The 66,300-nt window shown below is 54.1% G+C and overlaps 6 protein-coding genes and 1 long non-coding RNA gene across 21 annotated transcripts in view; 4 read left to right on the top strand and 3 right to left on the bottom strand.

The window, feature by feature from the left end:
• Positions 1-6,319, top strand: part of LOC123942206 (HLA class II histocompatibility antigen, DP beta 1 chain-like) — a 21,296-nt gene extending 14,977 nt beyond the window's left edge. Inside the window, exon 5 of the mRNA XM_046006092.1 lies at positions 6,216-6,319. Within this exon, the coding sequence (XP_045862048.1) occupies positions 6,216-6,319 (104 nt within the window). The remainder of the gene's footprint in view (positions 1-6,215) is intronic.
• Positions 6,320-14,824: 8,505 nt separating this feature from the next.
• Positions 14,825-45,162, bottom strand: COL11A2 (collagen type XI alpha 2 chain). Of its 5 annotated transcripts, none has more exons than XM_046004543.1 (67): positions 44,283-45,162; positions 43,748-43,895; positions 40,911-41,060; positions 40,567-40,777; positions 39,953-40,115; positions 38,289-38,480; positions 37,331-37,408; positions 36,625-36,687; positions 35,780-35,959; positions 33,382-33,441; positions 33,239-33,280; positions 32,950-33,012; positions 32,536-32,610; positions 31,972-32,058; positions 31,451-31,507; positions 31,036-31,089; positions 30,895-30,948; positions 30,747-30,800; positions 30,506-30,559; positions 30,250-30,303; positions 30,123-30,167; positions 29,963-30,016; positions 29,496-29,540; positions 29,267-29,320; positions 29,034-29,078; positions 28,840-28,893; positions 28,548-28,592; positions 28,259-28,312; positions 28,089-28,133; positions 27,826-27,879; positions 27,386-27,493; positions 26,352-26,405; positions 25,994-26,047; positions 25,852-25,896; positions 25,712-25,765; positions 25,541-25,585; positions 25,347-25,400; positions 25,201-25,254; positions 24,937-24,990; positions 24,471-24,578; positions 24,232-24,321; positions 24,026-24,079; positions 23,695-23,802; positions 23,446-23,553; positions 23,250-23,303; positions 23,095-23,148; positions 22,775-22,882; positions 22,537-22,590; positions 22,244-22,297; positions 21,994-22,047; positions 21,780-21,833; positions 21,334-21,441; positions 20,886-20,939; positions 20,640-20,693; positions 20,464-20,517; positions 19,814-19,867; positions 19,442-19,549; positions 19,275-19,328; positions 19,065-19,118; positions 18,692-18,799; positions 18,488-18,541; positions 18,148-18,183; positions 17,900-17,953; positions 17,514-17,781; positions 16,826-16,938; positions 16,291-16,497; positions 14,825-15,538 (listed from the first exon to the last, which is right to left on the bottom strand). In XM_046004543.1, the coding sequence occupies exons 2-67, from the start codon at positions 43,827-43,829 to the stop codon at positions 15,398-15,400; spliced, it is 5,211 nt and encodes a 1,736-aa protein (XP_045860499.1). In that variant the 5' UTR covers positions 43,830-43,895; positions 44,283-45,162; the 3' UTR covers positions 14,825-15,397. The 5 variants fall into 5 exon arrangements, with proteins under 5 accessions (XP_045860499.1, XP_045860498.1, XP_045860501.1 ...); XM_046004542.1 differs by lacking the exon at positions 44,283-45,162 and adding an exon at positions 43,990-44,025; XM_046004545.1 differs by lacking the exons at positions 35,780-35,959; positions 44,283-45,162 and adding an exon at positions 43,990-44,025.
• A 67-nt stretch (positions 45,163-45,229) lies between these two features.
• RXRB (retinoid X receptor beta) lies at positions 45,230-51,811 on the bottom strand. Of its 2 annotated transcripts, XM_046004548.1 has the most exons (10): positions 51,411-51,811; positions 50,494-50,742; positions 49,864-50,020; positions 49,324-49,503; positions 48,093-48,265; positions 47,561-47,690; positions 47,230-47,362; positions 47,023-47,126; positions 46,607-46,712; positions 45,230-46,512 (listed from the first exon to the last, which is right to left on the bottom strand). In XM_046004548.1, exons 1-10 carry the CDS (start codon positions 51,600-51,602, stop codon positions 46,365-46,367), a joined length of 1,572 nt encoding a protein of 523 aa, XP_045860504.1. In that variant the 5' UTR covers positions 51,603-51,811; the 3' UTR covers positions 45,230-46,364. The 2 variants fall into 2 exon arrangements, with proteins under 2 accessions (XP_045860504.1, XP_045860505.1); XM_046004549.1 differs by lacking the exon at positions 50,494-50,742.
• Positions 51,812-51,965: 154 nt separating this feature from the next.
• Positions 51,966-55,584, top strand: SLC39A7 (solute carrier family 39 member 7). The gene is made up of 8 exons (XM_046004550.1): positions 51,966-52,101; positions 52,411-52,825; positions 52,917-53,085; positions 53,237-53,290; positions 53,423-53,587; positions 53,725-53,865; positions 54,076-54,272; positions 54,693-55,584. Exons 2-8 carry the CDS (start codon positions 52,415-52,417, stop codon positions 54,963-54,965), a joined length of 1,410 nt encoding a protein of 469 aa, XP_045860506.1. The 5' UTR covers positions 51,966-52,101; positions 52,411-52,414; the 3' UTR covers positions 54,966-55,584.
• A 143-nt stretch (positions 55,585-55,727) lies between these two features.
• HSD17B8 (hydroxysteroid 17-beta dehydrogenase 8) lies at positions 55,728-57,984 on the top strand. 10 transcript variants are annotated; one of them, XM_046005529.1, is made up of 9 exons: positions 55,728-55,879; positions 56,056-56,273; positions 56,373-56,489; positions 56,565-56,693; positions 56,796-56,881; positions 56,996-57,080; positions 57,288-57,330; positions 57,527-57,601; positions 57,791-57,984. In XM_046005529.1, exons 1-9 carry the CDS (start codon positions 55,834-55,836, stop codon positions 57,805-57,807), a joined length of 816 nt encoding a protein of 271 aa, XP_045861485.1. In that variant the 5' UTR covers positions 55,728-55,833; the 3' UTR covers positions 57,808-57,984. The 10 variants fall into 10 exon arrangements, with proteins under 10 accessions (XP_045861485.1, XP_045861484.1, XP_045861483.1 ...); XM_046005528.1 differs by having other exon boundaries at positions 56,796-56,902; XM_046005530.1 differs by having other exon boundaries at positions 55,729-55,879; positions 56,601-56,693.
• Positions 57,985-59,237: 1,253 nt separating this feature from the next.
• On the top strand, positions 59,238-63,590 carry RING1 (ring finger protein 1). Its single transcript, XM_046006530.1, has 7 exons — positions 59,238-59,818; positions 59,930-60,068; positions 60,832-60,992; positions 61,093-61,308; positions 62,024-62,413; positions 62,597-62,870; positions 63,172-63,590. The coding sequence occupies exons 2-7, from the start codon at positions 59,991-59,993 to the stop codon at positions 63,271-63,273; spliced, it is 1,221 nt and encodes a 406-aa protein (XP_045862486.1). The 5' UTR covers positions 59,238-59,818; positions 59,930-59,990; the 3' UTR covers positions 63,274-63,590.
• Positions 63,591-63,723: 133 nt separating this feature from the next.
• On the bottom strand, positions 63,724-65,252 carry LOC123942545. Its single transcript, XR_006818434.1, has 3 exons — positions 65,135-65,252; positions 64,592-64,668; positions 63,724-63,997 (listed from the first exon to the last, which is right to left on the bottom strand). It is a non-coding gene; the product is annotated as an uncharacterized LOC123942545 (long non-coding RNA).
• Between the last annotated feature and the right edge of the window lie 1,048 nt (positions 65,253-66,300).

The raw sequence follows: 66,300 nt of genomic DNA, 5'->3' as shown, positions 1-66,300 counted from the left end.
AACTCACAACCCTAAGATCACAGGTCTCATGTTCTACCTGCTGAACCAGCCAGAAGCCACTGACTCAACTGGCCAGGCACCAAATGTTCTTTCTTGCATCAAATGAGTGAGAACTCAAAGCAGGGAGAGGGGAACAGAGGAGAAAGGTACTTGTCAGTTTGAACGTCACAGTTTATCTTCCTACAATTAAATTAAGAGGAAAAAAGTGAAGAACCCACTGGTAGTAGGAAGAAACAAGAGTCTTCTAGGGTCTGGCGATTGAAGAGGTAGATACTCAGTTACTGTGCATTTCCATTGTTTTTCTTCGGCAGAGCCAAGGGAACGCACATGCCGGAGGCCAGGTTACTCTTCTTTTCCAGAACCCCTAACTGTATTGCTGGCAGGGTTGCTGTTGCCACAGCAGTTGGCTGTGCCCCGGACAAGTGGAAAACTGGTCTGTTGCCACAGATCTTTATCCCAGCCTTCATCACAAGGAGTGCACTGCCATGTGCGCTCAGCCAGAGTCTCTTGTTCAAGGTTCCTGATTTGGTTTACAACATTCTGCTCAGTTACAGCTTTTATCATCACAGTTTGAGATACGATGACTGACTTCGGCCCGAGGAACCCGGTGAGCACTGAAGTGGCGAGCACTGAAGGGACAAGCAACCAATTCACAACACAGGCATGACCCTTTCTGTACTCTGTAAGATGATAAGGAAACCTGCAGGCCCTGATCTGGTGGGTTTTATTGTAGGGGCATTGTATTAGCTTTTCAGGATCCATGGACTCGGTGTAAGCGTCTTCCTGTTGGAAATGAAGGAGCTGAATCCAAGTGCTGGGTGGACACCCTCACCCCCACCCCGCAGTCACCTTCTCGCCTGGGCTACGCTCACTTCCGGCTCCTGATGTCAGGGGGTTATCCTTTCCTTCGTTATTGAACAAATGTAGGAATTAAAATTGTAGGGTATTGTTAATGCTTATGAGAAAATTCTCAGTTTTTGAGGAAGAAGCTCTGCAAGGATCTGAATTTTAAATGGCCTCGAAAGCTCGAGAATATTAAGAAGGATCCCATCACCACCCAGTGGCCAAGAGTGGAATCTACACTTGGAACAAGAAGCAAGGGCATTTGTCCATTTGGGAATACTCCAACATATTTAACAACAACAAAAAAAAGTTAGGGGCGCCTGGGTGGCTCAGTGGATTAAGCCGCTGCCTTCGGCTCAGGTCATGATCTCAGGGTCCTGGGATCGAGCCCCACATTGGGCTCTCTGCTCCGCAGGGAGCCTGCTTCCTCCTCTCTCTCTGCCTGCCTCTCTGCCTACTTGTGATCTCTCTCTCTGTCAAATAAATAAATAAATAAATAAATAAAATCTTTTTAAAAAAAAGAGAGAAAAAGGCATACAAAAACCAAAACAAATATGGCCAAATGTTGAGGCCTTGGTAGCGCGGTGCTTCTGCGGTTTGGCTATGCCTTTAAGAGCAGCCGTGAAAATATGCTAGTCATGGCTCTGTCACTAAACAAACCCCAATTATATTTTTACATAACTGAATCTAAAGAAAACATACCAACAGAAGGAAACCCTTCAGCGTCAACTTTGGAAAGAAGGACTACATAACTAGAGACTGCGAGTAGCTGGAGAGTGAGTGTGATCACCCGGAAACAGCATCGCTGTCCAATAGAACTATTCCGCAGTGGTGGAAATGTTCTGTGTCTGAGCGGTCTGATAAAGTAGCCACATATACTTTTGAGTGTTGAACATGCTAATGGCCCATGCAACTAAGGAGGTGAAATCTTCATTTAATTTTAAAATATTTAAATTCAAATTGTCAAAGCCACCTGTGACTAGTAGCTACCATACTGGGCACACAGAGTACAGTTTACAATCTTTCTCTAAAAATACGTAGGCCCTCTCTTAGTAGCTTTCAGTGGAGGCAGAACCATCCACTGGTGAAACTGCTAGAGAACTGAAACGTGAAAAAGAATGAGACAAGCAAGGGAAGGTGGAAAGAAAGAGTCTTGTCTGGTCACAGCTCATTAGACTTGAGGATATCGAATCTCAAAGACATAACAGGCCCACTAGCAAGTTAATAAAATTACAAAAGAAGTTAAGGAAGCACCAACAGTCCAATTCTACCACATACAGACGCTTCAACCATAGAAATAATCTTGGCAAACTTCCAACTCACATAGTTGAAAAGCGCTGGGAACCAAGCCAAAGGAAATCACAAAGACAAAGAGCTCATAAACTTTACGAACATATTTTTCCTGGCACATACAAAAAGGGGGGCACTTCAATACACCTCCTACATTTGCCCTGTGAGTTTAAAGAATTTTGCCTGAAAGATCAAGCCAGATCCCCTTGTAGGACAGCACAAATAGCCCCCAAGTTCTGTCCCTCTGGACCTGTTGCAGTGCTAGATCTGTCTGGAGACACTGTAGACTCTATTAAAACACTTTGGACCGAGGACAATATCCCAGAATTCTAGGAACCTTGGGCTACAGGATCAACAGCAACTATCAATCAGGAAAACCTAATCTAATACGAGGGCTATTTTGAATATTGGAGCTTGTGGAAGGGAAACTATATATAAGGCAAGATCAGTTGAGATAACATTAAAGGGGTTTACAGGAAACCAAAAAAGTTCCAGTGGTGATTTCACCTGTCCCTGGGTATGTTATTTGAATTCACTAATGCAATTCTGGAAATTGGAAAAGCTACCACTTTGAACCTCTGGAATTCTACTTCCCCGGGGCAGGGAGGGGGGGCAGGAAGGTCATAGGAAAGTGTCAAGTCTCTAGGAGAATATGCAAAATAACAATTATGATCAAATAATTGGAGAACCTGGAGATATCTATCCCACCAGTAGAACTCACTGGCAGTCAAAAGGTAGGTGTATCTTGGAAGTTACAGCAATATTAGGAAGATTAGCTAATCCTTAAATAGTACTTAGTGCCAGGGACTGTTCTACGTACATATATTTAACTCATCCAGTTGTAATATATATAGATGTAAGATGTTAGCACTGTACTTGATATCATTTCCTTAGTAAAGGATCTTCCTAAATCAATCCTTGGTTAGCATACGTACATCCATCTGGCTGGTGTATTCTTTTTAATACCAATAAATTATGTTCACCACCACAGTTTGCTTTCACTCAGCTGCCCTAACAAGCCACATTGACTGTATCACCAAAGTAAATTCTTCCACCCTGAGGCATAATCCAATAAAACAGTATTTAAACAGCTAACCTAATGGGTGATGGGAGTTAAAGAGGGCATGCATTGTGATGAGCGCTGGATGTTATATGTAAGTGATGAATCACTGAATTCCACTCCAGAAACCAATATTGCACTGTATGTTAGCTAAAATTTTTTTTTAAAAGAAATACAATAAACAGATGACCTAAATACAATTCGAGTATTAAAATTGTTCATTACAATAATGACACATTAACCAGGGGTCACAATTGGGCCTGTGAGGAACTTTTTTGTTGGGGGGGGTCATATCCTCTTTCTTGATCATTGTGATGATTACGCAATGCATGTTTGTCAAAACTTCTGAACAATTCAGCAAAGAAGGATAAATTTTACTGTGTGTAAATTATACCTCCGTAACACTGATTTTTAAAAAGTATTGTACCCAAAAACTCTGTCTTCACTTATTGACTTAATGATTAACTTAATGATTAAAGTAAACTTTGGGGAAGAAAAATTCTTCCCAAAATCAGGCAAAGCCTTTGCCCTTGAAACTCCTTACCCAAGAAAGGAGAACAGGAATCAATTGGTATGTTTGAATTCTGAAAACTGCATATCCACATCCATACTAAACTTGGGTCTTTTCACCAATTAGCAAAAATGGATCCAAATTTAGAAGGTCCTTAAACAGCAAGATGCCTTCGAGCCATGCTAATACAGTAGCCACTAGCTACCTGTGGCTAGATTAATTAAAATTAAATAAAATTAAAAGTAAAGTTCCTTAGGGGCGCTAACTACATTTCAAATGATCAATAGCCAACTGGGGCTAGTGGCCACCATATTGGACTACACAGATGTAGAACAGGTCCATTATTCTAGAAAGTTCTATTGGATAATACTGCTTTAGGGGCTAAACAGGTATACAGATCCTTGGAGTTTAATGATTTGAGTAAGACATACGTAACTATATGGCATATATCTCTGAGAATTCAACTGGCTGGCATTGTTAACAAATTAAATCATTTTAAAAGGATGTATTAAATCAAAATTAAATCATCTTGTAAGGTTGCATACTGTAGCTATTCTACTGATGTTCCAGTAGGACAATGACCTCAAGATACTCAGAGACGGACCTAGCAACAGAGGCAACTCATAGAGGAGTCATGGAGGAAAGCGTGTTTTCTAAGTGCATCCATAAAGGCCTCCAAAAATTCAAGAAATTCCCAGTGGGAGGTGTGCCAGGAAAACCAAATAAGCAGCCTATTTGTTTTTAATCTTCTGCTTAATGATTTGCCTTGAACTGTTGGCCTTTAAGCCACCACTCATAGATAGATGACCTTGGAATGCTCCTCCCCCCATTAAGGCAAAAAACTGTGTTTTTATACAAAGGATTTTTATGGAAATTATAAGATCACTTTATTGGTAAAAACCACTGCACAATCCCCCATCTTTGGATCTTACTCGAGAAATTGTTTAGAGACATGTCAGGGCAGAAAATACTAATTGTATCACCAATATCCATAATCTCTGATTCCTAAATAGAATTTTCCATTTCACAAGGGCACACGGACTTCCAGAATAAGTACTGGTTTCCCATCCTCCTCTCCGGTTATGTACGGTCACACACAAATTCTGTCCAATGAGCTGTATGCAGAACTGTTGTGTGCAACTTCTAGAAAGTGCCCTTATAAAAAGGGAGGTGGGTCCTTCTTCCCCCTTCCTCTTTTCTGCTGATTGGAATGTAGACATGAAAGCTGGAACCCAGGCAGTCATATTGGACTTGAGCGGGAAGAGCCATGTTGAGGCTGGTGGAAAAAGATAGAAGGAATCTGAACCCCGACACTGTTAAAGATCCTATCAGACCTGGGGTGTCATTAAAAAAAAAAGAAAGAAAGAAAGAGAAGTCTGTCTTGGTTAAGCCACTATTGCTTTCAGAATTTTCTGTTTCTCTTAGCTCAACCTAATCCTATGTAATATATATAGCATCTCTGGTTCTCAGCCGAAATGTAACAAGAGTAGACTCAATGAAATACAAAATGGAGCTCCCAGGGTGCGCCCCACCCTCAAGCGTCAGATAGGTACGGACTGGCTTCCCCCAGTCCCGGCACAGGCAGGGCTTTCAGTGACCACTGGCTCACAAGCTGTTTATCTTCTATGTCACCACACCTCACATGGCGCCTTGTCCGACATCACACGCCTCCCTGGGGCTTGTTAGTAAGGAACAAGTGTGGCTCGGTGAGCCCCAGAAATGGGATGGGGAAGGATCCCAGGCACTGGACACGTGATGAGTGTAGGGCCATCTCCGATGATTTCAGAAAGGACCTGGCATAGACTTATTTGTAGTAATACGTCAATATCACACCTCAGTGGCAGTTATGCTTTTCAGTTTCCCATGTTCAGTCGACATGGGCCGGATACGAGCCTTAGGATCTCCAAAATACTTGCAATAAGATGAAGTTCCTCTTTTTTAAAAATTAATTAATTTATTTGACACAGAGAGAGCATAAGTAGGCCGAGCGGGGGGGAACAAGCTCCCAGCTGAGCAGAGAACCCAATGCGAGTCTTGATCCCAGGACCCTGAGATCATGACCTGAGCCAAAGGCAGAGGCTTAACCCACTGAGCCACCCAGGCGCCCCTGAAGTTGCTCTTTAAAGACCCAGTGATTCAGTATTGGGCATGTTTGCCGCTAAATGGGGTCAGATATTTCTAATGCATCTTTTCTTAGTTGATGAATGTCATGTTTGACAGTGACAGAAACAGAACTACAGCAGCTATAACAGAAATAATAATAATAATAATAATGTTCTTATAGTTTAGTCAAGGAAAATATGTCAGAATTCATCCCATGGTGCTATACTTTTCTGACTTAATGGCTAACTCAGTCTAAAATTCACACCATTGTTCAGCAGCACAAGTCCTGCGGGGGGAAGGAAGCTGGATAGTGACTTCTCACATACCGGTCCAACCAGTGGGCAGCAGACACTGTGGTTTGGCTGACCCCACTCCACGCTCATCCTGACCCCTCTTTCCTCTCCCCAGACTTCCTTGCAATTAAGGATGGCTGCATGACCCAAAAGCAGAAGTTTGCTAAAGAAACAGACGCGGCTGTCACTATGATTTACTTCTTCCATCTTGACTGTTGAGGTGATAGCGAGATGTAGCTGCCACTTTGGGGACACAAGGGGAGGAAGGGTAACATTGAGAGATGGTGGAGTACAAAGATACCGACCGTCTGGGCTCCGATAGCATTGACAAGTGGTCAAACCAACACCACCAACTGTCTTCCTCAGATTTCTTGTGATATAAGAAAAATTAATTCCTATTTGTTTTTAGCCACTGGTATTTTGGTGTTCCGTGCCTGCTCTTGCCCGCATTTCTACTGGGTGCAGCAGGTCCCAGCAGGCCCTTCCAGACCTAGGGCATTTGGTTGCCTTTCTTACTGTGTCGCTTTGCTTATTTCCTACGGGTCTCTGAGCAGAGGGTCGCCACACAGGCTGCACTTTGGAATCACCCTGGGGAACTTTTACCAAAGTACCTTTGCCCAGGCCCCATGCCAGGTGAACTGAATCCACATCTCTAAGGGTACGGACAGGGCACGAGTAATTTTTAAGAGCTTTTCTAGACTAGTGATTTACAATGTTTCCTCCCCCACCTCAGGAGTCTCTTATACTCTTAAAAATTATTGAGAACCCAAAAGGCTTTCCTTATATGTCTTATGTTATTGGTATTTATAGTACTCAAAATGAAAACCGAAAAAAAAGCAATACTTGCCCTTTTAAAAACAGAAATAATAAGCCGCTTTTATATGTTTAAATTTTTCCATAATAGAAAAGTAAGCAAAAATAACTTAGGGAAATAAGGTTCTGTTTTATTTTGCTTTAAGTAGTCTCCATGTCCAGTGTGGAGCCCAATGTGGGGCTTGAACTCATGATCCTGAGATCAAGACCTGCGCTGAGATGAAGAGTCAGATGCTTAACTGACTAAACCACCCAGGTGCCCCAGGAAATAAGTTTTTAAAGATTTCAAAGAGTTTTATCTGCTCCCATTTGGATCATGATTTGAAAAAACACACACATACATACAGTCTAGGACATCTGAACACTAAGTGGATACTTGATAAAAATGATTATTAATTTTTATTTATTTTTTTAAAGATTTTATTTATTTGTCAGAGACAGAGAGGGAGAGCGAGCGAGCGAGCACAGGCAGACAGAGTGGCAGGCTGAGGCAGAGGGAGAAGCAGGCTCCCTGCTGAGCAAGGAGCCCGATGTGGGACTCGATCCCAGGATGCTGGGATCATGACCTGAGCAGAAGGCAGCCGCTTAACCAACTAAACCACCCAGGCGTCCCGATTATTAATTTTTAGATGTGACCATAGAATTGTGATATTTGTGTGAGCCCTTATCTCAGTGCTGCCTACTGAAAAGTTCACAGATGGAATCATAGGATATCTGGGACAGCTTCAGAATAATCCAGGCGTGGGGCGCCTGGGTGGCTCAGTGGGTTAAGCCTCTGCCTTCGGCTCAGGTCATGATCTCAGGGTCCTGGGATGGAGCCCCAAATTGGGCTCTCTGCTCAGTGGGGAGCCTGGCTCCCCCTTTCTCTCTGCCTACTTATGATCTCTCTCTCTGTCCAATAAATAAATAAAATCTTTAAAAAAAATAATTCAGGCGAGGAGGAAGGAGTCAGTGAGGTAGAAACGAAACAAGACTGGCCATGAGTTGAAAATTTTTATCAAAAAAATTTGATAAAATTTTTTATCCATCTTCTGCTGACAGATAACAGAAGATTCATTTTACCATTCTATGCTCATATATTTGAAATTTTTCATTAAAGAAAGTTCTAATAATAGATGTAGTCATCACACAGAAACCAGATAAAGCAAGGGAGAAAAAGCAGGGTTTTTTAACATTAGACAAAATATTCTGATCATTCAGTAAACAAGAAGAGGGATCTTTTTTAATTAATAAAGCATAAAATCTTCAATGAAGACACAGTCAGGGCCCACTTATCCATTTGTCACAGTACACACGAAGGTCCACAGTGCTTTTGAGGGTTCACGAAAATGTTTACACTTCTTTTAAAATAGAAAATGAACTTTTAGGATGAAGAAAATACCTTAATATATAAATATGTAATATGAATGTATTTATCTATATACCAACACAGTCGCAAAATATAGCTCTGGATTTTTTTTTAAAAGATTTATTTATTTGACAGAGAGAAATCACAAGAGAGGCAGGCAGAGAGAGAGGAAGGGAAGCAGGCTCTCCACCGAGCAGAGAGCCCGATGTGGGACTCGATCCCAGGACCCCGAGATCATGACCCGAGCCGAAGGCAGCGGCTTAACCCACTGAGCCACCCAGGCGCCCCAGCTCTGGATTTTTTTTGAGGAAAGGGTCTAGAAAGGCAAATGTGTATAGGGCCCACAGATGTCATAATGCAGCCCTGGGTATCATGGTCATGGATGTTTATGTGCCGAAGAAAAAGCAGCAAAACGCAAACAGCAGAGATCCTGGACTCTGGGATTAGAGAGCTCATGACATTGTGGCTACAACCACTGAATGTGACTTTGGGTTGGCCCCTGGGGAGAGAGTGAGTCAGGGAGTGCCAATGTGGTCATGAACGGGCTGGTTGGATCTTGCTGGTCAAATTTACAGAAAAGGGTCTGCAGAGAGGGAAAGATAGCAAGCACCTCTTGGGCTGTCTTCTCAGCTACCCCACCTTACGTGGGAAGAGTGCCCCCAACACCTCCCTTACACCGTCCTAGGGCTTCATATAAATTATCTGTTGTCACACTGGGCCACCAGCCATACAAAGTTGGTTTTCAGGGAGACAGCTCACCAAGGCTGGGGCTCCAGGAACCTAAACCACAGAGTCTAGAGACACAGAGGTTGAAAGTGGATTGATGGAGCGTGTTTGTGGCCACATTCAGGGACAAAGTCTATGAACCCCTGGGGTCTCAGAACTTGCCTTTTTCTCTTCCCTATGAAGTCAACCCTCCCTCAAATCCTGAGTACCCTGACATTTTATCATAAATTTCCTTTGGGGCTTAAGCTGTTCTGAATCAGATTTTATGTTTGTAACAAAAAGAAATTTTAGGGGCACCTGGTTGGCTCAGTATGTAAAGCATGTGACTCTTGACCTCAGGGTTGTGAGTTCAAGCCCCACATTGAGTGCGGAATCTATTTGAAATTAAAAAAAAAAAAGAAAAAGAAAATAGAAGGGCACCTTGGTAGCTCAGTCAGTTAAGTGTCTGCCTTTGGCTCGGGTTGTGATCCCAGGGTCCTGGGATTGAGTCCCACATCAGGCTCCCTGCTCAGCAGGAAATCTGCTTCTCCCACTGCCCCTCTCTCCCTATCCCTACTCATGCTACCTCTCTCTCTCACACACAAAAATAAATAAATAAAATCTTTTAAAAAATTAAAGAAAGAAGAGAAGAGAAAAGAAAAGAAAAGACTTTAAAAGTACAGGGACTTGATAACCCTAAGATCGGAAGTGTAAAGGGAAGCAGTATGCCCCAGACCCCAGTGTGGCACCAGTCATCCAGGCAAGGAGGTTTAACCTCGCCAGCATGGCCAGCTCCCCTCCCTTCTCTTTACAGTGCAAAGGTTGTCACTAATGGGACGATTATTCCTTGATAGAGAAAGCGCTTTCCCATTGTGCAGATGAGAAAACGGATGCTCATAGTAAAGAAATAGCCCCATCCAAACACCACTGGCAAGTTAAACACAGGAGAAGGCCTGGTAGGAGGGTAGAGAGATCTGCCAGCTAGCCTCAATCAGCGACCTCCCTCGCCCTAAGTCTGCTCAACCCTACACTGCCTAGACCAGCAGCCACAGCCAACTTCTCTATCTGACTCCCTCTGCCACCAGGGCTCCAATCAAATGGGGTGCTATTTCCCATCTTCTCCCTAACCCAAATATCTCTGAAACATGTTTCTTAGTTTTTAGTTTTTACTTGTGTATTTCTATAGATTTTCAATTCTGAAAGGTAGAGAAAATATTAAGGTATTAAAAATACAAGTGAAGGGGTGCCTGGGTGGCTCAGTGGATTAAAGCCTCTGCCTTCGGCTCAGGTCATGATCCCCGGCTCCTGGGATGGAGCCCCACATGGGGCTCTCTGCTCAGCAGGGAGCCTGCTTCCTCCTCTTTCTCTGTCTGCCTGCCTCTCTGCCTACTTTTGATCTCTGTCTGTCAAATAAATAAATAAAATCTAAAAAAAATAGAAAAAGTTGCAGAGTGAGAAGAAATCTCTACAAGCCCTAGTAGTGTAGGTGTACTTGAGTTAGTGAGAAGAACTGGCCCACTGTGTGACCCACCGATATGGCCCAGACTGAGGGGAGACATGAACTAACATAGGAATATGTCACTGTGACCCACATACTTTGGCCGGAGAGTGGAGTCCCAGCCCTGCAGAGGTGAAGTGGCAGGACGTAGAACGTGACCTTCCCACCAACGGCCATAGTATCCAATGTTGCTTTTACCTGTTATGCTTTACAAAACCTTGTTCCTTTCAAAAGGCCTTCCACCTGGAAGTAAAATATTACTAATAGAGGGGTGCCAGGGTGGCTCAGCCAGTTGGGTGTCTCTCTTCGGCTCAGGTCATGATCCCAGGGTCCTGGGATGGAGTGCTGCATAGGGCTCCTGGCTCACAGGGAGTCTGCTTCTCCTTCTCCCTCTGCCCCTTCCTTCCCGCTTGTGCTCGTTCTCTCTCTCTCATATTCTCTCGTACTCTCTCTCTCTCAACTAAATAAAGTCTTTTAAAAAGATGTTTCTAGGGGCGCCTGGGCGGCTCAGTTGTTTAAAGCGTCTGCCTTCAGCTCAGGTCATGATCCCAGGGTCCTGGGACGGCATTGGACTCCCTGCTTCTCCCTCTCCCACTCCCCCTGCTTGCGTTCCTCTCTTGCTGTGTCTCTCTCTGTCAAATAGATAAATAAAAGTCTTAAAAAACAAACAACAGGACGCCTGGGTGGCTCAGTGGTTTAAGCCACTGCCTTCAGCTCAGGTCATGATCTCAGGGTCCTGGGATCGAGTCCCACATCGGGCTCTCTGCTCGGCAGGGAGCCTGCTTCCCTCTCTCTCTCTCTGACTGCCTCTCTGCCTACTTGTGATCTCTCTCTGTCAAAATAAATAAATAAAATCTTTTTAAAAAAACAAACAACAAAAAAAGACTTTTACTACTAGAAAGAGAAGCCAGAGCAAATGGATTGTCATGCCCCTGTTACCTGAGGGAAGGCAATGTGGTGGGCTGGCTCTCACTGAGGTTTATTCTACCATCTTGGAGGTTTGAGCCCTAAAGGAGGTGCCCTTATAGATGTCCCTGGTCTTCATTCAGGGACCAGTGGGACAAGTCTTCCCAACTGAGCTGGCGGTCAGCCGGTAGTGCCGGTTCCCATGAAACTACCCTGACTCCAATCTGGTAGGGGCCTTGCTAAAGAAAAAAATAAAAGGAAGCCGATTGCAAGCACCCAGCGGAGCGTTCTGCTCACTTGCACAGGCTTGAGCTGGGAAATATTACCATGGCCTGTTAGGATATGGCCTTAACAAACTTGCAGGAATAGGGGCTACATACCCACAAAACTGGGTCACCACCCCCTACTGCACAGGTACTTCTTTCTGAGGCAACTACAGCCTTACCTTGACACATGTCCCTCCCTGTCCGTCTCTAACCCCTACCCCAGCTCCTCCCACCGGCTATCCTGATCTGCTCAGAAACTACAAATCCCAGCATGCAACACAGCCAAGGAGCAGGAGGCCTTCGGGGATATGTAGTGCTCCCAGGTACAGTGATCCAAGTGGTCCAAATTCTACAAGGCGTTTTTTCACAATAAGTTAGGATGCAAAAAAAATCTCAGCACAAGGCTAAGATGCATCTTCAAGAATGTGAAGGGCTAGAGCACCCATCCCCACGGCATTCATGCTAGATCTTACTACCCCTATGTGGCTGTTTGGCTGTGGGTCTGTGTTCAGGCCCTTCACAGCCTCATCCAATCTGGGAGGGGCCTTGCTAATGCATACATCTGTCATTTCACTTATCTTTCCAAACATCGTCAGTGACTCCCTCCTCCTTATTGGGTTCAAGTTCAACTTCTTTGAGAGGCAGTCAAGAGTTTCAGAACCCAGCCCTTCCTGCAAGAGTTTGTGTTCTGACCCAATCAAACCCAAAGTAGCTCCCCAAAGTCTCTGCCTCTCTCCTCTTTATCTGCTCCCCACCCCATCCAGAAACTCGCACTGCCCACAGCCACTGGAGCCGCTGCCAGCACCCACATGTTTGGATATCCGGGCCCCTGCGCTAACCACACCCAGCACCATCCCAAAACTACCCCCTCTGGAGCCCTGCCCTTCAAATCCTCCCACCTTTCCTCAGAGCCAGGCCCTCGCTTGCCCCACAGGAGGCAGAAATCCTGCTGCAAGGAGAGGGCTGTGCTTCTGGCATCCTCCGAGGCAACTTGGCACAGAATTGCTCGTAAAACTGTTGTCTGGGGTTGGTTGGCATTCTAGCTAAATGGGCTTTTGTGGATTGGCCTGGGACCCAACTGCCGTGTGTAAATGTTATTTGAGTGAATGTATGGCATTGTTTCCATGGAGAAAATCCCTTTGAGCTCAGAGCATCTGACCAAAAGTGACCTTTGGGGACACTCCCTTTTGTGCTCTGGGGGCAACCTCTGTGGGTTTGGCTCCAATTGCAGAGAGGGCCTGGAGAAGCCTCAGCTCTGGCCCAGCTTGGCTGGGAGTGGGTGTGGGCAAGGATCTATTTAGGCTGCATCTTCCCTTGAGCTGAGGCCCAGGAGAAAGTGGAGGGGGCAGCCCGAAGCCTTCGAGACTTGAAGATGAAGACGGAGGGCGTGAGTGATCCCCAAAACCCATCCACTGCCTGGCCCCGAAAAGACGAGATCAGTGGGGTTCCCCTCCATTCAGCCTCCTCTTGGGTTAGGAGAGTGGTGGTTGCGCGGCGGGGGGGTGGGGGGTGACGAAGGAAGGGGCAGCAAGTTAAGATGTCTTATTCCGCTTGCCCTTTGGCGGGCCAAGGTCTTGGCGCCGGCACCAGGGGGCAGCAGAGGTGGAGAGATGCGCGCGGAGCAGAGTTTGTTTTGGGGGGGATGGGAGTTTGTTTTCACCTGCAAAAGGTTTTCCTGCCCGCCATCGATGCCAGGCTGGGCTTCTAGATCCCATAAGAAAGCTTCCTTCGATCAACCAAGAGCTAGCTCCACCACTCTAGGCTTTCAGAGAAAGGAATTCTGTCCTCGGGAGGGGACAACGATCAAAGCTGTGCCGTCGGGGATCCATCGGGAGGGGCGGGACGCTGCTTCCCGGTACTCGGGGTCCCTCCCCAGCCCGCCTGTTGGGGGCGGTTGCGGCTGCCCGCACGCGCGCACGGATCCACTCGCACTCGGACACCCGCAGCCACGCGTCCAGCGAAGAAGGGGTGTCCTGATTACGAGAAGGCCCTGGAGTAAGGTTTTATTCTACTGCCAGGACTGGAGAGAGCCAGGAAATGCTGTATGAGGATGGGAAGCCCCAAGAGAGGTGGGGAGGCTAGTTAGGGACGCCTGGCCGAGCTGCCGCCCTGAACAGAAGGGCCCTACCCAGGACCCAGAAGGCACAGAGCTTCTGAGTAAGCCTTGAGAGGGGCCGCTAGGGAAGAAGTGGGGGCGGAACAGCACGCGATGGGAGAGGACTGTGCACTTGACACAAAGAGAAGCCTGGACGGGGATAGCGGTAATACTGGCAGGTGTGGGTAGCCTTCGACCACACCCACAGCCCGGAAGAGTGTGTGTGTGTGGGGGGGGGCAGTTAACATTGTCTTGGACGTGAGCCTCAGTCTCCTCATTTGCAAAGAGTTTAGACTAGACCTTGTGAGGCCCCCTTCCACCCCTGAGGTCCCTAAAGATGGGAAATGGGGGTGCGGAAAGGTCGTGTTTGATCTGAACACAAGGAAGACAGGCACACCCCTCACCCAAAAACAATCCAGCACCCATGTCCCACGGGAACCCTGTCTCCCCACGCAACGTCACTGGGAGATCAGTTAGTGAGTCTGGACTTGTCAGCCAGGTTTCATGAACTCTTTCTGGGCCTTGACACCCCTAAAGGACAGGCCCTCTGGGGAAAGGGATGAACCCTTCCATTTCTGGGAAAGCCTCAGCCAGCAAAGAGGGGTACAGGTCGGGGTCTGGGGAGAGGGTTGAAATAACAAGCACCACACACACGCACCCCGGAAGATCACATTATTTAACCGTCAGTCAGAAAGGACACTGGTCGTAGGGCTAGACAAGGTCCTGGGAGTCCCTTCCATCCAGACGCCACACATTAACCCTTCCATAGCAGGATCAGCGAAGGTGAGGAGTGCTCAGGGGTGGGACCAGGGTGGCCAGGAAGGCAGTGGGATACTGGGGGGCTCAGAGCCATGGGATTGACGAGCTGATAAGGACGAATTTCCATATTTCAACAGTGCTGAATACAGGCCCTGCTCTCACCCCTCACACTTCTGTTTCCCCCCACCCTGGGGGGGTGTGGCCCGCTCCCGAAGTTGCAGGCAGTTCCTGCAAGCCCCAGACCAAGTGAGAGACAGACAGCGTGTGGGTCAGGGAGCCCAACACCTGGAAGGTGGAGCAGAGGAAGCCCCACCCTGGGCAGAGAGTCAGACCCTGAGGCAAAGGAGACCATATATTCCAACATTCACAGTGGGTGCTACAGACGGGCTGTGAGGGAGGTGGGGTTTGGCATGAAAATGTCCCCCCACAGTCACTGAGGAAAGCCCTGAGGCAAGGAGGAGGGGGCCAGGGCTCACCCTCGGAGAGGGTCTCCAAAGTCCGCTAATTTTTGTTGGTGTTTCTCTCTTTATCTTTTTTTGTTCTTTTGTTCTCCACTCTTTAAATAATTAATATAATTACTTTTAAATACAAAATACACAGTGTCCTTTCTCTTCTCTTCCACTTGTTTGGGGGTGGTTGGGAGGTGAGTTTTAAATAAGGGTCCCAGCTGTCTAACAGGTCATGGGCTCCAGGTGGGAGGGCCAAGAACCCCAGATGCCACCCCTCCCCTGGGGCACCCGGCTCACGCTTTACCCCTCCCCTGGTCTGCCCCTGACTGGGGGCTCTCGGTGCCCTGGCCCAAAGCCCCCTAGATGGTGAGGAGCCCTCTTGGGAGGCGGCACAGAGCTAACGCTGTGGGATTCCAGGTGGGCCTGGTTTCGGTGCATGGGGTTAGACTGAGCAGGTCCTAGCCCATGAAGCAGACAGGCCCCAGCAGCACCCCTCCCCGCCGAGGGGGGGCCCCCAGGTCTGAGAAGGAGGCATCCAGCACTGGTAGCTGCTCCAGCACGGGTGTCCGCACCTCCAGCACCGTCCGGCCTTGCTGCGTCTTGAGGGGAAGACAAGAGAGAGGGAGCAGTCGGCGTGGTGGAGGGGCACGTGCACACACCCTCCCCCCACAGATCTCCCAGGCTTGGTACCAGGCTCGCCTCTCCTCTGAGGGCCCTAAGATGCTGTTCCTCCCAATCCCTGTCACGTGGTCAGACTTGCTAGATTTTCTGCCTCAAATGTCTTCCAGAGTTGGGGTTGGGAAAGCTGGGGAGATGTGTGTGTGTGTATGTGTGCACACGGTGCACACATGTACAGGTGCTCACGAGCCAGTCTGTGGGTTGTCTTTGAGACTGTCCCCCTGGGGTGGTTGTGTGAGTCGGCGTGACTCCACAGGGGTGTGTAAACATGTCTGCAGTGTAACCGCGTGATAACATCGGCACGAATCCCCGTGCGTGCGTGTGTGACCCTGTCCAGACAGCGCCAGGGGTGTATGCACATTCTGTGGGTATCTGTGTGTGCTCCTGTGCCTTCACGGGGCAGGGGTGATTTGCACCTCTACGTGCCTCCATCCGACAGCCTGTGTGAATGTATGCACCAGCCTGCGTGACTCACTCTGGGTGATGCTGGTGTGCGCACAGAGGTGAACCCCACCTTCCATCCTTCCCACTCTCCTTGCCATCAGCGCCCCCTCAGGTCTATCTGACACCAAGAAGCTAGAGCCTCCTGCTCTTCCTGGGTGCCTCTGCCCAAAGAGTCTTCCTGCAGCCTGACTCAGGGATGCACCCTGATCCAGCTCTTCCTGCTTCCCACCTGACAGCCGTCTCTGAATTCCTTGACGTAGGGGCTAGTCTCCAGGCTCAGCTCATCCTCATTGGCTCCCCGAAGCTTCAGGGGACCGCCTTGGGCCATCCCAGAGCAGGGGTAGGAGACATCCTGATGGGCTGAGACACTGAGCAGCCGCAGGAAGGTGAGCTGCACCACACCGACTGGGGAGCCTTCTGAGTCGACGTAAGAGAACTGGCGGGAGAGAGGCTGGTGGTGAGGGGCAGATGGAGCAGGGTTGGCAGAGCATCTACAGAAGCGGGGTCCCCAGGGCTGGGGTCATGGGCAGGGAACGGGTGGGCAGAAAGGGCTGAGGGAAATGAGGGACCAGAGCAGGAAGCCGGGACTGACTGAGGGTAAACAGAAGGCAAGCTTTGTCTAAGGTTGTCGAGGGAAGAGGCAGCGGGCTGGTGGTAAGAATGGAAGAGCTAAGGAAAGAAGGGGCATAGTGCCAGGGCGCCTGTCACAGAAACCCAGAAGCCCCTGGGACTGCGAGTGGGGCGGGGGGGGGGGCAGCCCTCACTTGCGTGACATCATCCCTGGGTGTCACACATGTTTCCCCTCCGGCTGTAAAGTTGCAGAAAACCCGGAAGGCATCCCGAGCACAGCCCTGGTTGGGGTCCACCCAGTACTCTCCTGTTGGGCGAGGGAGAGGGAAGGGTCAGGGTCCCCACAGGCGGGACCCAAGACGCCCTTGCCTCCCTTCCCACTCCTACCCCACTGCTCCAAACCCCCACCCTCCCCACCCCATGCCCTCAGTCTCCAGGTCCCACTGTCCCCTGGAATCCCACAACACTGCCCGCCCTACTTCATGCCCCATCACCACCTTACACCCCTGCCTGCCTATGGCACCCTTCCCCGCAGCGGCACACCCAGGCCCCCGACGGAGGGGGCAGGAGCACTGACACCTCACGTCGTACAATATGTGGTGGTAGATTCGCACGCGTGCCCGTCTGTGTAAATGCAAGCATGTGTGTACACGTGTGTGTGTTTGTCACTTCTTGCAGGCAGCAGGCTGATCTTGAGCCGGTCTGCACTGGGAGGACCAGATCCGTTGTCAAATGTTGAAAAACTCTCCACCTAGTTGGTGAAGAGCTGCCGGTCCAGGCCCCTCGACCCTCACCCCCATCCCACGCCTTCCCCCAAGAAGTCCCTGCATCCACTCTGCTTTTCATCCTGTTGTGACGCCGTCTCCTGAGGCTGGCACTGACCGTCGGGCAGCTCCGGGTGGCAGAGCTTCAGGTCCTGGCAGGTGCGAGCGGGGCTGTCCTGGGTCCCTGTCGGCCGCCTCATCTGCTCAATCTCCTCCCGCAAGGAGTCGAGGGAGCCAAAGATCTCCTCCAGCCCCCCCGCACTGCCTGGAGCCCCCCCAGTCGGCAGGGCTTCATCCTCCTGCATCAGGCGGCTTCCGTCCACGGAGCGCCGAGTCTTCTTGGGCATCTGGATGGGCAGGGGCTGGATCACCTCGCCGGGGGGGCCCTGGGTGGAGGGAAGGATGGAGAGGGTGAGAGACAAGCGGATAGGAGGTGGAAGCCAAGAAACTCAGAGAAAGAGAGGCAGAGGTCGAGACAGAGGCAGGCCCTGATTTGCAACTCACCGGGTGTCCTGGAGGACCCTGAACGCCCTTCTCTCCCTTGGGTCCAGCTGGGCCCTGCCGAGGGAGTAAATGAGCTCATGGAGGAATCAAGGGCTCATGCATGCAGTCAAGGCCGCAGAAGGGTCAAGTCAGTCTCTAGGCTGGGAATGAGCAGCTCTGCTGGAGGGAGCATGCTTGCCCTGGAGAGGAAGTGTCAAGTCTGGCTGGGGGAAGGGGGCAGAGCTCAGAGCTGGCTGGGGGTCACTCACTGTGGCTCCTTTGGCTCCCTTGGGGCCAGCAGGTCCCTGGGAAATGAGGAAGAGGAAAGAGATGGTCACCACGGGGGAGGAGTGGGCCAAGGAGGAATGGAGAGGCAAAGTCATGAGTCCACAGGACCCTGGCTTTACTATAGGAGGGGCAGGCCTGAGGGAACACGGGGACATTCCGGAGGCCCTGGAAGGATGGGGGAGGAGACACTGTGTAAGGACATATGGAGGACACTGAGGCCTGTTCTGCTTGGCTGGTGGTTGCCATGGATGCCATTGGGGGATTATGGAGGGGGAGCAGTAGGGTTTAGGGGATTTAGTGAGGAACAGATGGGGTACTCACGGGGAGGCCGGGAGGCCCTCCAGGACCAATAGGGCCAGATGCTCCGGGGATACCCTAGGAAGGAAAAGGGCATGGTTCAACTGGGTCCCCCTCCACACCCCTCCTCACCCCCCACCCCCAGCTGAGTCTCCACCTCCACCCTCCCCACCCCCACCACGAATCCCCACGCTCATCCTCCCAGACCTTTCAGGACCACGTCCTCACCGTCTCTCCCTTCTGTCCAGCAGAGCCCTGAGGGCCAGGAAGTCCCCGGTCACCCTTCTCTCCCTGCTCCCCAGGGGGCCCAATCAGCCCGATGAGACCTGGGTGACCCTGAAGAAGGGACAGGTGGTCAGGGGGAAGCAGAAAGGAGACACACGGATGCAGAAGGAGGAGCCCACAGGGGTCAGAGCCCAAATGACAGGAGAGACTCGGGCAGGGGGCTGAGGACAGAGCAGGGCCTGTGAACAGCCCTCACTGAGCAAGGACCCCAGACACTTGGTGTTGGAGCCTGAAGCACAGCGGTGGACACTCGGGGCCCCCACAGGACTCCGGGCTGAGGGTAAGGGGAGATACCCACCGCAGGTCTGTCACTCACCTTCTCACCCTTGGCTCCAACATCACCTCGCAGGCCAGGAAGTCCCGGGGGTCCCTGTGGGGAGATTGAAGTCACTCATCCATGGAAAGGTGGGACCGAGCTCTCCCCAGAGCCATGTCCCACCTCCTCCAGGGCTTCAGCTGGATGCCCACTGCCCAAGAGCACCGCCAGCCTCACCCCACCCACCCCACCCAATCCAGAGTCACTCACCAGAGGACCTGGAGGTCCCGCCTGGCCTGTGGCCCCAGGACGGCCTTGCTGACCCTGCAGATTCAAGGGGACCAGAGAGATCAGGAGAACCGTCCCCACATGGGCACCCCTCCAAAGGCCCCTGACCCCTCCTACCCCCAGCCAAGCCGCTCCACTCCATGACTCACCACTGAGCCCGGGAGTCCCCTTAGACCATCAGGACCAGGTTTCCCTGCTGGGCCTGCTGGACCCACAGGGCCTGTCTTCCCTGGGGCACCCACAGCACCAGGATCCCCCTGAAACATATACAAGGAATGAGTGTTAAAGGGCAGAGGAAAGGGGTAGGGGTGGAGGTAGGGGGTCCAATGTGGAAAGGATGAGGCAGAGAGGAGGGACCAAACCCCAGGAGCCCTAGAGCAGAAACAGGAATAAGGATAGGGAACCCCCCTCGAGACAAGAGGCTCAATATGTGGTAGACATCTGGAGAGAGGAATCTGAGGAAGCAGAGGTGCCAGAAGATGGGGGGAATATTCCAGCATCTGGGATGGCCTCTCCCTCACCTTGGCTCCCTTCTCTCCTTGCCGCCCCTCAGGACCAGGGGTGCCAGCAGGACCCTGCAGGTGGAGACAGGAAGGAAAAGTCAATGAGTTACCAGGCTCAGCTGCTTCCCCGTCCTGTCCTCCTGGCTCCGGAGACCATGAGCCTGTGCGTGTGCTTGCCCGCGTGCGCATGCACCCACACACACACACACACACACACACGCATGCATGCACCAACAGAGTTGCAGAAGCTGATTCCCAGACGAGCTGGTACACAGCTGTACTGGTTGTTAAAATACCGAGGAGTTCCGTGTATTCGGCGAAGAGCCACCTGCCTGCACACCGTCTACCATCCACACACCTTCTACCCCAGCAAATAGAGGGTTAATCCGTGGCCCAGCAGGGACCCTCCAGGAAAGCTAGCCCTTTCCTCCAGCATCCATTCTGACCAGTTGAGGGGTACCACCCCCCACACCCCGGCAAGAACATACATAGCAAAGCCCAGGAACAGACATACTCCCTTATACACGGCACACTTACAAATACAAATGTCCACACACATACACCCCTCCCCCAGGCACCTCCCTGCCCATCCCATCTCCACTGCCCCCATCTCCTATCCACCCGGCCAAGGGCTGCCCCTCAAGGTCCCGGATGTCCACCTCACTTACCCGCTTTCCAAGTGGTCCAGGGGGTCCATTCTCCCCAGTGGGACCAGGGGATCCCTAGGGAGGGACAGGGGTGGATGAGTGTTTAGCCTCCAGCCAATGGAATGGGGCTTAAAAAGGGGGTAACGGGCCTGAAGGCTTGGGCTTTGTAGTGGAGGGATGGGTCACTGGTCACTCACAGGCTGTCCTGGCTCGCCATCCTCTCCTCGGTCACCCTTCGCACCATCCTGGCCCTGCAGGGATGCAGCAAGGTCAGGGGTTGCCCCAACCTGGCTGGCGTCAAAACCCCCAAAACTGCCAATCTTTCCATCCCTCTGCCTGCCCTGCCCTACCCCCAGCTTCCCACACTCAAGCCAGTCAGCCGCACGAAGGCCCGTACAGGAACCCACCCTCTATCTCCCTTCCCCTCCCACAAGCAGACTCACCCGAGGGCCACCTTCTCCAGGAGGGCCAGGATCACCAGGAAAACCAACAGGACCCTAATGCAGAGAACAGGGTCAAGCTCACCACCCCCTAACCCTACCCAGAGCCAACATAGACGCTCAGAGCACATGCTACACTCTCCCTCTCCAGCCGGTGCCCCTGGTGCCCAACCGCACACCCTGGCACTCTCTTTTCCCTACCTCATGTGCTGCATGCTTTCTGATGCTTTCAGGGAATTAATTAGAAGGTATCTCTCACTTTCTCTCTCTGGATTTCACCCCCTGCCATGGATTTTATACATCCCTGCCAGGAGACCTCACTCCAGTCTTCCACCCAAGTACCCCCCATTCCTGGGTTCCCCCTACTCCAAGACCCTCCCACTCACACACACCCCTATTCCCAGGTCTCTCATTCACAGAACCCTCTTCCCAGCCCCTCCCCTTAACTCACAGGGTTCCCTTTGGGGCCATCATCACCGGTGGGGCCTTTAGGCCCTGGTGGTCCTGCCTCTCCTGGTTGCCCCGACTCTCCTTTCTCCCCACGCTCCCCACGTGGGCCCTGAAGGATGAGTAGAGGGTATGGATGGTCCCAAAAGGGTCTCGAAGATCAAGGATGCAGCCCCTGCTTCCAAGACACCTTCAGCCCCCCCTCCACCCCCTCAGTGAAGCAGGATGCTCACAGAAAGTCAAGCCCATAGGGAGTCCTCCGGTCCCTCCTTCCCTCTGAAGAAAGAGCATGGGGCTCATTCAGACCCAGGGGTCCAGCCTCACAGAGTGTTAGGAACACAGGCTCCTGGGCTGTAGAGGAGCTCCAGCTCTGGGAGGTCGCAGTAACAGGGGCTGGGGTTGAGGAGGGTGATGGGGATTAGGGAGCAAGGCCTCAGAGATCTCACTCACCTTGACACCGGGCTCACCCTGGACCCCTGGAGAGCCTGACTCTCCCGGCTCCCCCTGCAAGGACATTGGGTTCAAAAACCTCCTTTCCCCCCAAAATCTTGATATTCCCCATATTTCATTCTCTTTTGCCCCAACCCCAACCAAAGCTGGCAGAAGTCCAACCCCCATACCCTTCCCCAAGACAAGTCCCTTCATTCACTCCCTTCCCAGTTACCTTCTCTCCAGGGGGACCTAGGTTCCCAACACCTCCTGGGGGACCTTGCGGACCCTGGAAGAGGAGCAGAAGTAGGAGTCATTGCTTAAGGGAGAGGGTAGACCCTGAATGAGCACCCCAAGGTCACAGCGGTGAGACAAAGGGAGGCCTTCCAGGGCTGGCGACTTCTCATGGCAGCTGAGATGAGACTAGAGTTTATTATCTGGGGAAAGGGAGGCAAGACTGGCCACAATGATCTGAGAGGACTCACATCAGCTCCGTTGGGTCCGGCTGGGCCTCGAGGTCCTGGGGGGCCGGGTGGTCCCTGGGGAAAACAGAGAGCAGAGATGGGGAAGGGAAGAGAAAGGAAGAGCATTAGGCACACTGGAATGCCAGGGGGTCGGGTGAGGTTGACATCCTAGGGTGGGGGTGGGGGTTTCAGGGGAGGGGGGCAGTCCCACCAGGAAGCAGCATGCAGGAAGCAGGGATGCTGGGAGTGCTGGAAGGAGGGGGAGAGACTAGCAGGTGGGGTTGGGGCCAGGGGGTCAGTGGGGTCACTCTCACCATAGGGCCCACATCTCCTGTTTCTCCCTTCTCACCCGAGGGGCCTGGCAAACCCTGTGCAGGGGTACACAGCACAGACCAGGATGACCAACCCACAGAGAACAGCTCCAGGCACACTTAGCCTCCAGTGCCCCTCCCTCCGATCCCACATGTCCCCCAGCCCTCAGCAGCAGGGGCTGGTCAGCAGACCCATCCTGACCCCACCTCTCAGCCCCTGCCTCTACTCCCCCCAACTCACCTGTAGGCCAATGGGTCCCGGGGGCCCATTGAATCCTCTCGTTCCTTCATCACCTTTGGCTCCAAAGTGTCCCTGGGGTCCCCGAGCTCCGGGCTCCCCATCTGCTCCCTGAGGTGGAGGGAGGGCAGGGACAAGGACACAGAGATGGTCATGGGTCAGGAGTTCTGTACTCACAAACTCCACACCAAGCTGGGCACCAGGTCCAGAGCCCTCACTCCCCAGCTCAACTCCAAGTGTGAATGGGAACTGAGGGCAGACTAGAAGTTGCCAGCGCCCCTGGCGGGGCAGGGAGGGGAGCAGAAGGGGCATCAGTCACTCACCGCGGCTCCAGGCTGCCCCACAGGACCAAGGGGTCCAGGGGGTCCAGGAGGGCCCTGCGGGGAAAAGGAGAGTCAGAGACAACAAGACAGGGAGAGACCAGGTGGAAACAAGGCTAAAGGCCAGAGATCAGAAGTCAAAAGTCACAGTCACTTACATGTTCACCCTTATTCCCTTTAGTGCCCTTCTGTCCGGGGTCTCCTACCTCACCCTATGGAGACAAGACAGACGAGATATTAGAGAAAAGACCCAGGTGGGACAAGGAGGGAAAGACAGGGATGGGGACGGGAGGCATGCGTAGACCAGCAATCTCATCTGGAAAGATTGGGCCCAGGGTCTGTAGGTTCCCACACCTTGTCTCCATCCTCTCCTGCCACACCGGGGGGTCCAGCAGGACCAGGAAGCCCCACAGGACCCTGCACCCCATCTCGGCCAGTTGGACCAATGGGGCCCTTCTCACCCTGGAAGAAAAGAAGAAAGGAGTCATGAGCCGGAGATGACCCTCCCTTCTCCAACACCCTCACAAGGAACTCTCTGGAGCCCAGCAGCTCACAACTCGCAGACCCCTCCCCAGTGTCTCTCCCCAGGGACCCCACACTCACCGGGACACCTTTCTCTCCTGCGGCTCCAGGGGGACCCTGTGGGCCTGGGCGCCCCGGGGGGCCAATGGGTCCCCCCGATCCTGCTGCACCTCGCTCCCCAGGGGAGCCCTGAGACAGGAAATGGAGTCAGACCACCACAGCCCACCCACACCAGAGAAGCCCTGAACATGGTTCCTAGGAGAAGAGCCCCAAATTGAATACACAATGGCAGATCCTAGACTCCCTCTGCCCAGTCCCACAGCCCTGCCTAGATCTGGATGCCCCTCTTCATTCCTCCTCACCCACTCTTTCCTGGCTCCTCCCTCCCACCCCTCAGGTCCCCCAGACTCACTGCAGGGCCAGGGGGACCCGCTGGACCTTCATTTCCCTTCAAGCCGGATCCACCCTGAGAACCAGAGATTGGGAGTCACAGATGTGAGTGGGGAAGGCAGGGAAGGATGAGGGAAGGGGAGGCAGACTTGGAGAAATGGGTGTGGGGGTGACACTGAGCGACTCCAGGATGCCAGGTGACTTGCGGGGGACTGAGCTCTCACTCACAGCAGTGCCGGGGAGGCCTCTCTCTCCTGGGAAGCCCCTCAGACCAGCCGGTCCATCCTTCCCTGGAGCCCCTGGAGGACCAGGGTCACCCTAAGATGAAATGAAAGGTCATGAGCCACAGCCATGCTCCCGGATTAGACAGAGAGATCTCTGGCTTTTCTCAAATCCCCAACTATCTATTCCCTTTAGCACCCCAACCCTGATCTCCCAAGTTCCCCTCTGCCCGACCCTTTACTGACCTTTGTTCCTTCTTTTCCAGCTGTTCCAGTCAGTCCCTGCTCTCCCGGGGGGCCTGGGGGGCCCGGGTGACCTCTCTCCCCCATGGGCCCAGTTTCTCCTGCTGCTCCCTAAGAAAGAGACAGAAAGACTCCAAGCTGACCCTCTGCCCCACTCCCTGCCCAAAGAGGCCACCCTGCCATCCTAAAATGACCCCTCTGGATGCCATTTATCCCCACCCCAAAGCTAGTGGGGAATTCCTGGGGCTCTCCTAGGCCACTACACTGGAGTGTAGTTCCCCAGTCTGGGGTAACTGCACCACCCCGCGTCCCCACTGGGGAGCTGCCCCTTTGGGACACGAGATGAGAACTGGCCCAGTCGGGATCCTGCTCCAAAGGGGCTGGGGCATGTGATCGGAAAAAGGGAGAAGAGGATCAGACAAACTAACTTCAGGGTCTGGGGTCTACCCTCCTCAGAGGGCAGCCATACCTGAGGTCCCACCACCCCTGGAGGGCCAGGGGGGCCAGTCTTCCCTTGGAAACCCTGAGAGAGGAAGAGGAGAGAGCAGTTAAGGCATGTCAAGCACAGACACTGTGGGATGGACCCCAGGTTCCTGGAGGAAGGGCAGAGTCACCACGGAGTCCTTGGCCACGGGTCTGAGCAGCACCAGGACAATCCCTTTGCCAGAAGAATCTCCATGGTGGGCCTACCAGATAGTCCTGGAAGGTCTGGGGAGCCAGGGGCATTACTTACCACTTCCCCTCTCTGGCCTGGGTGTCCTGGCAGCCCGTCCTTCCCAGGGGGACCCTAGAAGGGGTTCAGGCATCAGGTGAACGCTGGGATGGGAAGGAGAATGGAGAAGGATTCACAGAACCCAAGTGGGTCAGAGGTCAACTTACCGGAGGTCCTTTGGGGCCAGGAAATCCATTGGGGCCTTGAGGTCCAGGGAGACCCTAAAGACAGAGCCAGGTTGAATGAGGAGAATAGGCATGGGGTGCATATTCCCCGGCCCCCTACCCAGGGAGAGAGGGCGAGGGTTCCACTCAGGCTCCCTGGGGAGCACTGGAGAACAGGAGACTCAAGCCATACTCACCCTTTCTCCGGGGGGCCCATGGGGGCCATCACCACCTGATGTTCCCTGTTGGGAGGAAGAGAGTCAGAGGGGAAGAGGTGCTGCCTTCTAGCTCCGCTGGAGGTCAGAGGAGTCAACCGGGAGCCGGGCTAAGGGGCAGATGGTAGATGGAGTCCTGCCAAGACCACTAACCTTAGCGCCAGACTTTCCTGTGGCACCTCGGGGTCCCCGCTGACCCCGTGGACCCTAGAGAGGGGGAAGGGAGCTGTCAGAAAAACCCAAATGCACCTCTTGGGATCTTGAGCCACAGTCTGCCCCCCCCCCGCACTCACCGTGGGGCCCCGCTCTCCCCGAGGCCCTGACTTCCCCGACAGGCCCTGGTGGGAAGGAAGCAGAAGCAACACATCACCAAAGGCGCGATCCCACCCGTAGGGCAGCCCTGCCCTCTGCACCCCTGCCGTTCCCCCAGCTTACCCGGGCTCCCTTCTCTCCACTGGCACCAGGAAAACCAGGAAATCCCAGGGATCCCTGGTGAGGATGGAGAAGGAGAAAATTGAGATGTCACGAGAACAGAGGCCCTAGAAGAGCCAGTGGGGGTCAGGAGAGGTGACGGAGGCAGCAGGGTGGGAGGCCTGGGCTCTTCTAAGAACTAGGTGGCCTTGGACACACCACCTGCACCCCCAGTGACTGCCTCTGTTTCCTCATCTGTAGAATGGGGTTGAGCTACGTTCACTCTAGGGTCCTCCACCACTGTCCTGTCAGTCTATGCTTCCTAGAATCAGGGGTCAGAGAAGGGAAGAAGAAAAGGGGCACAAATGGGGCATAATATCACCTTGGGACCCTGGCGTCCAGGGTAGCCAGGCAGACCAGGAACACCCAGCTTGCCCTGCGGAGAGACAGGGAGCAGTTGGGAAGGAATCAGACACCACACCAACCCTGGAGACCCAAGCCCCAGAGACAGGAACCAGCGCCCACCCAGCAAGCCTCCCCAGCAAACCTCCAAGCCCCAGCCCCTCCTCTCCTGTTCCACAGACTGCCTGCCTTTTGTCCTCCATCCTTCCTAAGAGTGGATATTCCCCAGCTCTGGGGCTGGGATCCTGCATCCTCTGCGCCTTTAAACCCACGGCTCTGTGGAGTTCCGTGATCTAGCCCCTGCCTACCTCCCAACCTCAGCTCCCCTTCCCCAGCACACACTCCCTGCACCCCTGAGACCAGTCCCCTTGCAGGTTCACACACCACACTCAGGATGGCCTCTGCCCCCGGACCCGTGTCTGCACCACCCCAAACCCTCCTGACATGCACCCCTTCCTCCTGGTGCTTCAGGGCCTGCTGTGCTCAGCCAGCGGTGAAGCAGAAATTAGAAGCTGGCCGGCCTGCCTAGGCTCAAACGCAGGCCATGCTCACAACCAGCTGTGGTATGAACAAGCATCTTTACTTTTCGCAGTGAATGCTCTCTGCGGCCCAGGGCTTAGGACGAGCAGGCGCAGGGCTGGCCCTCGGTGAGAGCATGGAGATTAGCTCTGTAGGTCACCTCCTCTGACTGTTTGACTCTCCCTTCTTGTAATTCCCGCTGCTCTAATCTGGACACATTTTCCTTCTGCCTTGTACCTACATTCCTTATGCCAGCCTCATGCCTTGTCCCTACCTCTATGCCACGTAAACTCTCCCAACAGGGACTTTTCCTTGACTCTTTACATATCCCCACCTCACCCCCAACTGTCAGTGGCCAGGGGGTGCCTTCTACAGAGAGGAGCATAATTAACGTATCGTGGTCTTCAAATGACTCATTGACTCCAGCTGTGGGCACCCCCAAGCCCATCCTGATCCCAGTGCTCAGGCCCTCATCTCCTCCACGTCCCCTGTCACCTTTTCACCCATGAGCCCGGGGGGGCCAGGGTCTCCAGTGGGTCCAGTGCGTCCCTTCGGCCCCTCGGGACCATCTTCTCCCCTAGAACCAGGAACTCCAACCTCTCCCTGGGTAAGACAGTCGAAGAGGTAAGTGTCAGGGACTGGGGGTGTGGGCTGGGCCCCAAGAGGAGAGGTGGGCCCCGGTGAGGCTGAGTAGGGTCCCAGAAACTACTGCAGGACAGGGAGCCCCACAGGGACAGAGAGAACACTGCAACTATCAGGCTGGTAGGACGCAGACTGTGCAGGTTGCCATCCTGCCAGGGTCAGGCTCCAAGGGAGAAGAACCCTGGAGATGGAGAGTCTGGGGTTTCAGGAAACAGGCCGGTGACTGGGGGCTCCAACATGGAGGAACATCAGGACTTCGGGTTGGGGGGACCAATGTGTGGGTTTCTACTCACCCTGTCACCTTTCACGCCCATGTCCCCTTTGAACCCGGGAAAGCCGTCCTCGCCCTGAGAAAGATGGGGGTGAGAGGTCACCAGAGATGATAGGGGGTCAGGAGGTCAAATGGAGCATTTCAGAAAACATGGCGGAAGGGTGGATTTCGGAGCTGGAGAGCAGCACAGCACAGGCTGGAGGGAAGGAAGTGGGGCAAGAGCTGGGCAGAAGGGGTGGTGCAGGGCAGGGTGGAGGTGCTGGGAGGCTGGGGCGCCTCTCTCACCTTTTCACCCTTATGACCCTTCAGACCACGAATTCCATCCACACCCTGGAATTAGAAGGCAGACAGAGACAGATCAGGGACGGAGGTTGGAGTGGAAGGATCGAGTTCCTGAGACCCCAGCTGGCTCCCCTGACCACAGTCCTTTATCTCCCACCCTGGCTGTCCATTACCTTGACACCTCGAGGGCCTGGGTATCCTAGAGGACCCTGAGGTCCAGATGGGCCCTGGAAGAAGAAAGAAAGGTATCTAAAAAGGGGTCTCAGTGTGTGACTGTGGAGGCCTCAGGGCGTGGAAGAAACAGTACAAACAACAGTGGAGTCTGGATAGGGATACAGGGCATGGGACCGAGACTATTTCAGAGCCACACGAATGGTAAGACAGGGAAAACCCAAGGACTTTGGGGCCCCAGAGTCTGGGTGGAAACTCCCTCCGGGTGAAAGCAGGTATGGAAGATCTCACCTGGTTTCCTTTGGTTCCAGGAGGACCTTCCTTTCCAGGGTGACCCTGGGGGTAGGGGGGAGGAGAATGTGACCACTGGCCACTGTCACCTTCCCTGCATCCCTCCCTTCCCCTCTGTAATCCCACTTCCCCTTGTGACCCTAATGAAGCCAACTGACCGGGGGCAGGCATGACCAGTGACCTCCCAGTGTGAGGGACACACCGTGTGGATAGTTACCAAACGCACTTAGAGGTCATTCACTGGGATGGAGGGTCAAGTGGAATTTGGATTAAGAGGTGTGGATCCACTCACCGGAGGCCCATCGGAGCCAGGCATGCCAGGGAGCCCTGGTTTCCCTCGAGGACCCTGCAGGGAGAGGAGGAGGTAGAGGGTCACGAGAGGGATCAGATCAGACCGTGGCTGAAGTCCTAGCCACACAGTGAAGGCTCTCCCTACAACCAACCTCTCCAGCCCATCCCCTGTCACCCAATCACTTAGTCACTTACCTTCTCTCCATGAGGCCCAATGGCACCCTGGGGCCCGGGGAGACCCTACACAGAGAGAGAGAGAAGTCACAGGGCCCCACAGGGGTGGGCTGCTCTCTCCTGTAGCCAGCATCCCCATTCGGAGTATGAGCACTGGAGTTTGAGACCCTTAATTTTCATCCAGGGTCTGACCCTCTGTGGAAGCCCAGGAAGCCCTTGTTAAAGATGGGGAGGGGTTGGACAGGACAACTCACCTGGGTTCCAGGAGTGCCCTGTTGTCCGGGAGGTCCTGGCTCTCCCTGGGGTCCCTAGAAACAAGCAACCAGGCGGAGGTCAAAAGAAGATGCTGACGGGACAGACTGAGGGTGGAGAGCTGAGTCCTAGCTGGGACAGCAGAGCACAAGAACCAGAAGCAGGCAGGGCATCAAAATGGTCACCAAGGAAACAGGACCTTGGCTGAGGTTCTCCATACCCATGACTCACCAAGCTCCCTTTGGGACCATGGGGACCATCCATGCCTCGGACTCCCTGAAACATGAGAGGGGCTTGAGCAGGCTGGGCTGGGCCTTGGAAGGACCTGTGGTTTCTGGGAGGCCCAGCCATTCCAGAGGGTGGGACAGGGAAGCCTCCTGTTGGTCAGACCTCCAATCCATCCCAAACCTAAGCAAACATAGCCAGCCCAGATCCACAGGGCGTAGGTCTATGGGTCTGTGGGTTTGCGGGGTTTTGTTTTGTTTTTCTTGAAGATTTTTTTAAAGCTATGCTCAGAGCCTTTGGTGGACTGTACCATAGGACACTGCAAGGGCACCTGGGATTAAAGGCCGGAGCAGAGCGAGGTGGGCCCAAGGAGGGGGAACCGGAGGTGGGGGAAGAGAGGCAGCTAGGAAGGGTGGAGAGTTGGAAGGGTCAGGGGGTGAGGTCAGGGTCAGAAGTCAGGGACAGTCACATACCGGGGGTCCAGGAATACCAGGTGGGCCTTTAGGGCCAAGGAGACCTCGAGGTCCCTGCAATCAGGTGAGGGGGAGAAATGACATGCATGGGCAAGAGATAATGTGTGCCTTTTGTGTCTGGTATCCCCAGAGCTCTACCACTGGCCCCCTAGTCACTCACCGACTCTCCAGGCAGTCCCCGAGGCCCAATCTCCCCATCATCTCCCTGGAGGAGGAGGACATGATGAAACAGCCTCACCCTTCACACTTCTCCCATACTGACCCCCTGCCCTGACCACAATACTTACCCGCTCTCCATCCTCACCAGGGGGTCCAGGAAGGCCCTGGGCACCAGTATCACCCTGGAAAATGGGGACCAGGTAAGAGGGGCCTCAGAGCCCCCAGCACAAACACTGACCGTCTTCAATTAACCAACCGGTTTCATCCATTGAGCTCCTGCTGGGACCCTCAGCCTCCCTCCCTTGCCTTGTGCTCCCTATTCCTCCCACCTCACCACAGACGGCCTACACCCTCATCACAATGCACTATCCCCAATATACTCACCCGGTGTCCCTTCTCCCCAGGGAGCCCTGGGAGTCCATCAAAACCTCGGTCACCCTAGGGGAAGAGGGGCAGCCCAGGTGAGGTCCTAGCTCTTTTCCCTCCTCATCCCTCCCTCCTGTGTCCTGAGTGGGGAGGTGCCACTTCATGGGGAAACTTTGGGAACTTGGTCATCCCCAGAAAACAAATGAGCTTAGATGGGGCTGGAAGTCACAGGCATCAGAGAGGGACCCAGGCCTGTCACCTTCACTCCAGGTTCTCCAGGCATCCCTCGGGCTCCATCAGCGCCTGCTCGGCCCTGGGGTGCAAAGGAAGTGTCAGAGCAAACAGAGGCATAGTCCCCTACACTCTGAGTCCTGTCTCCCACCCACACCCACCACACCCCCACTCACCCTTCGCCCAGCCTTGCCAGGAGGGCCTGTGAGACCCTGAGGTCCTCTGGGGCCCTGGTGAGAGAGAGTCAGGGCAGGGTTAAAGAGCACAGACAGAAACGGAGGCACTGGATGGGGTATCAGATGGGTGGGGCTTGTCACCTGAGGTCCTAGGTCTCCGGATTCTCCCTTCAGGCCAGGACTCCCAGGTTGTCCCTGGGACAGAGGAGAGAGAGCGGCTATGTTGAAGGACACACCCAACAATGACTTCAAAGCCCTCCCCAAAAGTAGCAAAATAACTTTTTTTAAAAGATTTTATTTATTTGAGAGAGAGCATGAGAGAGCATGAGAGGGGAGAAGGTCAGAGGGAGAAGCAGACTCCCCAAGGAGCTGGGAGCTCAATGCGGGACTCGATCCCAGGACTCCGGGATCATGACCTGAGCCGAAGGCAGTCGCCCAACCAACTGAGCCACCCAGGTGCCCTGCAAAATAACTTTTAACTTGGTCCCTTTCCAGAATTATCCATACCCACACACACAAATAAAGAACTCTCTACCCCAATATCAAACAAACTCACCAAGGGTCCAGGGCGGCCTGTGTATCCCATGGGGCCAGGGGGTCCCCGGAGCGCCAGCTAGGGAAGCAAGGGACACAGCAGAGCTGAGGAAGAGGCATCAGGAGAACTCCCAACCCCAGTACATGCTCCAAATTCAGCTTTCCACTCTTTTTTTTTTTTAAGATTTTACTATTTATTTGACAGAGAGATCACCAGTAGGCAGAGAGGCAGGCAGAGACGGGGGCGGGAAGCAAGCGCCCTGCTGAGCAGAGAACCCGATGTGGGGCTCGATCCCAGAACCCTGAGATCATAACCTGAGCCAAAGGCAGAGGCTTAACGCACTGAGCCACCCAGGTGCCCCTCAGCTTTCCACTCTTAATTCTCATTCCATTGCCTTGTATTCTCCCCAACCCTTTCAGCCCCAGACCAACCAGACCTTACTCTGCCCCACATTTACTCCAACCTACCCTTCCAACTCCTCCTAAAGTCCACTTGCCCTCCATACCCATCCCTTCACCAACATCCCCTCCACCCTTACGTACCCGTGCCTGCTGCAGAATAGCCTGGGCCTGAGCCTCCTGGGCTGCCACCACAGGGCCCTTGTCACCCCCACCACTGCCAAACCGGAACTGAGGGGTAGAGAGAAAGAAAGGTCCATATTCTCTTCCAGGAAACTCATGTGACCCTCCCGGTCAAAGGCTTCATCCAGCACTTCTCCCCTTTTCCCAGGTGCAGAGACACCCCCTGCCCCATGCCCTCCTCCAGTGTCTCCCGTGGAAGGTTTTCAGATAATCATGTATAGGTTTTCAGAAACTCTACTCCTGTCTCCCTGCCCCCTACCCCACTCCTGTCTTCTGGAATTTTCCTCCAGAAAAACTCTCCTTTGTTTCCAGCGTCCCTGAAATGTGGATTTTCTGCCAAGCTCTAGACAATCCATGTTTGGTTCTAGGTCCTCTAATGAGGCCCTAGTCCATCCACCTCAAAGATCAATCTCTTTGTGTTGATGGTCTTTCAAGACTCCTCCTTAGCTTTCCTGGTCTTCTGGTTCTTGGTAACAGAACAGTTTCCCCTGCCTCTCCCATTCCAAAGCCCAGAAGACAACTCACCGGGAGCATGAGAGATGTGCCAGGAGGGCCAGGGGCCCCATCCGATCCAGGGAGCCCTGCTCGGCCAGGGGGGCCCTAGAATAGGGAGAAAATGAGGATAGGTGGATAGTTAGGGAATGTTAGGGTCATGGCATCACTGTGAAACCCTCTACAGAATATAAACTTCCCTATATCTTTCCTGAACCGTCCTACCCTCATACAGAAAAATAAGGGTGAGATACCAGATTACTCCCCTCCCTAACCAGAGCCTGTCCTCTCTTCTGGGTGTTGGGGAGCACACCAACCCCTTGTTCATTAATCAGCCATTTAATGAGGAATTACTTGGCTTGGCGCCCCTGTTGGGTACTAGAGGCTCCTCTACAGTCCTCTGAACACACATAGACACACACGCACGCGCACGCACTACTCCCTTACCCTCTCACCGGGGTCTCCAACTGGGCCTGGGTTGCCCTGGATGCCAGGGGGACCAATCAACCCCTGAGGAACAAAAAAGGAGTGGGTCAGGTATGGGCATTCAGATAGAAGAGGGGTATGTGGCTGAGGGGTGGTCTCTACAAAAGAGATATGAGGATCTGGGAAGCTTTGGAAGGACTCTGCAGAGTTCTGAGAAGGAGGCCTGGGCATATGTGGGAAAGACACAGGTGAGTGTGTAGAAGGGTCTCTGAGAAGAGAATAGAGGCTAATGGGTCACAGCTACACTTACCGCAGGGCCTTCTGGGCCAGGAGGCCCCTCTACTAGCATACCCTGTAGAACCAAAGGTCGAAAGTCAGAGGCTACAATGCTAGCACCCCTACCTTCTTTCCTTCTTCCCCCTGCCTTCAGCTCAGTGACCAACAGTGACTTACAGGTTCCAGCACCGCAGGCTCCCCCTTCTCTCCCTTCAGCCCTCGGGGTCCACGGGCAGCCTGAAGAAGACACACATGTAACCCCCAGTGGGGCCTGTGAGCAGCCAGGACACCAGGACTGCTCCCATCCCAACTCCCACCTTCCTTCACTCTCAGATCCTCTGGAGACCTCCCCAACCCTATGTGACTGCCTCTTCACAGACCTCCTAGGTCTTCCAAGGAGACCTCAGAGCTCTCCACCTCCAATTCCCAGCTCCATCTTAGCAAACAAACGTCCTCATTTCCCTGACGACCTCTTTCAGGAAGGTCTTCACACACTTTCCAGAATTCCAAACCACATCCTTAACCTTCCCAAACCTTCTTCTGGAAGACCCTGCCCTATTCTACAAGCTTTCTTTGACTCCAGGAATCTTTAGAACTTTAAGAAACTATCAACTACCTCACCCTTACTGCAATCCACCAAATAAGCATCTCTCTAAGATTGTGGATTGATTTTTATCGGGGTTTGAGGGAGAGCATGGATCCATATGAGAGTCTGACATAATCTAAGAAGTATTTTCTGGGAAAGAGAAAGTATATACCCTTATGCACAGAAGTTTTCTTAGAATTTCAAAGGGTTCACAAGTTAAAAACTCTACAGAGGTTAAACACCCATAACTCTAAGTACAATTGGAAGGCAGTCCCCACTGATACCCCAAAGTCAGACCTCATAACTGGTTTTTAGAAAGATACAGCTCTTGGGTTATTGCTCAAGCCCCAGAGCAGACCCCCAGTTCCTCTCCCAGCAAGGACACTACACCCTTCCTCCAGCCCTCATTTATACTCCAAGCCCACCAGTTCCTTCTTTTCCACACTTCTCAGATGTCCACCCCCAACACTGAGGCTAGAACCAAGATACGGATGGGAAGAATGGAAATCATTCTCCACTCCCCCAACTCTCCCAACAAAGACCTTCAGAATCCACCCCTCCACCTCCATCCTGACCAAACAGCAATGATGAATTTTCAAACTCTCCCATATCCCATATCAACCCCAAAATTCCAGACAGCAGCAAAAGGGAAAGGCAGCATAGGGTCAAGGGTGGCAGTATTAGAGAAGGAAAGTGTGGGACATGGCAACAGGGTAGAGGAGGCAGCTCTAATTGCAAGGCAAGCAGAAGATGAGTGGAATAGACAGGAAATTTCCCAGCTGAGAGGGAGTGGTTGAAGACATGGGAAACAATTAAGGGAGACATTTCAAAGGGACAAACACTTGGAAGCAAGAAATATGCCAGGGCCAAGAAAAATTAAAGATGGCCAAGATGGCTAGAAAATGAACTGGACAAACAGGAAGTGGTTGGACAGACAGGAAGCAGCCAAGAAAAGAAAATCCAGGAAGTGGACCTTCAACAACAACATGGCTACCATGACCAAGAGAAAGAAGTTGTTCACAAAACAGACAAAAAGTGATTCCTGGGAAGGGGATTATGACAACGAAAGGTAATTCTTCCAGAAAACACAGACATCAAGGCTAGTACACAGAGGAAGTAACCATGATAAATATCTAGGCCCACAGTGGAAACTTTATTATTTGGATGACCTGAGACACACAGGAAGTGGCTTATTAGCAAAGGAAATTGTTACAAGACAGCATGAAAAACTAAAGCCAATATATAAATAACTCCCTTTCAGTACAAACTGTCACAGTCACCAAGATGGATGCCATGGCCCAGGAAGACAGGAAAGGACAGACAAGGAGTGACCCGTAGGTTAGAAAACATGACATAGGAAGTTAGATCATTTGGCAGCAACATGGATAGGAAATTGTTTTTACCAAGAAGAAATGATGGAGACAGACTGACGATGGACAAAAAATAGGGGATTATTGGCCAAACGCTTTATGAAATACAGCTTGATTGAGACAGAAAGTGGCCAAGAAAGATAGGAAGTGGCTATAGGATTAAAAAAGAAAAAAAAATCCCAACTGCCTTGGACAGAAGGATCCATGAGTTGTCACAGGGCAAGATATTTGGCAGGGGAAAGCAGAAAGTCATCCTTTCAAGCAACATATACATCTTATGTGAACAGAAAAAGGTGACTCATCAATGGGAGGTAGCTTGCAGCCAACAGACAATAATCAGAAACAACAGGAAGCAATTCTTACAGCTCCCACTGCAGGTCAAGAACAGAAGAGGAGGGGCGCCTGGGTGGCTCAGTGGGTTAAAGCCTCTGCCTTTGGCTCAGGTCATGATCCCAGGGTCCTGGGATGGAGCCCCGCATCAGACTCTCTGCTCAGCAGGGAGTCTGCTTTCCTCTCTCCCTCTCTCTCTGCCTACTTGTGATCCCTCTCTCTGTCAAATAAATAAATAAAATCTTTAAAAAAAAAAAAAAAGAATGGAAGAGGAGCTCCTTTCACTTACGGCTCCCGAGGGGGCTGTCTCCGAAGACAGGGCAGGGCCAAGTTCCGTCTCCTCACGATAATCGTCCCCATAGCCATAGGTGTAATCGTAGGGCCCTGCTGGGGGGTCTGTGCCACCCTCCCCATATTCCTCTGTCAGGAACCTGTCGGCTGTGGAGGGGACCTGGAGATCTGTCTGCTCCTTCCCGGAGATGGGGAGGGAGGGGGTAGATGGGGGCATTAGGGCTGAGAGGAGGTTTTCCCTGGACCCGAAGGGTGTGGGGTCTGGCCCAAAGAATTCTGAGGGTAATTGGGACTGGATTTTTTCTCCCAAAGAAAGCAAGGGAAGTGGTTGTATAGAGACGGGAGGACCATCAAAGGCCCCAAATGAGGAGGGATGCCCCAAAATTGGGCCTGGTGGGAAGAAATGATGAATTACAAGAAGGAAGAAGAGTGGCCGGAGGGCTGGACACAGAGTAGACAGTCTGTGGAGATAATGGTAGACAAAGGAGTCCAGAGAATAATCAAAGAAAAGGATGTAAAAACAGAACAGAAAAAGTGACAAGACTGGACAGAAGACTCCTGGGAACAGAAGTACGATGAAAATCTTTTGACACCAACATGGGGAAGAGGTTGTTCCAGAATCAAAGACTACTGGAAGGAGACATGGACGCTGAAGAAAAATGGCTGTGCTTAGAAAGACAAGCAGGCCAATAGGTCTGGAGTGACTAGAAGACCACAAATGAATATGAGAAAGAGCCCTCCGGCCAGAGGAAGAGTTGATTCACCAAGATTACGTGGGGTAAGACGAGTGGGTCACAGATGCCCACTGCCCCCAGCTGGGATGAGGGTTGGGGATGGAGTTACCTCATCAGGGGGTGGCAAGGGGCTTGATTCCAGGATTCCTTCCTCTTCACCTGGGGTGGGGTCCTAACCCCAAGGAGAAGGGGGAGAAGAATAATATGGGGCAGAAAGGAAGAACAGAGGTTAGCAGGAGGGGAGGCAAAGCAGCACCTTGTCCCCCACTGTGGGCAGTGTCTGTACTGGGGTGGTGGGGTAATCTCAGATCTTGCAGCCCCTTTGGAGGGGGAACAGTTTGAGGAGAGTAAATCTCCAAGGCCATAGAGGTTTGGGGGCACAGATCTGGATGTCCCAGCTCTACCTGCTGGTAACCGCTTCCTCTGGTCCTGGGGGGGGCCCGGGCATTGGGGGGAGCTGCCCGCCGAGCTGGGCGTCTGAAGGGGGGAGGCAGGCCCCACGCTGGGCCGGACCCTCCAATTCGAGAAGGCCTCCGGCCTGGTGAGGGGGGCGCCTGCCGGGCTGCTGACCTCTTGGAAGGTGGGGTAGGCTTTCTGGGAGGGGTCCGACGCCCCCTGGGGGGAGGGGGAGCCCTGCGGCTGGGCCTCGGTGGCCTCTGTAGCAGAGAGACATGGGAGGGAGCAGTGAGGACACTCCCATAATCTAAATAAATGATGTCTCTCCCCAAATGTTAAGAGGGAAGGAAGGTGCCATAGGAGATGTTTCCAGGGGTGGTGGGAGGAAGGGAAGAAATAAAGGGGTCCCTCAAGTTTACCTGATAATCAGGGGTCGTCTCTGCAGTCATCACATCGTAATAGGGGGTCTCGTAGTCATAGTAGAAAGACTCAGTGGGCTGGGGTTCAGGAAGGGGCAATGGGAATGGTAGGAAGAGGGACAGTATAAGAGTGAGTAGAGGGAGAGGAGGGGTAGTGTGGGGGTTTGGAAATGGGGTAGGAGTTAGGGATGAAAGGAGAGGTTGGGGGTCAGGAGAGAGATGGGGAGAGGTGGGGGCGTGGGTCCCACATGTGGGACAGAAGCAGACATGATTAAGAGATTGACCCTCCAACCTTCAGACCACTGACCCCAGATCTTATCTGTCACCTTAACTATCTGGATGCCACCCAATCCAGCATCTCCTTTCCCTCCCTCCCCTGCCACCACCCAGCCCTTTATTCTGCATCTCCACATGTAGGGGGACAGAGACTGGGGCCCAACACAGAATTCCATAGATGCAGCACTCTTCTGGGATTTTCTCTATCTCCTGCTCCTCCCCATTTCTCCTCCTAGGTCTTACCGTCTCAATTTTACTCCCTGGTTCTGTCTCTCCCCTACTCTGCCCGCCCATCCTCTGTCCCCACATCTTATCCCACACACACACTGCCCCCCAATCTCTTAATTCATGGAAGGGATGGGAAACCCAAGGACACAGTTCCAGGAAGACTGGTGGAGGAAAGGAGACACGAGTAGGGGACACAGCTCCCAGCCATGAAGTCTTTCATAATGACTCTTTTTATTTTTAATTGAAAATAAAAAGGTTGATGAATGAGGACTGGGAAGAGGGAGTGACGGTTGGGAGAGGAAGGCATGGTTGGAGTGGCTCTAGTGGAGGGGGGACAGGAGCCCAAAACAGGATGGGGAGCTCTGGAACATTGGGGGAATTCCCCTGGGGAGGTGTCTGTGTACTTTCTTTCCCTGGAGTGTGCTGTGGTTTGGAGTTCGCCCAGCTCCCTCACCTGTCGCTGAGGTTCCTGGTTTTGTGGCCTATGAAGTCTTGATGGCTGCTGCTTTGGAGATCTCTGGGCCCTGTGAGACTGTTGTTTCTGAGGTCTCTCCCTCCAAGCTCCTTCACACTCCAGCTCTTTCTGTTCACAGGATTCATAGGCAGCTTGCACCCCTGGGGCAATGACAAGCTCCTGGATGTCACCCTGCAAAGGCAAGGGGAATGAACTTCAAGGGAGGGAGGCAGAGAGAGTTCCAGAGACAGAGGATCAAGTCTGGGATGCAGGGTAAGAGCCAAAACTAGGTAAAAGGACATAATGGGAGAAGATCATTATCAGCCCTCCCATGTACACAGCCCTTTTCAATTTTCAAAGGACCTTCTCATCCATAATCCCACTGGACCTTCACCACAACTGGAAAATCAGTACAACAAGGATATTTATGCCTATAGTTCAAATATTCCATTCAGGAAAGCTCAACATGCAATGACTGGCCCAAGGTCACTTGTAATTGTAGACTCAGGAAATTCATACATTCCAACTCTAAATCCAACACTGTTTGTCCACCCCCTGCCCTTTGTGGTAATGCATGAACCTTTCCACAAAGGCTTCTGGAAACAGTGGCCAAGCCTTAGCTTCTTTGACTTTCCAATAAAAGTAATGATGAGAATTCTCAGGACCTCTAAAAATGGGAGAGAGGGAAGACACTTTTGAATTCCAATGACATTTGTTTGAGTCCACACATGATTCTTTGCATACCCTGCCTTGCATTATCATTTGGGGTTATTGTCTCATCTTCAAAGAGGAACTGGGAGCTCCTGAGAATAATGGAGACCTTATATTACTCTTCCATGTTCTCCTTGACACTGGGACAGCAGGTGTTCAGAGAATATGGACTGGCTGGGTGGGTGGATGGTTGATGGATGGATGGATGGATGGATGGATGGATGGATGGATGGATGGCTAGGTCAGTGGGTGAATGAATGGGGGCTCAAATGCATGACTGACTGAATGGCAGGGTTGGTGGATGGTGAATGAATGAATAGGAGCATTGGTGGGTAGATAAATGGAGATGGAGTAGAGGAAAGAAACTGGTAGGCAGAGAGATGAATGGAAGTGAAATATGTGAATGAATGAATAGTTGGATGGAGAGTGGGTGGGTGAGGAGATGGGTGGGTGAGTGAGGGGATGGATGAATACATGCATATGTACACTCATCTGCATGGGTAGATGGGCTGGGTGGGCGGATGGATGAGTGAATAAATGGATGGGTTAAAGACGATAGATTGATGGATGAATGAAGAAAAAAGTGGCTGGGCAGAGAAGATGGGCAAGGGATGGATATGAACTGGAATGCTTGATCGGTGAGTGAGTACGTAAATGGATGGGTGGGTGTTAGATGAGGATATGAATGGGTGGGTGTAGATAAAGAGACTGGTCGAAGGGATGAACAGATAGGCAGACTCATGAAGACTGATAAAGGCAGCTGTCCTGCCATATAAGTGGGCACCTAATTCTTCAACAGAGAAAATTAGCCCCGGGGATAGGAAATGCAAATAGAGCTTCAGGGGGGCTCAAATGAAGGGCTAGGCTCTAAGAAGATGGAGTACTGGGGCCAGAAGGGGAATGGGCACAAGATACGGGACCAGCAATCACTCTGTTCTCTATGTTCTGCTTACCTCAAACACTTCTTCATCCAGGATGCGGGCACCAAAGATAATCACTCCATGGGTGTCCAACAGTGGGCGAGCACTTCGGGGGAGAGGCCGGGTGACCCGCTTCTTGCAGTCAACTATGAGGGTGACAGACTGGCCCTTCACAGCCACAGCCACACGGTGCCACCTGGTCATGGGGGGCGGGAGTGGGTGAAGTGATTGACTGAGGGTGGACGGAGTCAGCGGGGCTGGAGAGCAGTTGATGGAAAGGTTGGAGCCAATGATAATAGTAGCAGTAATCCAAGTGGCTATTTACTGACTGTTTACAATGCACCAGGTACCAGGCAATACTTTCCTCATTTGTTGTCGTGATTCTATCATCCTTACAGCCATAGAAACTGAGGCTTTAAAAAGTTCACCGGCCCAAGGCACAGACTAGTACTACGTACAAGGATTTAAACACTAAAGCCCAAACCCTGGGCCAGAAGTGTAGGAAGTTTGGGCAATAGGTAGGTGAGGTGAGGCCAAAAGGGTCAGTTGGGGTTCCTAGTTCAGGGAGTGGGAGTTCTGGGGTCAGTGGTCTGAGAAGACATCCTGAAGGGACAGTCCAGGCAGACCAGAGGAGCAAAGTGACTTACTTGCCATCTGCTAGGCTGAGGCCTCTGAAGACTGGCTGAGCTGGGGGTCGAGGCCGTCCAGTCTGGTCCTCATACAGGAAGCGGAAGGGTCGGCCAAGCTCCAGGCCCAGCTGTTGGACACCCTGGGCACTGTAGAGAGTCAGGAGGGGAGCCTGGAGGCCAGGGCGGGTCCGGACAGCAGTCAGCAATGAGAAATCTTTGGGAAAACCTCCTGGTACCCGAGAGAGACACAACCGGGTGGAATGAGAGGCAAAAGAACCATAAAACCTTCCCTTCCGGTGTCTGACTCTAGACCCACCCCATGGCCTCCCCCAGCTCTCCCTACTCCAGCATGTCACCCATACCTGGGAAGAGCTGGCGGGTGGGTGCACTGAGCTGGGCAGGTCGGGATACTCGGTAGGCCACATCAGCTGGACAGATGCCCCTTGCCCTCCGGACGCCATCAGGAAGGGAGGGGAACCTCAGGGCCCGGAGCACATCCACAGGCAGTGCACCTGGGAGAGTCCATGAGGATCAGGAGAAGGGACACACCTTCAGGAGGGCCAAGATATGGTGGCATTTGGGGTCTGGAACTCAGCTTCCTGGAGCTCAAGCTCCCTGAAGGCAAAGGTCACCCCTCCCTTACCTGCCCCCAAATGGACCCTGAACAGATGGTCCTGGACAGAATCCTGGAACAGAACCCTGAACAGAATCACCTGGAAGGGGGCAGCACTGCCCTGTGTTCAGTTCCACGTAACCCCTGCCCCTCTTGCTCCCAGTGTGTCTTGCTCAGTCTCTCCTGATCTCTGTCTTTCAACCTATGGATCTCTCTCCACTCTCCACCATCTCCCCTTCTCTGTCTCTCTCACTCTTCCTTTCTTTATATCTGTTGATCTTCCTGTCTCCCTGTCTCTTCTGTCTTCTTCCACCTCCCTCCCACTCCTTCTACGGTTTTTTCTCCCCCTTATTTGTCCCTCTCTCACTCCCTTTCCATATCTCTGGGTCTCTGGGTCTCTGGCCTCTTTCCCATACCTCCAGCACAAACAACATCTGGGCAATCGATCATTCTGGGCACAGGAGGTGCGGGCGGGGGGGCAATTGAGAGGGAGCAGAGAGGCAGATCTATGGGGATGGGGCTCCAAGCTGCTTCAGTGCCCGCGTTTGGGGAGGTGGGGGCAACTCTGACCATGCTGAGGATGAAGATAGCAGAAAGAGCCCCCCCAAGAGCCTGCGCCCCTGGCTCGGGAGATGGGCTGGGGGGTAGGGGCGGCCAGAAGCTGCCACGAGGAGCCGGAGCAGGTCCAGGGCCCCGAGCCACACATCTGTTGATCCCATCAGAGTCCTTGCCCAAAACCTGGGCAAGTTCCCCGCACCTGGAACTTCAACCCTGCCCCACTACCCCCACCTCTCAGATCCAAAGATTTGAGACCCAGGCCATCCCCTCTATCCACCTAGAATTCAGCTTCCTCAAGCTCAAACTCCCTGGAAGACAAAGGTCACCTTTCCTTCACTTGCTCCCTGGTATACACACTCCTCACGCCATCAGTTCCAGATTGGAAAAATCCCAAAGAAAGTCCAGCAAAATTTTCATAGAAGCATGGGGCAAGGCAGGGGCCAGAGCGATCAGGAGAGCAGAGCTGGGTGGGGTGGGTGAGGTGGGGCGGACAGGCAGAGAAAAGGCCCTTTGAGTCCAGGAGCCGGGAAACCACGGCCTTGCCCTCCCCTTCACTACCCCCCCTCGCCTAAGCCTGGCCCCTGAGTGTGGCAGCTCCGCAAACACCAACACACAAGGGCCGCTTTGAGAGAGGAAGGGTGAGTGAGACAGAGTCACAGAGACTCACAGAGACCCCAGGCCAAGGAAACCTCTGAGGCCCCCACCTTTCACCAAACCCCACAGGAGAATAGTTCCATCCTATAGACGACCTACCCACAGGTCTGCCCACCTTGGGCCACATATGTGCCCACTGACTCTGGCCTCGGTCTGCCCCACAGGCTCCTCTCAGGCAGCCCCATCACCCCCCCCCCAACACTCTACCTTTGGTCCCCAAATATCCCCCCCTTTTTTTTTTTTACTCTTATGAATTCCACACCAGCCCATTTCCCTATGGAGTCCCATCTCTAGCCACTCAGTCCCAAAATAAAAGACAGTCATCTTAACCACCCCCCCCCAACTCCATGCTAGAGGATTCCTTTCCTCCTTGAGAAAGGCTCCAAGAGTTCACAGACATGGCACACTTCCATTTCCTGTCCATCAGCCTCATGCTCCTCGCATCTTGGAAGTTCCTCTTTCTGTGATCTAATCTAAATCCTTTATGCTGCTCTTCTGACCATTTTCTCTCCAGAATGGAGAAGAAATGAATAGTAGAGTTATATGCAAATCAGCCTTCAGTGTTGCCAGGAGTGGGAGGCTTGTGCCTGCCCAGGACCCAGGTACTCCCAGCCCCCTCCTGTCCAGCATCAAATCCCTTTCCTAGGCGCCAGGACTTCTGGATCCTGGGAAAAAGAAGGAAAAGATTGGGGTTGTGGACACCAGGGTCCCAGGGGAGCCCCGCTGGCCAGAGGGGGAGGGGTGGGGCAGGAATGCAAAGAGTTGGCTCTTGCCTCAGACACCTGATCCCAGCCTGTCCAGCGGCCGTCCTGTTGGCAGCCAGCCCCAGTGCTCCCCAGAGCCAGCCGCGTGGCAGCATCGAGGGCACAGGGAGGGGGAAGGGGATGCTGTCCGGGAAGCCAGTGGGACAAATAGTCCAGGGGTCCCTTCTTTCTCTACCTACTAGGCTCTGCGCTGACCCACAGATGCTCCCCTCTCACCCCAGACATATAGATAGAAAGCCCAGAAGACATACACACAATGCTCACCCATCAATACTGACATCTGCCTCCCCACCCCAGCATCTGCAGGACCTGGCACACCTTCGGCTCTCCCTGGAGAAGCCCCAGCACCCAATCCCATTCTTTAAGGTGAGCCTTCACCTTTCAGCCTTACCTGCCCTCTCCCAGTCCCTACAAGAAGGCAAAGAGATTCCCCCTACCTTGGGACCCAGGGACCCAGGTGATCTGCCCTCCACCCAGGACCCTTAGCCCCCAAAATCCCTTTCTTTATGATTTAGAAGCTCTACCTTAGGCATAAGCGGTCCACTACCCAGGGGGATACTGAGAGCTGGAGCCTGACTCCGAGGACACAGGCGCCGGAGACTCCTCTTACCTGCCCTGGCGGGGACCGCGCTCAGCCCCAGCACCAGCGGTACCAGCAGGAGGAGGCGATGGCAGTGGCTGCATCGCTCCATGGCTGGCGACCCGAACACCGGGTCCCAGGGACCTATGGGCGGCCAGAGGCGCAGAACGCCCCAAAGCTGACAAGAGAGAATAAGCAGGCTCTGAGCCTCGGACGCTGGGGTTCCGCGGAGGTCAGAGGCTGTCGGGTAGCGACAGCACTCAGCGGCCCACCTCCATGCAACCGGGTGCCCGTCGGGGCTCTGGCGCCGCTCCTTCCTCGGTGGCCGCCGCCGCTCCTGTGTGTCCCCGGCCACCCCGGCGGCCCAGAGCCCCCACCCCGCCCCCGCCCCCGGCCCAGCCCAGCCCAGCCCCCGCCTCCAGCCGCCCGCCCACAGTCACTGAGGGGAAACCCCACCCTCGGTCTCCACCTGGTTGGGGGTGGGAGGACGGGAGCCCTCCTTCGCTGACCCTCGGACTGCTCTCCCCTGCTCCTTGCAGACTGAATGGCCTGTACCCAAGATTACCTTTTCGGGAACCCCGGTATCTCTTCCCTTGCCGCTTCCTTTTCTAGGACTCAGGGGTCCAGTCAAAGCCCCCACCCCAACTCCCTCCCACCTGGGGGCCCAGAGCCCCTTTTCAGTTGTCGTGGGAGGGACTTAGGGCACAGTGGGAGGGGAGAGGCGGGCCTGGGGGGGGGTCTTTACTCCCCCCCATCAGGTCTCCATAATTACTTCCCCTTGCCCCGCCCAGTGTAATTACAGAGCCGGCCTGGGGCGGGCGTATTTATAGACTAGGCTATAGATAGCGACTGGGAACCTGCTACCCGATGGCTGCAAGGGGCGGGGGGCAGGTGGTTACAGAGCAGGCAGAGGGACCCGGCGCGGGAGCAGATACCGCCAGAGACTGGACAGCCCGACACAAGCAGGCTAATCAGGTCCAAGGAGATGAAAACGGGGGTTGGGGGGTGGGACGAGGTCAGGGAGTCCGGAAGCCCAGGTGGCAAGGAACCCAGAGGGGAGATGAGGGAGCCGTCGAAGCTCGTTGGAAGAGCGCGGGGAAACAGGGTTACCCAGGGACGAGAGGCCGCCTCCGGGCGAGCAAGGCCCGAGGAGGCCAGGGCGCTCAGCGCCTGGTAAGCCCCCACGAACGGGCACGGCGCCCGGTCTGCACGGAGCCCGCGGCGCGGCCGGAGAAGACAGAAGCGAGCCCAGGCGCCGCCGCCCGCTGGCGCTTGGAGGGCGCAAGCGAACAAGGCGCCTTTGAGAATCAGCCGCCCCCCTCTTCCTCCTCCAGCCGGCCCCGCCCCCAGGCTGGCACACCCTCTTCCCCCCTCCCCGACAAAGCGTGCCTTGTGTCCCCCACCCTGTGCCCGCCTCTCGGGCCCCAGGGAACCTGGGCGGCCGCGTCAAGGGAGCGCTCCGAAGCTCCCGACCGGATAACCCCCCACGCGCAGCCAATACAGTTACCTCAGTCCAGAAAACAGCAATTTAATTTGAAAGCTATTTTATGTGTGAGTGAAAGAGAAGGGAAAGGAACCTCAGAGAGAAGAGCTGCAGGGCAAAAATCATGCAGCCCCAGCAGGCCATCTCTGCAGGCTGACCATCCCCCCTCAATTTTCAGGCCAGGGTCTTGTGTCCACCAGGCTACACTGTGTGTGCCCAGGTCTGGGGGAGGGCTGTGAAGGGAAGGGCCCGAGGACTACTCACCAAACCATCCCCACCCCACCTGCCAGCACACCCCAGGCCCCTTCCCCTAGTTAGACAAGAAATGGTCGGGGAAGCGGTTGGGAAGGCCAGTGCTTGAAGGCCCCGGGGACAGACCATCTCAGGGCCCACCCTTTCCCAAACACCACCTCCACCACTGGCATTTCTTAGTCAACCTGGGAAAGTACAGTACTTCTTTGAGTCTAACTGCAAGTCTCTATCCTCAGAGGAAATTAAAAATAGCAGATGGGTTCCTACATCTCCACCCACCCCTTAACCACCACCACCTTTTTATTTTTCAGTCTGATTGCAGCAGGAGGTGAAGTGTGAGAGGGACTCTGGACAGGAGACAGTGACAGGGCCCCTCCCTCTTCCAGAGTAGCCCCCACCTGCCGGGCTACTGTCGAGGCTGGCAAGGCCTCAAGGAAGGCCTGTCAGAGCACTACTCCCATGTCCATCAGTTTGGGGGGCCTGCCCCCCGATATCCATCTCTAAACGAGTTCCCAGTTTCTCTCTTCACATGGGTAGCTAAGTGAGGCAAGATGAGAAGGAAGCAAGGTCCTGTGAGCAAGGCCAGTGCTTTGTGCTGGGGGAAGGAGAGATCGTTCCAGGCAGGGGGTGAGAAATCACCCCAAATCATGGCAGACCCAGACAAATTCAGAGACTCAAGGCCACTGAAGAGAGAGGTCCAGACCTCACAAGGATCTGGGGTCCCCTCTGACTTGGGATATCACACAACCCCCCTGGAGGGTTTATGGATCCTCTTGGGAGGTCTCAGCTCTGCCCTCTACACCTCACCCCACTGAGATTCTAGGGCATGACCCCTCCCCACCATGCCCCAGGGCCGGAGTCCCCCTCGGATGTGTACTCCTCAGGTGAGGAGCACCACATTTGGGTCTGAGCTCAGGCCAGCTGGTGGGGAGCCTCAAGCATCTCCATGAGGAAGGTGTCAATGGGGGTGTCTCCAATGAGCTTGAAGAAAAACAGATGCTCTAGACACTTAAGGCCGATGGACCTGAGGGCAGGAAGACGTAACAGCAGCTTGGCAAACCTGAGGGAGAGGCAGGAGAAGATAGCTGGAACCACATGGGCCCCGAACACACCCTCATGGCACCAAACCCCTCACCCCCACAGCTCCTTCTCACCGTCCCTGCTGCTCAGGGTACTTCTGCTTGCAATAGGTCTCCAGTGATGCGTACACTTTCTCCCGCAGAACCTCCACCTCGCTAGGATTGGAGAGGCCCTTGGCATCTGGGATGGCAGGGAAAAGAGGGGGAAGAAGAAGGAAGACAAATCAAGTCAGGACAAATGCGGAGATGCAGCCCACACAATGTCCCTTCTGGGCCCCACCTACTGGCCCTTTACCAGACGCCTGGCAAGGGAAGCAGAGCAAGTTATGGAATGGGGTCAAACGGGAGCTTATCAGTGGATGTGGGTTTTTCTTGGTCAGCTGGGAGATTGCCGGGTTGAGGGGAATAGCTGGGTAACTTAGGAGTCTCTGGAGAAGAGGAGGCTCCAAGGTTGCCTTGGTCTTGAGAGATAGGGGCGATCCTCCTCTTACCTGGATTGAACAGAATGATTGCCCTCAGGCAGCCAAGCTCTGTCTTGTCCATCCTCATGTCACGCATTTTGGACACTAGCTCTGTCAGCACCCTGGAGAGGGACCTGCAGGTCACTCAAAGGTCACAGCTCAGCCAGCCTTGGACACGGACCAGCCTATAGCCCCACCCCCTCTACCTACAGGCCAGCCCAGCCGAGGGCCACTGACCGATCGAAGATGGCTCCCACGCCTGCAGAATGGGCAGAGTTGCGGTGCACATGAAGACCTGTGGCGAGGAGGATGCCATCTCGGACATCAATGGATCGGTGGGAGAAGGAAGCAATGAGGAGCTCATTCCAGCCTGGGTTGGGGCAGCAAGGGTCAGGAGCCAGAGATCAGACCATAGGATTCAAAGCATATCAGGGGAAGAGAAGAAGAAGTGTTGAGGTCAATGAACTTGGGCCCCTTGGTATATAAGTTTGCACTGGGGTCACTGAAGGTCAGAAGGTGAAGTAGGGGGTCATATGTCAAGAGCTCAGGGGAATCCAAGGTCACTGACCTGCCCGTAGCAATATGACCTGGTCATCCAGAGGCAAGGAGGAAAAGTGTGGGATCCTCTTCGCCCACTCAACAAGCGTGAATAGCTGTTTGTCAGCTGCCTGACAGATGTTAGTCACAGGGTCATTTGGCTGCGGGGGATGGGGGGGTAAGAGTTATGGAAGGTCTGGAGGTACAGTGGAAGCCCCCCTTGTAAGAGGTCTCTGACATCACCTCCTTAAAGGAGTCTCTCTTCAAAACCATCTGAACCAATCCTTGTAAGTCAGGCTTCTCCTCTGGCATTTGTGAAAACAATCACGCATTTAGAACTTGCCTGTGGTTCCACCACTGGGTTGTTTTGGGATGGGGACAGAGAAAACTATCACACCCACCTCGGATGTTTGAGAGACCTTGTTTGGCAGCACTTCCAGTCCCAGGCAGTGTTGGGGGGGAGGGTTGGGAGGGAAAGGGAGCGGAGAGGGAAACAGAACCAACCTAGACTCCCACCCCCCATGCCCCATCGGAAAAGAGACCGGATTGACCCCATCACTCACGCTGCTGCCGCTACCCCCGGTTCCCCCAGGACCCTCAACGCCCTGGTCACTCTTCTGCTCCACAGCAAGCTCTGCCTCCAGGATCCTGTCCACAGGCATCTCCTCGGGGGCTCCCCCAGCCCCCTCCCCATCCCCGTCCTTGTCCTTCCCCCGCTGACGCTCCTCCTGTACCGCTGGGGGTGGAAAGAGGAGGAAAAGAAAAAGGGGAAAGTCAGTAGTCAGTGGTAAGGGGTTCTGAAATGTCCTTAGGGCTTTATCAAGGTTCTCATGGCCGTTAGGAAATATTTCTAGGAATTGGGGAAGTCACTAGCAACAGGGGACGAGGGGCAGTCTGGAAGCAGGGGTTATAAAAGGACAGATAAATTAACCAAGAATGAGGAAGGGAAGGGACGGTAAAGGATTAGGGAGAAAGTTAACATTTAAACTGAGGACCAACTACATGCTAAAAAATATGAAAACACATTTTAATATTCCCTCAATTATTGTGAGAATCTTGTGAGCTCTTATCCCTGTTATTAAAGATGAAGAATGTAGGGCTTGGAGAAGTTAGATAGCTTGCCTAAGTTCACATAATACACGGTAAGTCATCCATCTAAATCCATGTGTGCCTGACTGCAAATCTGATGCTCTTCTGATTCAACTAAGAGGCAGTGAAAGGATCACTGGTCTGGGTCTTCAAGGATGGGTTCTGATCCCCCTCTGTTACATGACCTTAGGAAAACCAGGCCTCAGGCTCATCTTCTCTAAAAGGAGGGATTTGACCAAGATACTCCAAAGTGTCTGAAAATTCCAGAATCACACTTAAGAAGATAAAGAAAAGGAAAGCAGCCCTGAGATCTTCAGTAGAGTCATAACTTAAGAGAGTAGAGTCCCAGACTTTGGAGGAGAACCATAGATAAGCAATCATTGTATCAAGGAGGAGGAACTATTCAGGTAACTGAAGGGGAGACAGAGAAGCCCATCGTGGCTCAGGAAAGGTTAGCCTACCCTAACACGAGGGAGGGGAGGGGTCATAGGAGCAGGCAACAGAGGAGTACCCCCTTTAAGAAGGAAACTCAGGGACAAGAGCTGATGAGGGGAGACAGAAATCAAATATCGCCCTCTAGAGGAGGAGAGAGAACAGTCCAGTCCTCCTGAGAGGTATAGTCTCCGGTTTTCTGCAGTCTCCCTCCACCTCCTCCCTCCTCTCCCACAAGGTAGCCCAGAAAGCTTGGCTGACACAGGCCCTTACCCTCCCTCTTCATGCCAGTGGCCAGGCACTTCTGATAGCGGCAGTACTGACAGCGGTTTCGCTGGCGCTTGTCCACGGTGCAGTCCTTATTGTCCCGGCACGAGTAGGTCAGGTCCTTACGGATGGTACGCTTGAAGAAGCCTTTGCAGCCCTCACAGCTGTAAACCCCATAGTGTTTGCCTAGAAGGCAAGTGGAATAGCACCAACAAGGCTGCACGCAGATCCCTCACCATTAAGTCTCTTGCCAACTTCCGCCCAGCAAACTTAGCTTAAATCCATTCTGTTTGCCAAATCCAGAGACGGAGGACCCAGACATGAGGGTCCTCCTCATTGTTCACTGTTCAAAACCCTATTCCAACCCCCTCTTTCCTCTGACCATCCCCCATCCCATATCTGAGCTTCAGGTCCCTTACCCATCACCAGACTTCCCCCCACCCACCTGCTCCAGTGAAACCCCATGAGCCCCTGGGAATCCCACAGGTGACGGTAAATGTCAGACACACTCTTTCTTCCTCTCTGGTCATCCTCTGAGCCCCATACCTGAGCTTCGGTCCCCGCAGATTGCACATAGCCGTTTGCCAGCCCCAGGGCCACCTGGAGGGGGTGGACAGTGCAGGCCCCGGACCCCTAAGACTGGTGGCTTCACATCTTCAGGCGGGCCAGACCCACCCCCAGGGAGCGACACTGTTGAGTTAATCTGGGATGGGGGGAAATAGGGAAGTCACAGGGAGACTCATTGGGAAGGAGAATCTCTCAGAGGTCATGGAAATCACCACCTCGGCAGGGCCCTGCATTGCACACTACAGAGGACATTATTTACATTGCAGTCTACATGAAGAGGAACCCCTGGAGCACAACCCCAAAGACATTAGGCATACAATTCTCCCTGCAATTGTGCAATACACGGGCCCTGAAGGGCAAGTATCTTAGGATGGCAGATGGCACAAAAAGGGCAAAAAACCCCTGATAAATGAAAGGGACGTCAGAATATCAAGGTTCTTTTACAGGGCTGGGAGGAAGCATGCACTGAAAGATCAGTCACCTCAGGAAGGGCAAGGGGTCTCACAAGGACCACAGGCCTGCCAGGATTAGAGGACTGGAAGGTCAGTGGGCCATGGGGAAACAAGGAAATGAAAGTGGAGAGGCAGTCAATGAGCCATGACCTCTCACCTGGGGACTGCTGACAGGCCCGGAGAATCCTGGGGGAGCTGGAGGGGGCAGACCAGGGGACCCCATGGAAGAGCTGATGACAGGGAAAGGGGAGCCCAGTGGGGGGGGGTGGCATCGGGGGCGGGGGTGGGGCCCCAGAGCCTCCAAGGGACGAGGCTGCTGAAGGGGGTAGGGGTAGCCCAGGAGGAGAAGAGGGAGGGGCCCCCTGGGGAAGGGGATTTGGGGAGGAACTGTCTGGGCTTCGGGAGTCTGAGGGAGGGGTACATACAGGCACAGAGACACACAGACAGAAAGACAAAAAGAGAAAATGAGTCTTAGATCATCCAATTGGAGACTTTAATTCTCTAATCCCCAACCGCACCCCACCCCAACCCATCCCACTCATCCTAATGTCCAGAAACACCCTGTTGTCAAACAACGGTTTAACTCCTAATTGTGGTGAGAGGAGGGGGTTGACAAAAGACAGTCTAGATCACGCGAGGGAGAATTCCACGCAATGCATTTGGTCACCCCAAGCCAGACATGTCTTATGTGGGTGGGGCAGCACGTGGGGTGGAACTGACAACCCCTCCATTCCCAGCTTGTAGCCGGACTGTACAAGGAAAAGAGGCAGAAGAGACCCCTCCTAGGGCGGAGGATCTGCCTTCAAACGTCCAGAGTCCCCAAACTCAAGGACTCGTGTCCCACGCCCGGGACCTCCACATTGCAGGGCCTCAAACAGCCAAAGCTGGGAGGGCGGAAGCTCCCCCTCCCCGCCCCGCCCCGGGGGGGGAGGGCGCTAAGGCCCTCGGGAGGGAGGGGACGCATGTTTACAAACAAGGGGGCGGGAGCGCCAGGGAAAGCGCGCCAGGGGACGGGGGGAGGGGTCGCAGATAACGCGGTCACTGGTTCGCCTGTCGGTCCGCTAGGACACTCACCCCGCCCGCTGTCGCCCATCCCGTCCCGTCCAGCCTCCCCCGGCTCCGGCTCCGGGGTTTGTTGTTCTCCGGCTGCTGCCGCCGCCGCCGCCGCTGCGGGATCCAGCCAGGGCCGTCGCCGCCGCCACCGGGAGGCGACCCCACAATGCATTTCTTTTCGCACCCCCACCGGCCCACACTGCCCTGCGGCATGCCGCTGGGGGAGGAAGGGCGGGCGAGCAGCCCAAGACATGATTCTTGGCTGAGTGCAAGGATACCAAAGAGGTACCAGGGATTCCCAAGTATTGACCAGGGGACTAGCTGAGCACGAGGAAGCCCCAGAGGAAAAGACTCTGGCTAAACCGGATCAAATTAAGCGCTTCGCTCCGCTCTGTACCAAAATGACAGCGCCGACATGGCAGCCATCTTGGTATAGACGGGAAGTCTCCGCGCTAGCTCCCGCCCCTTCGTCTAGTTGGAAACGGAGGAGGCGGTCTCCTCAGGCCTGTTAGCCGGCCTCGCCCAGCCTTCCCTCAAATAACCTCCACTCCCGCGCATGCGCGCCAGAACAGGCGGCTGCGCCGCCACCCGAGTGCCGCCATATTGGTAAAGGTATCGGGACCGAGGAGGGACGGAACTTCCTGTTCTCGCGGGAGCCAGAGGCGGGACTGCCACGTCCGAGCAAACCGGGAAGGAGAGGATCCCGAAGCCGGTGAGAATTCCCTGCTTTACCCTACCGTCCTTTCCAGACCTTTTCCACTACCTAGTGGATCATAGAGACTAGGGCCCAGAGAGTCCGTAAAGTGGAGAATCAAAGGCTAGAGCGGTGTCCCGGGGACCCTATATCCGGGAGGGGGATTGAGATAAAGAGACGGAGTCTTGGAAACAATGTGGGTGGGAACAGCGGAATGTGGTAGCGGCCCTTAGAAGTGGACGGAGGGCACGAACGGAGTAAAACTGACCCCTCATAGGTGTAGAGTTGAGGGTCAAGTGGAATCACTGTCTCTGTCCTTCTGGTCAGCGTGATGGCCAGAGGCCAAGGGGCCCCCCAATGGGTGGCCGTGGGACTGCTGACCTGGGCGGCCTTGGGACTGCTAGTGGCCGGACACGGGGGTCATGGTGACCTGCACGAGGACCTGCACGAGGACTTCCATGGCCACAGCCACAGGCGCTCACATGAGGATTTCCACCATGGACACAGTCATGCCCATGGCCATGGCCACACTCACGAGAGCATCTGGCACGGGCATACCCACGGTCACGAACATGGACATTCACATGAGGATTTGCACCATGGCCATAGCCATGGCCAATCACATGAGAGCCTCTACCACAGAGGACATGGACATGACCATGAGCACAGCCATGGAGGCCATGGGGAGTCTGGGGCTCCAGGCATCAAGCAAGACCTGGACACTGTCACTCTCTGGGCCTATGTGAGTCCCCAGGGGATGGGGGAGAGAGGGGCCGGTTCTGGATTTTTGGGAAGCCCCACACCACTTGACCCCTGACTCTCTCCCTCACCAGGCACTGGGGGCCACCATTCTGATCTCTGCAGCTCCATTTTTTGTCCTCTTCCTTATCCCTGTGGAATCAAACTCCCCCCGGCACCGCTCTCTGCTCCAGATCTTGCTCAGTTTTGCTTCGGGTGGGCTCTTAGGAGATGCCTTTCTGCACCTCATCCCTCATGCACTGGGTAAGTGATCTTTGGCCACTACTGTAAATCTTAATATTCTTGAGGCAGAAGGGTTCTTTGCCCTTTTTTATCTCTTACTATCCAGTATTCCCCCAAATGCATGCCACTTGGCCAGGGTATTTTCTCATTTGACATCTCTTCCTTTCTCTAGAACCTCATTCTCACCACCCTCTGGAGCAGCCTGGACATGGACACTCTCACAGTGGTGAGGAAAGAGTGGATGAAGATGTGTTGGGATGTTGGGGAAGGTCTTTCCCTCCCTCTTCTCCTCTTGCACTTGGGGGAGAGGAGTCTGGAATCCACATCTTCCTTAATGTCTCAATGCCTCTATTTCCAGGCCAGGGCCCCATTCTGTCTGTGGGACTGTGGGTCCTCAGTGGAATTGTTGCCTTTCTTGTGGTGGAGAAATTTGTGAGACATGTGAAAGGAGGACATGGACACAGTCATGGACATGGACATGCTCATGGTCACACACAGAGAAGTCATGGGCATGGAAAACAAGGTAAGTCCCTTTCCTTAAAAAGCACTTTGTCTGCCTTAGAATCCCCTTATTCCATGGCTTTTAGGTGGGAGGGAACTTCCCTTTTGGGGACATTTTTGGAGATCTCTGTTCTCCACTTTACCAACTCCTTCCCGCAGAGTGTCCTTCAAAGGAGAAACAGAGTTCAGAGGAAGAAGAAAAGGAAGCAGCTGGATCTCGGAAGAGAAGAGGAGGGAGCACAGGGCTCAAAGATGGGCCAGTGAGACCTCAGAATTCTGGAGAAGAAAAAACAGGTTCAGGTAAGGGACAGAGTTATTGATAAACTTGGGCCAGAGATAATTGTGTTTCACATAGAATGTGCATTGTAGGTAATGGTAGGTGTCTGGGAAACGTAAAGGGGCTGGGTGTGAAGTGCTCTCTGGGGGGAGATGTAATAATGGCTGACCAGGGCTGGAATTAGGAGTGATAGATGTTTCTAATTATTTTGTCTTCCTTTCTGCTTGTACAAGACCTACGTGTATCAGGGTACCTGAATCTGGCTGCTGACCTGGCACACAACTTCACAGATGGTCTGGCCATTGGTGCTTCATTTAGAGGAGGTTGGGGGCTTGGGATCCTGACTACAATGACCGTCCTGCTCCACGAAGTGCCCCATGAAGTCGGGGACTTTGCCATCCTGGTCCAGTCTGGATGCAGCAAAAAGCAGGTTGGTGATTTGTGCATCAGACATGATTGCCTCAAACTCTTTACCTCCTGCTCACCCACCCAGAATCCATGATCACCTCTCATTAGTTCCAAACAAGCTGTACTGTGAGGAACAACAAATCCTCCAGAAATGAGGGGGAAGAAATTCTGTGTCTTCAGTTGTGGTCCACAAACCATCTCAGTGGGTTATGAGGGTCTTTCACCTTGACCTGTTCACTCAGAGTCTGTCTGTAGGTTGGACCTCTTTGATATTTTAAGATTTTTCTGATAGTGTCTATTCTATGTCCTCCTCCTTTTGCCTCAGTCTTTAGTTCTCAAAGACATGCACCCTGCCCATATGTACCTATACCCCACCAAACGCGCCTAACCACTGATCATCTTTAGATGCTGCTGAGTACCTTCTGTCTTTTCTGCCCACCAGGCGATGCGTCTGCAACTACTGACGGCAATAGGGGCGCTGGCAGGCACAGCCTGTGCCCTCCTAACTGAAGGAGGGGCAGTGGGCAGTGAAATTGCTGGTGGTGCAGGTCCTGGCTGGATTCTGCCATTCACTGCAGGTGGCTTTATCTACGTAGCAACAGTGTCCGTGTTGCCTGAGCTGTTGAGGGAGGCGTCACCATTGCAGTCACTTCTGGAGGTGCTGGGGCTGCTGGGGGGAGTTGCCATGATGGTGCTGATAGCCCACCTCGAGTGAGAGGTGGGGTAAACCGTCCCCACCCCAGTCCCAAACCTCTAGCCTCTAAGTCCTCCAGGTCAGGGGTCTGTGGAGGTTAGGGGCCCTCACCAGGGACATCTGGCAAAGGAAGTTGTATCCTAGAGAAGTGGTGACTTTGGCATTAGGGTCATCAGGATTTTGCAGTATTACAGGAGCTGCAGAAGTGAGAGTGAGAAGTCAGAGGGACCATAGTGTAAGTCATGTGCTGACCATGTTGTTGGGTTTGGGGGCTAAATGGGGCCATGAAGAAGGCTGGAAAAGAGAGGGGGTGATGACAGCCTATGCCGTGTACCCTACCCAACCTGTTTTCAGAGGACCAAGCTACTACATACAGTCTTCTTCCAAGGTCTGCCTCCCCCTCCCACCTGTTGGTGGAAGCTTCAGGGAAGACCAGAGCCCTGGACAGAGCGGGTAGCAGGAAGAGCCGGGGATGTACATCAGTTAAACATCAATCGTGTGTCCTGATTTGGGAGTGATTGAGGGGGGAGGTGGGTTGCTAATCTGGCCCGATTTTTTTTTTCTATTCTTTTGATATCACTGTTTGAATTGAGAGGTAGGGGTGGTGACCGGAAATAAAGTCCTCGGATCTTCCGCCCCACACGCGGTCTTTTGTCTTTTTTGGAATAAGGCCCCCTCCCCCCCCCCCCCCCCCCCCCCGTCTCCCCACTCCCCAAGCCCCCAAGTGGTGGCGGCTGGCCACGCCCCCGCGGTGGGAGGTCAGCCTGCGCTGGTGGCCGCAGATGGCCCAACGCTGGCCTGGCTTAGATTGGCGCGGCTTTGCTCTTGCCACGCCCCCTCTGCGCTAGGATTGGCTCTGTACTGGGTGCCCGCCCACCCTCCGCCGGACATGGCGTCTCAGCTCAGGCTCCGCTCCGCGCTGGCCCTGGTCACAGGTTGAGGGGAATGCCCTCCCAGGCGGGTTGGGGTGCCGGAGTGTTGTCGGGGCGCCCCCTCGGCGTCTACAGGCGCTGTGACCTCTGGCCCCCTACTAACTTTGCTCCCTGTCGACCTCTGACCCCTGCCCACTCCTCCCCTTTTCCCCCCTCCCGCGTGTTCTTTCCCACCTCAGGCGCGGGTAGCGGAATCGGCCGGGCGGTCAGTGTGCGCCTGGCCAGAGAGGGGGCCACCGTGGCCGCTTGCGACCTGGACAGGGCGGCGGCCTGCGAGACGGTGTGGCTGCTGGGCGGGCAGGGGAGCGAGAAGGTGGCGCCCGGCGGCACCCACGCCGCCTTCCAGGCTGACGTGTCTGAGGCCGGGGCGGTCAGGCGCCTGCTGGAACAAGTACAGGTGAACGCGACAGGACCTCGCCCTCTTTTAAAGAGCCGACGTTGCCTCCATTCCCCGGGCTGTACTTGGGTTTTGGTGTGTAACCGCCCCCTTCCATAGGCCTGCTTTTCTCGCCCGCCATCTGTCGTCGTGTCCTGTGCAGGGATCACCAGGGATGAGGTTCTGCTCCGCATGTCTGAGGATGACTGGGACAAAGTCATAGCTGTCAATCTCAAGGTGGCGACCTCTGAACCTGTGGCTTCTAGCTCCTCCAGCCTGGGGGAGGGAGCTGGAAGAAGACTGTCACTCCAGCTGATCCTTTCTGCCTTGTTACTCTTTCCTCACCAGGGCATCTTTCTAGTCACTCAGGCTGCAGCCCAAGCCCTGGTGTCCAGTGGTTGCCATGGGTCCATCATCAACATCAGTAGCATCGTAGGGAAGGTCAGATTGAATTGGGATGAGGTCAGCCAGCTAGTTGGGCATAGAGAGGAGAGCCCCTCCTTGGGACTCTCGACTCATCCCAAATCTCTGACTCACCTATAGGTGGGGAACATGGGACAGACAAACTACGCAGCATCCAAGGCCGGAGTGATTGGGCTGACCCAGACTGCAGCTCGGGAGCTTGGACGGTTGGTCAGACGTCCCTGGGGGTACAGAGGGATTTGCTGAGGTGCGTGGGAGGTCTGGGGGGCAGGTCAGTACTCAGTCTTCTCCAGAGCCCACAGCCACTCTCCCTTCCATAGACATGGGATCCGCTGTAACTCTGTCCTCCCAGGGTTCATTACGACACCAATGACACAGAAAGTGCCACAGAAAGTGCTGGACAAGGTAGGAGGCTGTGGGCAGAGGGCAGAATCGTTCCAGATACCCAACATCTCTGGGCTTCAGAGAGAATCTGGGCACAGGGCCTGGCAAATAGTAGATATTTAATAAGTGTACAAGGAATGAAGACAAAAGAAAAAAGGGTCATAGACTCAGCCTACAAAAAAAATCCGTAAAAGAAACTTTCACCCACTTATGAGTATTTTCTTACAGGTGATTGGAATAATCCCGATGGGACATATGGGGGATCCTGAGGGTGAGCACTGAATGAGGAGGAGGCCCTAGGGAAAGGGCCTGAATGAAGAGATCCCAAAATCTGTGGTATCTGAGAGGATATCACTAGGATTGGTGGTTGGAGTTTGTGTGTTGGTGGGGAGGGGTTCCGGTGGAGGTGATGACTTTGGGTCCATGAGAGCGAGTAGGATTCTGCCTTCTTCCCACCATTCCTGTAGATGTGGCAGATGTGGTCGCATTCTTGGCATCTGAAGACAGTGGATACATCACAGGGGCCTCAGTGGAAGTCACTGGTATGAGGCCATCATGGGGAGGGAGAGGGAAGAGTAGTGGAACCCAGATGATAAGAGAAAGCAAGTAAAGGGAATCTGGAGCCACTGAGGGAACAGCAGAAGTTCCCATAGGCGAGGGACCGAAGTGGGCGCCCCCCAGCCCATTTGTCTCCACCTGTGCATCTGTCCAAATGTTTCTGCCCCTCCTAGGAGGTCTTTTCATGTAACTGCCTCACGGACTCTGGACTCTGCTTACTCCCCCACCACTCTACCCGGCCTCCTGCTGACGAGGACTCTGAGTTCCCAGGCTACAAAAGGGGTGGCAGTGTATGGCTCTGAAATGCTGAATATGGGAGGCAGGGGTGCTTGTGACCCTAATAAATTCCAAATCCTCTTCCCTGCCACCTCCGGTTCTTCTTGTGTCTAAGCCCTCAGACCCTTCCCCACCTCCCCCTCCTTTCCCTTTCCCGAAGGATTGTTCCCTTTCACTGCCTGGTCTCCCAGGGCAACCCCCGCCGCCGGGTGTGAGAAGAGAGAGTGTGTGTCACTGTGTATGCCTGACACTCTGGGTCTTTTTAGAGGGAGGGTGTCTCTGCCCCACCCCCTCCCACTGGTCCTGCAGCCCCAATCCCCTCCCCCCAATTCCCCAGATCCTTATGGTCCCCAAGGGTGATTTGTTCATGGCCCTATCCTGGTGTCCAGTCTGGCCTTGGGAGGGGTCTTGGAACAGGTGGCCCTCCCCCACCCCTCTCCCTTCTCTGAGTCCCCCCTCCCCTTTCTCTCCACCTTACAATAGCTGCAGCCGGCTTGGGGTGGGGTGGGGGGGATTAAGGGGAGGGGGCCAGGATTAGGGGAATGGACCAGCCGATGAAAGGGGCTGGAGGAGAGCAGAAGGGAGGGGGCTGGGAGGAGGAGGAGGAAGGGGAGGGGGTCTGCGTTAATCGACTCCGGAGCCCACATAAGGACTGGCCACGGACTGAAGGAGAGGACAGGGAAGTAGGGGGGAACTGGGGGAGGGGGCGAGGGGACCCACTGTTGCCTTGTCCCAGAAACAGGCTACCCCCCTGGCAGCTGCAGCCCAAGTCCGGGAACCCCAGCTCAGGCTGAAGGAGACAGGACGCCCACCATGGTCTCTTTCCACCACCCGCACCCACCCCTCCCGTCCCGTATCTCATCCCCTGCCCTCAATGGGAATCGCTCTGCCCCTTCCTCTTCTCTTTCCTCCCCATCCCTTTCCTTTACTGGAAAGTCCTGGAGGAGGTTCCTGCCCGCTTCCCACTCCAGACATTCTGCCCCTTGTGCCCCCACCCACCCACACACGCACACCCCCTCCCCTATAGGGGCCCCATCTTGTGTCTGTGTCCCTGCTTCCGCGTGGTGTCTCCATTCCCCCGTTCCTCCTGTGCGCCTCCCTCCCCCGCCCCGGGCCGCGGCTCTTGATTGTCCAAACGCAATTCTCGAGTCTATGGCTCTGGCCGAGAGTTGAGTCTGGACGTCCCGAGCCGCCGCCCCCAAACCTCGAGGGGAGAGCGGGTCGGAGGGTCTAGGGAGAGCCAAAGCGGAGGGTGGAGCAAGTCCCCAGGGTGGTAAGGGGAATCCCGGGTTCATCCGGATTTAGTTGCATTCACAGGACTGGAGGACTGAAGCGGCCGAGGATCCTTTGCAGCCTTCCCCCGATCCTCCCCGGAATGCCGGGCTGGGGTTACAGAGAAGTTGTGGGGAGGGGGGCAGCTGTTCCCCAGAGCCGCTAGGGGACGCGGAGTGGGGGAGGTGGCCCCTTTTCCAACCCTTCTGTCCCCTCCCGGGGTTCAAGAGATCCCAGGCCCCGCCCTCCGGAGCGGAGGCCTCGGGTGGGGACCTCGGGAAGGGAACGGTGGCTAAGGTTGGCAGCACGACGGTGGCGGCCGGGCTACTGAGACCGGGGTCCCTACGTAACTCGGGACTCCGGGGACGCCGGCTCTATACGCGAAGCGGGCGCGTCCCGAGGGCGGGGTGCCCGGGCGCCCACGTCGCGTCCCACCCGAGCCCCCAGTGGCGGTGACGTCTCTGCTGACGGGGGTGGGGGGTGTAGTGGAGGGACAGGCGGAAGTGACGTAGGGCCCCAGCGCCCGGGCCATGGCGGCGGCGGCGGCGGGAGCTGCTGTCTGAGCCGCGGCTGCGGATCGAGAGATTTGGGGCTGGGAGCCCGGGCCCTGGGAGAGGCGCTGCGGCAACCGGGGCGCGGACGGCTGGAGCCGGGTGAGGGGCAGCGCGGCGCGGGGCGGAGGGGCGTGGGGGGAGCCATCGGAGGGGCGGGGTCTGCGCGAGGGCGGCCCCCCTAACTCCCCTTCCCCCTTCCCCTCCTCCCAGCCTACCTCTCCTCCTCCTCCACCGCGGCGGAGCCCTAGTGGGGGGTCTGTGCCCGGTCACCATGACGACGCCGGCGAATGCCCAGAATGCCAGCAAAACGTGGGAACTGAGTCTGTATGAGCTCCACCGGACCCCGCAGGTGACAGGGACTCTCCCTTCACAGCTTACTCCCTTTCCCCCAAACCTTTGAATCCACAGACCCCAACCCACAGCCTCTTTTCCGTTTCCCTGCCCCATGTCACAGACTTCCTTGGTCCTACCTTTGAATCATCTTAATCTTTTCCAAGCACTTCACGTTTACCTCATTTAATGCTCACATCAGCTAGTGCCACAGACATAAAGCAAGGATGACTTCCTTCATCTGAAAGATAGTAAACAGACAGAAATCACCTTCACTGTTCCTCAGCTCCATGTCATAAGCCAGTGCCTATAAGACTCACCCCCCAAGTTTATTAAAAATGGAGCCTCTTGGCTGTCCCCCACCGCCCAATGTTCTGATACAGTAATGAGATGAGGCCCCAGAATCTGCGTTTTAAGCACGTACCCTAGGAGATTCTGATATAGGTTGAACCTGGACCCACTTTAAGAAATTCTGTGGACAAAGCCCTCCCCAAACTCCAAATCTGTGCCACCCCCACCCCCAGACCTCTCGCCAAACCTCCGATCCTTCTGTTGCAAAGCTCCTACTTTTAGTTCATGGACACTAATCCTTTCTGTTTTCCATTCTCTCCAAGTCAAAGCTCCTCTCTCTCAGAATTACCATCTTCCTCAAGTGGCCAACATGGGGTACCCAGATTCTGCTATTTCACTGTATTTCTCAAAATTCCCATTCCATGGACCACTTATTTCTAAAACCCCTTTCCCCCCAACCCACCATCGTTTCCACTCACTGATGCCTCCAGGAAGCCATCATGGATGGCACAGAGATTGCGGTTTCCCCTCGGTCACTGCATTCAGAACTCATGTGCCCCATCTGCCTGGACATGCTGAAGAACACAATGACCACCAAGGAGTGCCTCCACCGATTCTGCTCAGACTGTATCGTCACGGCCCTGCGGAGCGGGTAACAGGAGGGATGTGTTTGAGATGGGATGAAGGGTACAGAGTTGGGGCCTCAATGCCCCGGCGGCTGACTGTTCAGAGCCTCCTCTATCCCATGCCAGGAACAAGGAGTGCCCTACCTGCCGCAAGAAGCTGGTATCCAAGCGGTCTCTGCGGCCGGACCCCAACTTTGATGCCCTGATCTCTAAGATCTACCCCAGCCGGGAGGAATACGAGGCCCACCAAGACCGGGTGCTCATCCGCCTCAGCCGCCTGCACAACCAGCAGGCACTGAGCTCCAGCATCGAGGAGGGGCTGCGCATGCAGGCCATGCACAGGTTTGGGCCAGGAGAGAAGCAGTAGCAGGGCTGGTGGGACAGATGCGTGGGTCAGACTCCTGGTGCTGTCTTTGCTGCCTGCCAGCTTCTAAGCCTTAGCATCCTAATAACTAGCCCCAGCATGATTGTCGAAGCTTGGAAGTCAGGGACGTAAACTGCAGCTTCTTAGTAGCTGGCACTGCTATCCCTAAGAAGAAAACAGCTCACCCTCTAACTTTCTAGAAGTTAGAGCAGTGGAGTGATTTCGAGCATAGACTCTGGATTCACGCCGCCGGGAATTAAATGACCTTCTAGGCCAGCATTGCTCAGTCTTCAGTAGGAATCCAGATTACCCAAGGGTCTTGTTAAAAGTGCAAATTCTAATTCAGTGGGTCTGGTGTTGGGCCTGAAATTCCACATTTCTACAAACCTGTGCTTCTGGTTCTTGGGAGTCCATGAGGAGAGTCAAGGGGCTGTGATCGCAGACAAGTTATTTAACCTCTCTAAGCCTCCGTTTCCTCAACTATAAAGAGAATATAATTCCTTGCTTCTAGGATTTGTACTGTGTGAGGCGATCAGTGCAAAATACTTAGCAGTGTGCTTAAGCTTATAGTTAGTATTTCGTAAATATTAGGTGTCATCAGTAATGTTTCCCTGATCTCTTGTTCTCTTGTAAGTTTAAAGTCTAAACCCCTTATCCTTGGTGCTTTCTAACTTCAACCACTTGCTTCTGCAGGGCCCAGCGTGTGAGACGGCCGATGCCCGGGTCAGATCAGACCACCACGATGAGTGGGGGGGAAGGAGAGCCTGGGGAGGGAGAGGGGGATGGAGAGGATGTGAGCTCAGACTCCGCCCCTGACTCTGCCCCAGGCCCTGCTCCCAAGCGACCCCGTGGTGGGGGCGCAGGGGGGAGCAGTGTAGGGACAGGGGGAGGTGGCACTGGTGGAGTTGGTGGCGGTGCCGGTTCTGAAGACTCTGGTGACCGGGGAGGGACCTTGGGAGGGGGCACCCTAGGCCCTCCAAGCCCTCCTGGGGCCCCCAGTCCCCCGGAGCCAGGTGGAGAAATTGAGCTCGTGTTCCGGCCCCACCCCCTGCTCGTGGAGAAGGGAGAATACTGCCAGACTAGGTGAGAGCCCTGTCTTTCCCCTGACCTCTGAGAAACCAGAGATCACATAGACTTCCATCAGAAGAGGGCTTCACCCAAACCCAGCAAGAAACCCTAACCCAGAGGCCCCGTTGGAAAGTTCCCTACTTCCCTTGTCCATTTAAGGTTTTCTGTGCCCTAAACGTACCCTCTTTCCCACTTCAGGTATGTGAAGACAACTGGGAATGCCACAGTGGACCATCTTTCCAAGTACTTGGCCCTGCGCATTGCCCTAGAGCGGAGGCAGCAGCAAGAGGCTGGGGAGCCAGGAGGGCCTGGAGGGGGCGCCTCTGATGCCGGGGGACCTGATGGGGGTGGTGGGGAGGGTGGGGGTGCCGGAGGTGGTGACGGCCCTGAGGAGCCTGCCTTGCCCAGTCTGGAAGGTGTCAGCGAAAAGCAGTACACCATCTACATCGCCCCTGGGGGCGGAGCCTTCACGGTGAGAGCCTCTGAGGGCAGTGCTGTAAGAGGGAGTGCTGGGGAGGGTGGTCTGGGGCCACGCAGAACCATGGATCCCGACATTCTAACTCTAACTAGCCCGCCCTGCTCTCCCCAGGCATCTCCCATCTGTGTCTCCTCCCCCATCACTCCCTATGCCCCTGCTTTGCCTTGCCCCAGCTCTTTTATTACTCTTTCTTTCTTCCTCCCTAGGTCACTTCCTGCCTTATTTTTATCCTTTACCACCTTCTGCAACTTTCTTTTTTCTTACCCTGACTCTCTCTCTTCCACCCTCTCTGTAGACACTGAATGGCTCCCTGACCCTGGAACTGGTGAATGAGAAGTTCTGGAAGGTGTCCCGGCCACTGGAGCTCTGCTATGCCCCCACCAAGGATCCAAAGTGACCCCACAAGGGGACAGCCAGAGGATGGGGACCATGGGGTGTCCCTGTGTCCTGGCCCACCACCGCCAGCTTCTTTGTCCCCCAGTGCCCCCCAACCCAGCCAGCCAGCAAGAGGACACAAACGAGGACAAGTGGCTTTTATACAAAGTATATCAGATTCTTCTATATTGTACAGAGCGGGACATGCACCCCCATCTACTGCCTTTTCTATTGCCCCCCCCCCAGCCTCCCATCTACACAAGATGTTGGGGAAGGTGAAGAACCTTCCCCTTCATGCCCGCCTACCAACAACAAATTTGCTTCTTCTCCTCTTTGAAACCTGCAGTTCTGTGTCTCTGTTTATCAGGGGTGTACTAAAAGGGGAAAACCAAAACAAAACAAAAAGACTGGGGAGACAAGCCTGGAAATCAGCCTTGGAAATGGGGAGGAAATGCCAACTGTTATTCACGGTGTGTAAGTCCCAATTTTCTGAACCCCAAGTCAACAGATATGTATGAAAATAGTGGGGCACAGTCTGTGAAGCTGGAAGAGACAGGGTGAAGAGCTGAGCAGCGTCTCATGTCAGATCTCACACCTGCCCCCTAAAAGCTGGATCGCCCAGCCTGGAATCCAGGGTTTCAGTACCAAAAGGAATGTAGAGTAAGGCACGTTTGTAGCCACCAATGGGACGGTGATGTCCGGAAGCAGAGTAATTCCTCATTACTGCAAGAAGCTGGTGTCTCTAGCTGGAAAGACAAGAGGGAGGGGTCATGGAGAGGGCTGCGAGGACCTCCCTGCCGGACATCCCGGCCGCCTCCCAAAGAAGGCGTGCAGGGCCAGGGACTACAGTTCCCTGGAGTGCGCAAACCCGTGCCCGCCGAGCCGCGGGCTAAGTGGAGGGAGGGCCGCAGGGGAGGTGTAGTTCTGTTCCTGCTCCGGCTGCGGCCAAGAGCAGAGGGGTAAGGGCCTCAAGTGAGGCAGTTGCTGGCTCCCGGCCTCGAGTTGTGCGGGCGGACTGGGCCCCAACCCGCGTTTGGGGGTACAGGGGTGCTCCGCTGCGCGCCGCGTCAGGTGTAGTGCGGGGTTCGGACTCGCCTCTCCCTGAGTAACTGATTCTTCCTCTGCCCCCACCTTCGGCCTCCCTGCCCCTCACTTCCTGTTTCCGTTGCCCTTCGCACCTCCACCCTGATCCGCCCCAAATTCCCGCGGCTCGCTCAGTTCTCTGCCCGGCTGGCAGAGGAGTTAGGTTTTCGGTGTGATCCACAGACCCGAGGGCACACTACCCTACCCTTGGGATTTCTTGTTTTTCTCCTCTGATCCCTAGTACCTTCAATACCTACCGACTCAGGGGCACCTTCCCGCCCAGGCAAGTCCTACAGACCTGCTGGCCTGAACTCGCCGCCGGAGCCCTCGTGCCCTGCAGAAATAGACAACACCCATTTAACCCTTGAAGGAGCCGTTTTCTATACCGGCTCCCCAGAACCCTTGATCCTGGCTCCCCTCCTTTCCAACCCCAGGTATCCAGCAGCTTCGGCGCTGCCGGGGCGTTGGGGCTGGAGGACGGTGGGCGTCGCTCCCGGAGTTTCAAAGAGGGAGAGACAGGCGTGGAGGAGTCGGGAAGGATACGGAGGTGGAGACTGGAGAGTACGGAAAGATCACGGCTTCTCTTCTGGTTCACGGGGCTGCCAGGAGCGCCACCCCCTCACTTTTCTCATTCTCTCCAGGAAAGTGACCGACCCGCAGCTTCTTCTGTCTCTCTTCCCCGCCCTCTCCCTTAACCCTGTAACAGCCCCTGGTCCCCGCATCGCCCCTCCTCTGGCCCGTCTCTCTCTTCTGCTCCCCGGTCAACACCACCCCGCCCTCCTCTTCTCTACACTTCTCACATTTCTGCTGCTGTCCCCTCTCTGCTGCCTCCATGACTGAATTTCGAAGATGCGCCTGTTTATTTCCGTGACATCATGTGGGAGACATACCAAACGGTGGCGTTTCTCAAAACTAGGCGTCTCTCTTACCCGCGCAGGCAGGAGAAATAACTACCTCCTTGACGGGTGTTCTTCCCTAGTGCTGGGAGAAGGAGGTGTTGTGGGTGGCGGGAGCAGGTCAGATCCTGTTGCCCTGGGAGCTTCCCTGGGTTAGTTCCCCCAATCCTTCAGTCTCGTGTAAATTAAGCCCTACGATATAGGTTAGGCAAAGCCAGAGATACAAAGTATACAAAAAAGAACTTGACTGTTCTGTTGAGGAACTAGATACATGCAGGAGAATAACTTAACTATGCAAAGGAGCGAGGCAGGGAAAGAAGGGTTACTAGAGGCAGGGAGACCTGGGAGTAAATCTTCATCCTGCCCCTTAAAAGGAGGGTTCTTTACACAGGAAACCCTGGGGGCGGGCATCGGGTTTTTACAAACCCTCCGGGTGATTCTGATGGGCACCAAGGCAGAGGAGCAGTCCAGTAGATGCTCCATGAGATCTTAGCTCCCTCCAGATGGGTCCTCATCGGGTGAATGCCAAGTGCCCCATGCAGAAGAGGCTCCAACCTCTGGAGCAGGGAGATCACTGGGAACCTGTAGGGCAGTTGGAAAGGGCCTCACAGAGGAGGTGACGTGGTGCCAGGATGCATGAGAAGGGAAGAAGAAAGTCTTTGCTGGAGGGGTGAGGAGGAAAGGAGCCTCTCTCTCCCATACCCATCCATCTCCCACTTTTCCCTGGCTCAGGCTTCTCAGTCCCCAAACCATAGCAGATCATGCGTCTGAGCACAGGAGTGAGAGCATCGTGTAAGACAATACACACAAGAGACATCTCAGAAAAACCTAGGACCGCCGTCAGGTACAAATGTCACCAGGGAAACCACTCATCTCTTCTTCAGTTTGGGGGTTTCCCCCTGTTGTTGTCAAGCTCCGAGACAAGTACTTCGTGTCTGGCTATTTGCACTTCCTCCACAAAATTGCTTGCTCAATGTCCTGGGCAGCTGGTTTTGAACAGTCATCTAGGGGGTCCCACAGAAGCGTCCTCTCCAGATGGCACCTCTGGCTCCAGCCTGGCACTGAGGAGG

Source organism: Meles meles, chromosome 5, assembly GCF_922984935.1.
Source record: "Meles meles chromosome 5, mMelMel3.1 paternal haplotype, whole genome shotgun sequence".
Taxonomy (NCBI): domain Eukaryota; kingdom Metazoa; phylum Chordata; class Mammalia; order Carnivora; family Mustelidae; genus Meles; species Meles meles.
Note: the sequence above shows the minus strand (reverse complement) of the source record. Positions and strands in the feature narration are given on the sequence as shown.

What these genes read in the sequence shown, in the direction of transcription:
- COL11A2 (XM_046004542.1), bottom strand. An exon ending in ACCAGGAACCTCAGCGACAG is followed by an intron (nt 37,409 to 38,288) that starts GTGAGGGAGCTG and finishes CCTGAACCCCAG; the next exon opens with CCCACTGAGTCTTTCTACTA. An exon ending in AGCCTGCGGTGCTGGAACCT is followed by an intron (nt 33,281 to 33,381) that starts GTAAGTCACTGT and finishes TTGGTTCTACAG; the next exon opens with GGTATGCTAGTAGAGGGGCC.
- RXRB (XM_046004548.1), bottom strand. Translation starts at nt 51,602, where the DNA reads ATGCCGCAGGGCAGTGTGGGCCGGTGGGGGTGCGAAAAGAAATGCATT. An exon ending in GGCCTGTCAGCAGTCCCCAG is followed by an intron (nt 50,021 to 50,493) that starts GTGAGAGGTCAT and finishes CCCCCATCCCAG; the next exon opens with ATTAACTCAACAGTGTCGCT. An exon ending in AATCATTCTGTTCAATCCAG is followed by an intron (nt 46,713 to 47,022) that starts GTAAGAGGAGGA and finishes CTGCCATCCCAG; the next exon opens with ATGCCAAGGGCCTCTCCAAT.
- SLC39A7 (XM_046004550.1), top strand. Translation starts at nt 52,415, where the DNA reads ATGGCCAGAGGCCAAGGGGCCCCCCAATGGGTGGCCGTGGGACTGCTG. An exon ending in TCATGGGCATGGAAAACAAG is followed by an intron (nt 53,588 to 53,724) that starts GTAAGTCCCTTT and finishes TCCTTCCCGCAG; the next exon opens with AGTGTCCTTCAAAGGAGAAA. An exon ending in CTGGATGCAGCAAAAAGCAG is followed by an intron (nt 54,273 to 54,692) that starts GTTGGTGATTTG and finishes TCTGCCCACCAG; the next exon opens with GCGATGCGTCTGCAACTACT.
- HSD17B8 (XM_046005524.1), top strand. Translation starts at nt 55,834, where the DNA reads ATGGCGTCTCAGCTCAGGCTCCGCTCCGCGCTGGCCCTGGTCACAG. An exon ending in CGCGCTGGCCCTGGTCACAG is followed by an intron (nt 55,880 to 56,055) that starts GTTGAGGGGAAT and finishes TTCCCACCTCAG; the next exon opens with GCGCGGGTAGCGGAATCGGC. An exon ending in CACAGAAAGTGCTGGACAAG is followed by an intron (nt 57,081 to 57,526) that starts GTAGGAGGCTGT and finishes CCATTCCTGTAG; the next exon opens with ATGTGGCAGATGTGGTCGCA.
- RING1 (XM_046006530.1), top strand. Translation starts at nt 59,991, where the DNA reads ATGACGACGCCGGCGAATGCCCAGAATGCCAGCAAAACGTGGGAACTG. An exon ending in GTCACGGCCCTGCGGAGCGG is followed by an intron (nt 60,993 to 61,092) that starts GTAACAGGAGGG and finishes ATCCCATGCCAG; the next exon opens with GAACAAGGAGTGCCCTACCT. An exon ending in CTGGGGGCGGAGCCTTCACG is followed by an intron (nt 62,871 to 63,171) that starts GTGAGAGCCTCT and finishes CCCTCTCTGTAG; the next exon opens with ACACTGAATGGCTCCCTGAC.